The sequence below is a fragment of the Phyllobates terribilis genome, unplaced genomic scaffold (genome assembly GCF_046119375.1).
Source record: "Phyllobates terribilis strain yellow unplaced genomic scaffold, ASM4611937v1 Scaffold_1__5_contigs__length_1240528914, whole genome shotgun sequence".
NCBI classification, from domain to species: Eukaryota; Metazoa; Chordata; class Amphibia; order Anura; family Dendrobatidae; genus Phyllobates; species Phyllobates terribilis.
Window position 1 is genome coordinate 45,341,015 of NW_027362761.1, and position 71,500 is coordinate 45,412,514.

The 71,500-nt window shown below is 47.3% G+C and overlaps 1 protein-coding gene across 5 annotated transcripts; it reads right to left on the bottom strand.

The window, feature by feature from the left end:
- Positions 1 to 13,612: 13,612 nt before the first annotated feature.
- ARL9 (ARF like GTPase 9) lies at positions 13,613 to 57,524 on the bottom strand. 5 transcript variants are annotated; one of them, XM_073661276.1, is made up of 5 exons: positions 56,697 to 57,524; positions 56,189 to 56,321; positions 43,580 to 43,751; positions 41,736 to 41,911; positions 13,613 to 15,050 (listed from the first exon to the last, which is right to left on the bottom strand). In XM_073661276.1, the coding sequence occupies exons 1-5, from the start codon at positions 57,413 to 57,415 to the stop codon at positions 14,871 to 14,873; spliced, it is 1,380 nt and encodes a 459-aa protein (XP_073517377.1). In that variant the 5' UTR covers positions 57,416 to 57,524; the 3' UTR covers positions 13,613 to 14,870. The 5 variants fall into 5 exon arrangements, with proteins under 5 accessions (XP_073517377.1, XP_073517359.1, XP_073517368.1 ...); XM_073661258.1 differs by having other exon boundaries at positions 56,189 to 56,502; positions 56,596 to 57,524; XM_073661267.1 differs by having other exon boundaries at positions 56,189 to 56,447; positions 56,577 to 57,524.
- Between the last annotated feature and the right edge of the window lie 13,976 nt (positions 57,525 to 71,500).

The window sequence follows — 71,500 nt, forward strand, 5'->3', positions numbered from 1 at the left end:
TCAACCCCTCAAACCACAAGAATTCTGTTTGGTCCCCCTAAGGTATTAAGAAGTAGTTCAGGCACCAAGAATAATGAGCTTCACATGTGTGGATTAAAGATCTCTTTTGCCAGCCTTTTCTGACTATTTAAGACCCTCCCCAAACTTGTGAACAGCACTCAGACATGGTCAACATGGGAAAGACAAAGGAGCATTCCAAGGCCATCAGAGACAAGATCGTGGAGGGTCACAAGGCTGGCAAGGGGTACAAAACCCTTTCCAAGGAGTTGGGCCTACCTGTCTCCACTGTTGGGAGCATCATCCGTAAGTGGAAGGCTTATGGAACTACTGTTAGCCTTCCACGGCCTGGACAGCCTTTGAAAGTGTCCTCCCGTGCCGAGGCCAGGCTTGTCCGAAGAGTCAAGGCTAACCCAAGGACAACAAGGAAGGAGCTCCGGGAAGATCTCATGGCAGTGGGGACATTGGTTTCAGTCAATACCATAAGTAACGTACTCCACCGCAATGGTCTCCGTTCCAGACGAGCCTGTATGGTACCTTTACTTTCAAAGCGTCATGTCAAGGCTCGTCTACAGTTTGCTCATGATCACTTGGAGGACTCTGAGACAGACTGGTTCAAGGTTCTATGGTCTGATGAGACCAAGATCGAGATCTTTGGTGCCAACCACACACGTGACGTTTGGAGACTGGATGGCACTGCATACGACCCCAAGAATACCATCCCTACAGTCAAGCATGGTGGTGGCAGCATCATCCTGTGGGGCTGTTTCTCAGCCAAGGGGCCTGGCCATCTGGTCCGCATCCATGGGAAGATGGATAGCATGGCCTACCTGGAGATTTTGGCCAAGAACCTCCGCTTCTCCATCAAGGATCTTAAGATGGGTCGTAATTTCATCTTCCAACAAGACAACGACCCAAAGCACACAGCCCAGAAAACCAAGGCCTGGTTCAAGAGGGAAAAAGTCAAGGTGTTGGAGTGGCCTAGTCAGTCTCCTGACCTTAACCCAATTGAAAACTTGTGGAAGGAGCTCAAGAATAAAGTCCACATGAGACACCCAAAGAACCTAGATAACTTGGAGAAGATCTGCATGGAGGAGTGGGCCAAGATAACTCCACAGACCTGTGCCGGCCTGATCAGGTCTTATAAAAGACGATTATTAGCTGTAATTGCAAACAAGGGTTATTCCACAAAATATTAAACATAGGGGTTGTATAATAATTGACCCACACTTTTATGTTTAAAAATTAATAAAATTCAACTGAGCAACATAACTTTTTGGTTTGTAAGATTTATGCTTCTGTTCATAAAACCTACTCTCGTTTGCAGTTTGAAGGCTCTAACTTATTTGCATCTTATCAAACCAGCTAAATCTGCAGGGGGTTGAATACTACTTGTAGGCACTGTATATGTGATCCGTTTGACAGAGAAAACAGAGTTTTAAATACCTGTTCTGTAGGCAGGGCTGGCATCAGCACCCGGCGCACCTGGGCAAGTGCCGGGGCCCTGAGCAGGTGGGGGGGGCCCACTCGCCGTCGGGCACCCGTGAGCAGAGGAGAGCGGTGCCAGCGCCCGCTCCCCCCGCTTGCTCAGGGCACCGGCACCCAGCGCAATACTTACCTCTTCCCTTGCCTCCGCAGCAGGTCCTGTCCCTTCCACGGCTGCTGCAGTGTGACGCCCCAGGTCAGAGGGCGCGGTGACGTCTTTACACCGCGCTCTCTCCTGAGCTGTCACAAGCAGCACAGAGCGGTAAGACACCAGCGCGCGTGAGGAGTCCAGAGCAGCAGCAGCAGGTGAGAAGTGAGGTGAGTATTTTATTTTTTTTTATGGTATGGAGCCATGGGGCATTATATGATGGGGTGGGGTGAAGGGGTGTGACATCCTGCATGGGGCATTATAAGCGAGGGGGGGTGTGACATCCTGCACGGGGCATTATATGATGGGGTGGGGTGAGGGGGTGTGACATCCTGCATGGGGCATTATAAGCGAAGGGGGGTGACATCCTGCATGTGGCATTATAAGTGAGGGGGGGTGTCATCCTGCATTGGGCATTATAAGGGAGGGGGGGTGTGACATCCAGCATGGGGCATTATAAGGAAGGGGGGGTGACATCCTGCATGGGGCATTATAAGCGAGGGGGGGTGTGACATCCTGCATGGGGCATTATAAGGGGGCTGTGACATCCTGCATGGGGCATTATAAGGGAGGGGGGTGACATCCTGCATGGGGCATTATAAGGGAGGGGGGTGTGACATCTGCATGGGGCATTATAAGGGGGGGGTGACATCCTGCATGGGGCATTATAAGGGTGGGGGGTGTGACATCCTGCATGGGGCATTATAAGGGAGGGGGCGGTGTGTGACAACCTGCATGGGGCATTATAAGCAAGGGGGGGTGTGACATCCTGCATGGGGCATTATAAAGGAGGGGGTGTGTGACATCCTGCATGGGGCATTATAAGGGAGGGCGGTGACATCCTGCATGGGGCATTATAAGGGGGAGTGACATCCTGCATGGGGCATTATAAGGGTGGGGGGTGTGACATCCTGCATGGGGCATTATAAGGGAGGGGGCGGTGTGTGACATCCTGCATGGGGCATTATAAGCAAGGGGGGGTGTGACATCCTGCATGGGGCATTATAAGGGAGGGGGCGGTGTGTGACATCCTGCATGGGGCATTATAAGCAAGGGGGGGTGTGACATCCTGCATGGGGCATTATAAGGGAGGGGGTGTGTGACATCCTGCATGGGGCATTATAAGGGAGGGGGGGTGACATCCTGCATGGGGCATTATAAGGGAGGGGGGTGTGACATCCTGCATGGGGCATTATAAGGGGGGGTGACATCCTGCATGGGGCATTATAAGGGGGGGTGACATCCTGCATGGGGCATTATAAGCGAGGGGGGTTGACATCCTGCATCGGGCATTATAAGGGAGAGGGGTGTGACATCCTGCATGGGGCATTATAAGGGAAGGTGACATCCTACATGGGGCATTATAAGGGAGGGGGCATTATAAGGGAGGGGGTGTGTGACATCCTGCATGGGGCATTATAAGGGTGGTGACATCCTACATGGGGCATTATAAGGGGGGTGACATCCTACATGGGGCATTATATGGGGGGAACAGCCTGCATGGGGCATTATGTGGGGGGAACAGCCTGTGTGGGGCATTATGTGGGGGGAACAGCCTGCATGAGGCATTATGTGGGGGGGGAACAGTCTGCATGGAGCATTAAGTGGGGACACAGCCTGCATGGAGCATTATATGGGGGCCAGTATTCTGTATGGAGCGTTATATGGGGCCAGTATCCTGTATGGAGTGTTATATCGGGGCCAGTATCCTGTATGGAGCGTTATATGGGGGCCAGTATACTGTGTGGAGCGATTCGCCGGTTTCTGAGCTATTGTGGAATTTACAATAGATATCACTGATGTAATGTAAGAAGTGAAATCTTTGGCCTTGTAATATATATATATATATATTTCTTTGCAGTATCTGGGGCCCACTGAGACTCTTTTGCCCAGGGCCCACAAAAACCTGGAGCCGGCCCTGCCTGTAGGTACGGTAAGTAGTTTGAACAGCAAACTGGTGTGAATTGCTTCAATGATACACTAAAGGAAATTTTTAATTGAGGCCAGAAATGGCAGTATTTTCTGACAACATATATGTGATCCGTGTGACGGAGAAAAGAGAGTTTTAAATAGCTGGATTTCTAGCGCTCTAATATGGAAAGGACCTGGCTGTATTCTGCAGTGCCAACAAGCAAATGGCGCAGAAAAAATGGTGTTCTCAGGATTGCTTTTTAAGCAAATAATGAGGATTAAGATCCAAAGAAAAGTATTCCTGGCCCCTGAGACCTGGGCCTTTGTATAGAAATATCTAACAGCAGCAGAAGGCAGAATTGGAATGGAGCCTCTTGTGCTATATGCACTGCAGTCTGCTATATACACTGCCTGCCTATAAACCCTGCCTGCCTGATATCTCTGCAGATGGATTAGTCCTCAGAAGGACGGTTTATTAAGATGGATATGTGTAATGTATGGTTTTTCTCCCTACACTACCTAATACACGATCAAATCTCTCCCTGACACAGCAGCAGCTCTCCCTACACTTTCTGATCTGGAGTGACTGTGACGAGCATGGTGGCGCCAGGTCTGATACAGACCTGATGACGCTGTGCGGCCAGCCAATCACTGTAATGCCCACAACCAACATGGCATTACAGTGCATGGCAGGCAATCCCTGCATGTTCATTGGCTCTCTAAAGAGCCGGAAATACTCGGCGAGCGCCGAGCATCTCGAGCAGTGAGATGCTCAGGCAAACACCGAGCAGTAGCGAGCATGCTCGCTCATCACTACTGAACTGTCAATCTTCTGAAATGCACTGCCACTGGCTAAGCTGGAAGCCGAGAGGATGAGGAGTGGTGTGCTCCTGAAGATATACAGTTAGGTACAGAAATATTGGGACAGTGACACAAGTTTTGTCATTTTAGCCATTTACCAAAGCATATACAAAATACAGTAAAATGAACATGGGCTTAAAGTGCAGACTCTCACCTTTTATTTGAGGGTATTCACATCCTAATTGGAGTAAGGGTTTAGGAATTACAGCTCTTTAATATGTAGCAGCCTCTTTTTAAAGGGACGAAAAGTAAATGGGCAATTATATCAAAAGCGTTTTAATTGGCTACATGGGCTATTCTCTCATGAATCCATCATCAATTAAGCAGGTAAAAGGTCTGGAGTTGATTCCAAGTATGGCATTTTCATTTGGAAGCTGTGTCTGTGAACCCAAAACATGCAGTCAAAGCAGCTCTCAATGGAAGAGAAACTGACTGAATTAGGCTGAACAAAAATTAAGTTGCGAAAAAGAAGAAATAGATCAGAGAGATAGCAGAAATGTTAGGAGTGGTCAAAGCTACCGTTTGGTGTATTGTGCAAAAAATAGAGCACACTGGTGAACTTGGAAACTCAAAAAGGCCGGGACATCCACGGAAGACAACAGTGGTGGATGAGTGCAGATTCCTTTCCATGGTGAAGAAAAACTCCTTCACAACATCCACACAAGTGAAGAACCTTCTCCAGAAAGTAGGTGTTTCAGTATCTGCCATAAAGAGAAAACTTTATGAGAGCAAATACAGAGGGTTCACCAAAAGGTGAAAACCATTAATCAGCCTTAAAAATAGAAAGGCCAGATTAGACTTTGTCAAAAAAAAACATCTAAAGAAGCCAACCCCTTTCTGGAAAGCATTCTTTGGAAGATGAAACTAAGAACAACCTGTACAAGAATGACGGGAAGAAAAACAGGAGAAGGCGTGGAAGGGCTCATGATCCAAAGCACACCACATCCTCTGTAAAAACATGGTGAAGGCAGTGTGATGGCATGGGCATGCGTGTCTTCCAATGGCATTTATTTATGGCAAAGTTAATTTGGCCAATTACTTTTGAGCCCCTGAAATAAGGAGACTCTTTAGAAAAATGGTTGCAATTCCTAAACGTTTCACAGGATATTTTTGTTCAAAACCTTTAATTAAACGTGAAAATCTACACTTCAATTGTATCTCAGTTGTTTCATTCTAAAATCAAAAACCTCAGAGAACCTGACGCGTTTCTGGTGCATAAGAGCACCCATAGGATAGCAGAGATAAAGCATGAAATGCTGATATACAGGTGCATCTCACTAAATTAGAATATCATTAAAAAGTGAATTTATTTCAGTTCTTCAATATAAAAAGTGAAACTCATTATATAGAGTCATTACAAACAGAGTGATCTATTTCAAGTGTTTATTTCTGTTAATGTTGATGTCTATGGCTTACAGCCAATGAAAACACAAAAGTCATTATCTCAGTAAATTAAAATAATTAACAAAAAACACCTGCAAAGGCTTCCTGAGCATCTAAAAAGGTGCCTTATTGTTTCAGTAGGCTCCACAATCATGGGGAAGACTGCTGACTTGACAGATGTCCAGAAGGCAGTCATTGACACACTCCACAAGGTCCCAGAGTTCCAATTTTCATTTGGAAATCAAGGTCTCAGAGTCTGGAGGAAGAGTGGAGAGGCCACAATCCAAGCTGCTTGAGGTCTAGTGTGAAGTTTCCACAATCAGTGATGGTTTGGGGAGCCATGTCATTTGCTGATGTAGGTCCACAGTGTTTTATCAAGACGAAAGTCAGCACAGCCGTCTACCAGGAAATTTTAGAGCACTTCATGCTTCCCGCTGCCGACAACCTTTTTGGAGATGAAAATTTCATTCTTGAGCAGGACTTGTCACCTGTCCACACTGCCAAAAGTACCAATACCTGGTTTAAAAACAACAGTACCACTGTGCATGATTGGCCAGCAAACTTGTCTGACCTTAACCCCATAGAGAATCTATGGGGTATTGTCAAGAGGAAGATGAGAGACACCAGACCCAAAAATGCAGAAGAGCTGAAGGCTGCTATCAAAGCAACCTGGGCTTCCATAACAGCTCAGCAGTGCCACATACTGATCGCCTCCATGCCACGCCGCATTGATGCAGTAATTGATGCAAAAGGAGCCGCGACCAAGTATTGAGTGCACTTACTGAACATACATTTCAGTAGGCCAACATTTCGGATTTGAAAAACATTTTTCAAGCTGTGGTTATAAAGTATTCTAATTTACTGAGATAATGAGTTTTGTGTTTTCATTGGCTGTAAGCCATAATCATCAACAGTAACAGAAATAAACACTTGAAATAGATCACTCTGTTTGTAATAACTCTATATAATATATGAGTTTCACTTTTTGTATTGAAGAACTGAAATAAATTAACTTTTTGATGATATTCTAATTTAGTGAGATGCACCTGTATATATGGGAAAGTAATGTCAGTTAGCATGGGCAATTAATTAATTAATTAACCAGACCAAGGTCAACACATCAGGTGTATGCATATTAACGACATAACTGTAGTGAACCACATAGGTCAAAATAAATGAAACAATAAAATTACAGTTGTACAAATAACCAAAATGGCTGGAACACTAAACGGACTGGTCTATCTGGTGCTCTGCTTATATATTCATCTGTATGCTCTTATGACGGCTCACTGTGCCTTCACTGACCTGCCTCCTATTTTACCTAGCCCCGCACTACTAGATGCATTATGTAAAATAGGAGGCAGGTCAGTGAACGATCAGTGACCTGTCATAAGAGCATACAGATGAATATGTAAGCAGAGCACCAGATACAGCGCCCACCACAGGCCACCCCAAAGCACGAGCATATCATTATCTTCAAACTGAAAGTAAAGTTTACACAAGAACCACAGGACGGATTTCATCAACCAAGGTACAGAAGGGAAAAAAAGTATTTAGTCAGCCACCAATTGTGCAAGTTCTCCCACTTAAAAAGATGAGAGAGGCCTGTAATTGACAACATAGGTAGACATCAACTATGAGAGACAAAATGAGAAAACAAATCCTGAAAATCACATTGTCTGATTTGGAAAGATTTTTGTTTTTCAAATTTTGGTGGAAAATAAGTATTTGGTCAATTACAAAAGTTCATCTCAATACTTTGTTATATATCCTTTGTTGGCAATGACAGAGGTCAAACGTTTTCTGTAAGCCTTCACAAGGTTGGCACACACTGTTGCTGGTATGTTGGACCATTCCTCCATGCAGATCTCCCCTAGAGCAGTGATGTTTTGGGGCTGTCGTTGTGCAACACGGACTTTCAACTCCCTCCTAAGGTTTTCTATAGGGTTTAGATCTGGAGACTGGCTAGGCCACTCCAGGACCTTGAAATACTTCTTACGAAGCCACTCCTTTGTTGGCCTGGCGGTGTGCTTGGGATTATTGTCATGCTGAAAGACCCAGCCACATTTCATCTTCAATGCCCTTGCTGATGGAAGGAGGTTTGCACTTAAAATCTCACGATACATGGCCCCATTCATTCTTTCATGTACACGGATCAGTCGGCCTGGTCCCTTGGCAGAGAAACAGCCCCAAAGCATGATGTTGCCACCCCCATGCTTCACAGTATTCTTTCTCCACCAAACACGACGAGTTGTGTTCTACCAAACAGTTCTACTTTGGTTTCATCTGACCATATGACATTTTCCCAATACTCTTCTGGATCATCCAAATCCTCTCTAGCAAACTTCAGACGGGCCCGGACATGTAATGGCTTAAGCAGGTGGACACGTCTGGCACTGCAGGATCTGAGTCCCTGGCGGCGTAGTGTGTTACTGATTGTAGCCTGTGTAACGTTGGTCCCAGCTCTCTGCAGGTCATTTACTAGGTCCCCCGTGTGGTTCTGGGATTTTTGCTCACTGTTCTTGAGATCATTTTGACCCCACGGGGTGAGATCTTGTGTGGAGCCCCAGATCGAGAGAGATTATCAGTTGTCTTGTATGTCCTCCATTTTCTAATTATTGCTCCCACAGTTGATTTCTTCACACCAAGCTGCTTGCCTATTGCAGATTCCGTCTTCCCAGCCTGGTGCAGGGCTACAATTTTGTTTCTGGTGTCCTTCAACAGCTCTTTGGTCTTCACTATAGTGGAGTTTGGAGTGTGACTGAGGTTGCGGACAGGTGTCTTTTATACTGTTAAGTTCAAACAGGTGCCAGTACTACAGGTAATGAGTGGAGGACAGAGGAGCCTCTTAAAGAAGAAGTTACAGGTCTGTGAGAGCCAGACATCTTGCTTGTTTGTAATTGACCAAATACTTATTTTCCACCAAAATTTGAAAAAAATTTCTTTCCAAATCAGACAATGTGATTTTCAGGATTTGTTTTCTCATTTTGTCTCTCATAGTTGAGGTCTACCTATGATGTCAATTACAGGCCTCTGTCATCTTTTTAAGTGGGAGAGCTTGCACAATTAGTGGCTGACTAAATACTTTTTTTCCCACTGTATCATATTAAACAGTGTAATGTCGCCCACCTGACAGTGTATTTAGTTTACTGAGCACGTTCCTGCTGACAGGTGCGCTTTAAGGTTCCCCTTTTATATCAATTACAAAAAGATTTTTGGCTTTGTTTGGGCTTAATATTAATGGTCAGGTGTTATTGGGTCTAAATATCTGTATATAGTGCCTTATTTGTAACTACCTTACATAGTCTGTGTGTTCTCTTTTCTAATATTCAGGAATGTTTTTGACCCATTACATTATTATACCTGATCTCAACTTCTATTATATATCTTCTATATATGGCATTATTTTGCATGATAGATCCTTTTTCTCTTCAGGTACTTTGGGTATAATTATGTATTAGGCAGCTGACGGGTGTTAGGACTCGTACCCACTTGTGATTAAATCAGACAAATGCATTCTGATAGAAAAATCGGATTGCATTCGGTCCAATGTTAATCAGTGATTCTGTGCTCATATGCGTTATTTTTTTTTTTTTCAGCTACGATCGGAAGGAGATCGGACTGAAAAAAACCCCAGCATGCTGCGATTGACTGCAGAATTCTGATCGCAAGCACCCATATAAGACTATGGGTGCGTGTGAAATATCGCACTGCACTCTGATATCCGCCAAGTGCAATGTGATTCAAAGGAGGAGATGGAGAAATTAATTTCTCCATCTCCCCCGCAGCTGTGCAGGGATACTCTCATGCAAGAGGATCGGAGCACAGAGCACTGACATTCAGTTCACGCTCACAGCAGAGAAGGAGCCAAGTGTCATTAACATATTGCATCCGATGTTCTTGCATTGGATGGGATATGCTAGTGTGACTCCGGCCTTAGTTTTATTATAGATTTACCCTTTGTACATATATAAAGTGGTGTAAAAAAGTTTTTGTCCCCTTCCTGATTTCTTATTCTTTTGCATGTTTGTCACACTTGGTTTCAGATCACAAAAAAATGTAAATATTAGAGAATGATAACACAAGTAAGCTCAAAATGCAGTTTTTAAATGAAGGTCTTTTTTATTAAGGGAAAAAGAAATCCAAACCTACAGGGCCCTGTGTGAAAAAGTGATTGCCCCGTAAACCTAATAACTGGTTGGGTCACAACTGCAATCAAGTGTTTGCGATAACTGATAATGAGTCTTTAACAGCACTCTGGATGAATGTTGACCCACTCATCTTTGCAAATTTGTTTTAATTCAGCCATATTGGAGGGTTTCAGAGCATGAATTGCCTTTTTAAGGTCATGCCACAGCATCTTAATCAGATTTAGAAATGGCTTTATAACCTGTTCCAGACTGATTGAGATCTATCACTTTGTTTCTCACTTGTTCCTTAATTTCTTTGAATCGCAGCATGATGTCTAGCTTTTGAGGATCTTTTGGTCTACTTCACTTTGTCAGGCAGGTCCTATTTAAGTTAATTTTTGATTGAGAACAGGCGTGGCAGTAATCAGGCCTGTGTGTGGTTAGGTAAATTGAACTCAGCTTACCAAAGATGTGATAAACCACAGTTAAAATATAAATTAAGGGGGGGTGGGATCAATTTTTCACACAGGGCCCTGTAGGTCTGGATTTTCTTTTCCCTTAATAAAGACCTTCATTTAAAAACTGTATTTTGTGTTTTCTTGTATTATTTTAGTCTACTATTCAAATTTGTTTTTTGATCTGAAACATTTAAGTGTGACAAACATGCAAAAGAATAAGAAATGAGGAAGGGGGCAAACACTTTTCCACACCATTGTATATAGCTGATTGGCTTTTTAAAAGCTTTTAACCTGTGTGTCTAGTGTCATCTTATTTTGTAATTTGTAATAAAGATTTTTCATATGGTGATCCCTTAGCATTTGCATACTTCTTTCTCTGCTTTGTTTGTTACAGAAGTATGTGCTAGGCTGATCCCAACATTTTGGAGGTGCCCTCATACGCTTCTCTTAGCGTTTTGTTAGGGACTGATGCTGACTGTAAAACACAGCCAGTGTCTGCCAACCATGCTGCAGGCTCAGATCCTGAACTTTCATCAAAGAAGGGGACCTGAAATATTAGGTAATAGTACATCATATGTTGTGAAGGGGTTAAACAGCTATGCACATAAGCCCAATGTATATCTGATGGAAACATAAAACAATATATGATAATAGCCTTAGTGAGAGGTCACCATAAAAGAAAATGCACCACAACATAATTAATGCAGTAATAAATAATATATATACACAGGACTCTGCAACCTAGTAGAAAATATTTTTTTATTGAGCAGATAAGACAACAGGCTTATTAAAAAAGTGCATCTTTATTACTTTCAGTGCATTTATCTGTCTCTTTGGTGAGGTCATATTTTATATCTGACCCTGAGTTATAAATGAACAGTCTATATCCAAAATTCACAGTTCATTAGTAATGAACTGCTAAACTAGGTATATACCAGTTAATCCAAACATAGGTGGCTGGGCTGCTTTGGTCAAAATGGTATAGCTTCATACTACAGATCGTGCCACGATTCAATGCTCTGTGCGGCACTAGATCATGGTATTACATGAATCTAGGGAAGCGGTGCTCCGCAATATGGAGCACAGCCATAATACAGCCATGTGCAAAAGTCCTAACTATTGACATCACTCCCATATGTTAAAGGAAAGAAAAGCATGTCAATGCCAATGGCTTAATGATCAGCTTAATCTAAGATGTATGGTACGGATTTTGTGCCCTCTAATAGACTCTAGGCGCTATCATGTGATTTTCTATAAAAGAGAAATAAAATCATTTATCAGATTTTTTTAGGCTGCAGAAAGTATAGATTTATTTACTCCGCATCCCATGCCACCCTCACCGTTGAAATCTTACACTGTATGGTACATAGCAGTAGTTCATTGCTTAGCTTAGACTTCCCTATTAGAAATTCAACAATGGTAAAGTAAAATAATATGTGCAATAAATATATTATTTTTAGGATATTACTCCTTTGAACAATCAGGCTATTATTTGTGACATTAAAAACTCCTGTGACGTGTTTAAATATACAGAAAAGACCAGTGTACTAATCATTAACTACAGACTATTCATTCTCTGCAAACCAGTGACATCTATGAGAAATATTCCAGGAATAAGCTGTGATGTACTGGTTCCTATGGAGCACTTCTATAAATACTGTAATGTATACAAGGTCAATATAAACATACACCATCACCCACCCTTATTTTTAAAGGGAATTTGTCACCAGAAAATTACATTGCTTAAACTAGGATATTTGTTGTTGAATGTATTAAAAATGTTGCTCACTTGATTTTTCATATCATTATCTATATAAAAAAACAAAAACAAAAAGGGAACCTGTCAAGTTGTACATGCAGTGCGATTTATGAACAGCATGGTATAGAGGAGGAGAAACTGAGCAGGATGATATGTAGTAGATTTAAAAAGTCTACACACCCCTGTTAAAATGCCAGGTTTTCAAGTAAAAAAACAAACCAAGAAGAATCATTTGAGAACTTTTTCCCACCTTTAATGTTACCATAATCTATCCAATTCAATTAAGAAACAAAGTGAAATCACTTTGAAGGAGAAATAAAAATAAGAAAACTAAAATAATGTGGTTTCAAACACCTGTCTATAATTGGGGATGTGGTTGTGTTCAAAATTAGCCGATCACACTTAAACTCTGTGTGCTGCATAGGACAACAATTTCTCGTATTCTTCATGTCTGGCCTGTGGTGTAGGGTGCCAAGATGGAAACTTTACTTACAAAGTAAAACATCCAAGCAAGGCTAGGTTGGCCAAAACCTGACTCAAGTCTGCCAAAAGTATGTGGGAAAACGTGCTATGGTCTGATGAGACCAAAGTTGAACTTTTTGGCTATAACTCCAAAAGCTATGTTTGGCGCAAAATCAACACTGTGCATCACCAAAAGAACACCATACTTACAGTGAAGCATGGTGGAGGCAGCATAATACTTTGGGGCTGTTTTTCAATAAATGGAACTGGGATGTTAATCAAGGTGGAGGGAATTATGTGAAATTAATATTAAAGTTACAAAGATAAGTCACTTTGCAACAAAGCCTTCAGTACTCTGCTAAAAAAAAGTCTAGTCAGTCAGTCCTAGTGACTACCAGCTATCTCTACATACACAGCTCACTGGACTCATATGCATGCAAACATCAGGGATTTCAATGAATAAAATTCAAGGTTTACTGAAACTTTTCCCACAAAAATGTCTATCAGTCTGATCAGGTTCTCCTGCTCTATACCATCCTAACTTCAGATCTGATACCCTTTCAACATGATAGTTTCCCTTTATGAAATCTTGCAATTTTCATAATGCCCAAGTTAAACACTAGACTCAGACTTCCTGTTCTCTGCAGAAGTCTTTTTATCATTGTGATGACAAATAACACTGTGGCACACAGTTCAAATCATGCACAGAAAAGTCTTGTAAAAAGTCGTAGCCAGTTTCTTGCAACCTATATCCATGTGGCTTCTAAACTGAACAAGAAGTATTGCTCTAGTGGTAGCCTAAGTGCCCACGATGCAGAAATGCTTCGGATTTTTCTGGAGCGTTTCTGCATCTACCTGACAGAAAAAGGATTTTACATGCATATTTCCTGCCAGGGACAAGCGTAAGTGAAGCGTTTTGATCATGCGATTTCACATGCGGGTTGCTTGACAACTTGGTCACACTATATAAATCCATGCAACCGGTATGGATTTTATATAGTGTGACCAAGTTAGTTAAAAAAAAAAAAAAAAAAAAAAAAAAGAATAAAAATGGTAAAAAAATAATAAAAAAAACCAAAACATTATACTCACCTTCTGATGGCCCCGGTCTCCTTATCCGATGCGTCCGGTCTTCCCGGTGTCTCGCGGTTGTGTAAAAGGACCTGCCATCACATGACTAAATGAAGTCATGGCAGGTCCTTTTGACCATCGCGAGCTGCCGGGAAGCCAGAATGCACCATAGAGGAGACTGGGGGCCATCAGAAGGTAAGTATAATGTATATTTTTTATTTTAATACTTTTTTTTTTTTTTTTTTTTACAGGTACTATGATACCCGGGTCTGGAGGAGTCTCCTCTTCTCCAGACCCGGGTACCATCCGCACATTGAATCGCTTAATATCCGCATGTGCACATGTAGTGATGTGGATATTAAGCGATTCAATTCAAGTCAATGGCGGCGAAAACGCTGCGATTATGCAAAATAATTGGTAGTGCTGCGGATTTTTCCGCAATGATAATCCGCAGCGGAAATTGACGCAGCATGTGCACAGCACATGCAGATTATCATTGGGGAACATAGCAGGCCTTCTACCATGCGTTTTTTAAGCGTTTCTGCAGCGGAATTGCCGCTGCGGAAACTCTTAAAAAATGCATAGTGGGCACACAGCCTTAGGCTCAATCGTAAAAACTGCAAGAGATATATATATACATATACTTTTAACCATTTGGGTATTTTTCTTGTCTTTGGTTTCTCTTTGTCTAATGGCCTTGTGTGAACATGCATTTACATTTTGCATGCACATCAATTTATGTTCCAGTTCACACCTTCAGGTTTTTTCTTAAGAGATCTATATATATAGCGCCGCTCACAGGCAGTATCAGCAGGACAACGTAATTAGAAAGAGGGTTGTATTCATCATTAAAACACACTGGCATTTTTTTTTAAAGTACCGGACAACCCCTTTAAACACCTTGGGCATTGCCCTAATGGTGAGTCCAGCCTGACCAGAATTCAAAGCAGTGCTACTCTGTATTCTGGAAGATTGCTGGCAATAATAGATGCCAATTTCGATGTAATGTTTCATGTTTCCTCCAGCACTGGAGCAGGGATAATTCATATTTACAATATTGTTAGCAAAGATAGAATCCAATCAGGAGTCTCTTCAGTGAGAACCGCTGATGGTCAACTCTGCCAAAGGCTATTAAGCTTAAAAAGAAAAGGTACCCATACATGAATTCCCAAATTTACATTTGTAGATAGGACACATATATGATTTCAGCAATTTTCTAAAAGCAGTTGTGCAAGAAATTCCTTTGTGTCTTGAATCCCAGAAGAAACCTCAGAGCCATCATTTGCCACGTATGTTCCAATCAAGTATAGCTTTCGATCTTCACAGATCTCGGACAGTGCAAGGGCATCGTGAATCTCAGGGATATGGTGTGCATTCTGTAGGTCCTAAGAAAAAACAGGGATTTAAGAAGGTTCAATCTAGGAAAATGATGCAACATTCAAAAGTGGCTTGCATAAGAAAACCGAAAACAATGTTGGCATGTCATTTAGCCCCATATCTTTATATTTAGGACATTGAATCCATTTGAAGTAATGCGTCATGTTTCTAAAATAGTATTTTATGGTAGATGTGACTATAGCTGCTCCAACTTAGTTTTACACAGTATTATTTAAATAATAACGCAACTTTATTTTTGGTTCCAGGTTAGAAAAAGTTATTTCCTAATGGAGTATATCTCAGAAGTGTATAAAATGGCTATTACTGCCTGCCAATGTTGCTTTCTGCTTAGACAGTGATAATTCAAACCCTATTGATTTGTGAAAATGGGTAAATTTGCAGCTGTATAGACATGTCAAGTCAAAGAAAAAGCATAGCAATCAAAATCACGTATTTATGCTAAACATTTTTGTGATTTATTTTATATTACAATTTTCCATTGTACCTGTCAACACATGCACTGCCCTTAGTGTACTGTATACACAGCATTCACTGATGCAGAGATAGTAATAAAGCGCCTGTGCCCATATGGGGAGTCATACTCGGTCTTTATCTGCCTCTGCTCGTCTGCAAATGCACAGAAATTATGGCCCTGCACAGTGAAGGGCTTGCTCACTACCTGGACAACCCCTTTTTAAAGTAGTCCCTACTGTAAAATAAAAATAACAGATACCTCCCACATTAGCTTGGATCTCCCGGGCTCACATGACATTGTTATGCTATGTGAGCCCTGCAGCCAATCAGTGGCCACTATTGGGCTGACAAGCGGAAGAAGTTAGTGCACAGCAGGCCAATAACTGACGCTGATTGTTATGCCACATAAGTCATGCAGCCAATGTCAAGTGAGCCCTGGCATCGCTGGAAAGGAGAGTACCTGTTATTTAAATGAAATAGTCCCTTTTGAAACTTTAAAATAGAGATGTCCAGACAGTGGACAAACCTTTTAATATGCAGACCAGCCAATGATTGATACATGCAAGTGTTAAAAAAAAAAATGGATGTGTATTGTCATCATCATATCATATACAGTGCCTACAAGTAGTATTCAACCCCCTGCAGATTTAGCTGGTTTGATAAGATGCAAATAAGTTAGAGCCTTCAAACTGCAAACGAGAGTAGGTTTTATGAACAGAAGCATAAATCTTACAAACCAAAAAGTTATGTTGCTCAGTTGAATTTTATTAAATTTTAAACATAAAAGTGTGGGTCAATTATTATACAACCCCTATGTTTAATATTTTGTGGAATAACCCTTGTTTGCAATTACAGCTAATAATCGTCTTTTATAAGACCTGATCAGGCCGGCACAGGTCTGTGGAGTTATCTTGGCCCACTCCTCCATGCAGATCTTCTCCAAGTTATCTAGGTTCTTTGGGTGTCTCATGTGGACTTTATTCTTGAGCTCCTTCCACAAGTTTTCAATTGGGTTAAGGTCAGGAGACTGACTAGGCCACTCCAACACCTTGACTTTTTCCCTCTTGAACCAGGCCTTGGTTTTCTTGGCTGTGTGCTTTGGGTCGTTGTCTTGTTGGAAGATGAAATTACGATCCATCTTAAGATCCTTGATGGAGGAGCGGAGGTTCTTGGCCAAAATCTCCAGGTAGGCCGTGCTATCCATCTTCCCATGGATGCGGACCAGATGGCCAGGCCCCTTGGCAGAGAAACAGCCCCACAGCATGATGCTGCCACCACCATGCTTGACTGTAGGGATGGTATTCTTGGGGTCGTATGCAGTGCCATCCAGTCTCCAAACGTCACGTGTGTGGTTGGCACCAAAGATCTCGATCTTGGTCTCATCAGACCATAGAACCTTGAACCAGTCTGTCTCAGAGTCCTCCAAGTGATCATGAGCAAACTGTAGACGAGCCTTGACATGACGCTTTGAAAGTAAAGGTACCTTACGGGCTCGTCTGGAACGGAGACCATTGCGGTGGAGTACGTTACTTATGGTATTGACTGAAACCAAAGTCCCCACTGCCATGAGATCTTCCCGGAGCTCCTTCCTTGTTGTCCTTGGGTTAGCCTTGACTCTTCGGACAAGCCTGGCCTCGGCACGGGGGGACACTTTCAAAGGCTGTCCTGGCCGTGGAAGGCTAACAGTAGTTCCATAAGCCTTCCACTTACGGATGATGCTCCCAACAGTGGAGACAGGTAGGCCCAACTCCTTGGAAAGGGTTTTGTACCCCTTGCCAGCCTTGTGACCCTCCACGATCTTGTCTCTGATGGCCTTGGAATGCTCCTTTGTCTTTCCCATGTTGACCATGTCTGAGTGCTGTTCACAAGTTTGGGGAGGGTCTTAAATAGTCAGAAAAGGCTGGCAAAAGAGATCTTTAATCCACACATGTGAAGCTCATTATTCTTGGTGCCTGCACTACTTCTTAATACTTTAGGGGGACCAAACAGAATTCTTGTGGTTTGAGGGGTTGAATAATAAATGACACTCTGAATTAACTTTTTACGTTTAAAAAAATAAAAAAAATAAAAAAATAAAAATTTGCTGCAGTGCATTTCCCACCTCCAGGCTGATCTACAGTACAAATGTCACAATGCCAAGTTAATTCCACATGTGTCAACCAGCTAAATCTGCAGGGGGTTGAATACTACTTGTAGGCACTGTAAGTGACAATAAACTCACGCCCTCCTATAAGGTTACCAAGCTTAAGAGGTTAGCTAAATATTAAATATTAGCCGCCCTGTCTCTTAAATAAACATGCCGAACATACAGTGGCTTGCGAAAGTATTCACCCCCTTGGCTTTTTACCCATTTTTTGTTACATTACGACATGTGTTTACATATTTTTGTAATCCGATTTGTGTGTGATGTATCAGCACTAAATAATCTAATTTGGTGAAGTGAGAAAAATATCGGCATAAATTAAATTTATGGGATCAAGTAACTAAAAATTAACATGTGCATATGTATTCACCCCTTTTACTATGAAGCCCCTAAACATTTCTGATGCCAGCAATTCCCTTCATAAGTCACATGCTTAGTGAAAGGAAGTCCACCTGTATGCAATCTAAGTGTCACATGGTCTGTCAGTATATACACACCTTTTCTGAAAGGCCACAGAGGCTGCAACACCATTAAGCAAGAGGCACCACTAACCAAACATCCTGAAGACCAAGGAGATCTCCAAACAAGTCAGGGACAAAGTTGTTGAGAAGTACAAGTCAGGGTTGGGTTATAAAAAAAATATCCCAATCTCTGATGATCCCTCGGGAGATCCATCAAATCCATTATCATCAAATGGAATGAACATGTTAACACAATAAACCTGTCAAGAGAGGGTCACCCACCAAAACGCTCAGCCCAAGCAAGGAGGGTATTAATCAGAGAGGCAGCACAGAGACCAAAGGTAACCCTGAAGGAGCTGCAGAGTTTCCAAGCAGAGACTGGAGTATCTATCCATACGACCACAATAAGCCGTACACTCTGTAGAGGTGGCCTTTAAGAAAGAGTTAGCAGAAAAAAACCTTTACTTACACACGAAAAATGTAAGGCTCGTTTTGGAGTTTGCCAAAAGACATGTGGGAGACTCCCCATATGTACGGAGGAAGGTGCTGTGATCAGATGAGACCAAAATTGAACTGTTTGGTCACCAAGGTAAACGCTATGTCAAGCGCCAAACCAACACAGCTCATCACCTCAAGAACACCATCCCCACAATGAAACATGGTGGTGGCAGCATCGTTTTTCAGCAGCAGGGACAGGGAAAAGGGTTTGAGTCGAGGGGAAGATGGATGGTGCGAAATACATGGATTCCTATATATTCTTGAGCAAACCCTGTTTCGGTCAGTCAGTGATTTGAGACTGGGACAGAGGTTCACCTTCCAAGAAGACAATGACCCAAAGCATACTACTAAAGCAACACTCGAGTGGGTTAAGGGGAAAAGTGTAAATGTTTTGGAGTGGCCTAATCAAAGCTCAGACCTTAATCAAATTGAGAATCTTTGGTCAGATTTGAAGATTGCTGTTCACCAGAGGAAACCATCTAACTTGAAGGAGATGAAGCAGTTTTGCCTTGAGGAATGGGCAAAAATCCCAGTGGCAAGATGTGAAAAGCTCATAGAGACTTATCCAAAGCGACATGCAGCTGTAATTGCTGTAAAGGAGGCTCTAAAAAGCACTGACTTTAGGGGGGTGAATAATCATGCACACTGAAGTTTTCAGTTATTTTTTCTTATTTATTATTTGCTTCACAATAAAAAGAAAACCAAATGTTCACAGTTATAGGCATGTTCTTCATATGAACTAAAGCAAACCCTCAAAAAACAGTGAAATTCCAGGTTGTGAGGTAGCAAAACACAAAAAATGCCAAGCAGGTGAATACTTTCACAAGCCACTGTACAGTAAGTGTACAACCCATTCAGCATGAAACGTCCACTTTGCTCATTTTATCTAAATTTCCAATACTCAAATTAACCCTTAAAAGGGAAATGAAAAAGAAAGTGAAGAAAAATTAAGTTAGTATAGTTTTTAGTAATTTTAGCTCTGCATCTGGGCAGGATAAAAATGGGTTAATTTTAGGATAGAGGTACATTGTTGAATATTAAGCAGCCATAGACTAACATTGCTCATCTTGAGTCAGAACATTTAGGCTATGCACACACTGTGCGTTTTTGATGTGTTTTCTCCAGGCGGAAATGCCCCAAAAACGCTAGGTAATCCGTGTGCCAGCTAATGCAATGACAATCCTGAAGTGCTGTGCACATGATGAGAAATTTTCCTGACAGGATTGTCATTGGGTTTAAATCTGCAGCATGTCCATTCTTTGTGCATTTCTGCAGTATTTTTCACTTGAATTGAGTCAGTCAAATCCGCAACAAAAACGGAGGTATAAATACATTTGCGGATATGCTGTGGATATTTGCTGCGCATTTGACTGACTCAATTCAAAGGTAATGAGTCAAAAAAGCCGAAAAACAGCACAAAGAATGGTACCCGGGCCGGGGAACACTACTCCTCCCATCATCCGACGGCCGCTCCCGCTAATAACAGTGGGAGCAGGCGCGGCTGAGGGGAGAAGTAGTCTCCTCAGCTGACATCTGTGCGCTGTGTTAAAAAAAAAAAAAAAGTAAAAACCTATATTAAAATAAAAAACACCTTTCATTCTCACCTGTCCGCCATCCTCCCAATGTCCCCCGGTGACCCCATCACTCAGCAGCCGGCAATACACTGACGGGACAGCGGTCTCTCCCGGTAGTGTACATTGCTGCGCTGCTGCGACTGAGTTCACTTGAGTTCATCAGATGAAGATCAGCTGACGAGCTCCAGGACCTCATTTACGGCATCAGTGTTGCGTGGGAATTTTACCACACAACACTGATGCCATAAATAAGGTCACCGGGGCTTATCAACTGATCTTCAGCTGATGAACTCAGGTGAACTCAGCCCCAGCAGGACAGCAATGTACACTGACAGGAGTGATTCCACTCCTGTCAGTGTATAGTGCGGTCTTCTACGGCAGTCACATCAGTGATTGATGCGTCTGCTGTAGAAGTGACCTGGATCGCCGTGGGACACTGGGCTGGGATTACGTCATGACGGCGGACAGGTGAGGGATATGGTTGTTTTTTAATTTTTATTTTTTTTACAGGAGACGAGGGATTAGGGGATTGGGAGTTGGGTAAGTAGAACAGTGTTTTTTATTCTTAAATAAATGTATTAAAATCGTGTGTAATTTTATTTCGATAAAAGACTTTATTCTGGCCGTGTCTTAATTGAAAAAGCGTCAAAAACCTTACTACAGGGTTAGTAATGGGAGCGTCTTATAAATGCCCTCCATTACTGACCTAGGATACATGTCAGCCTCCAATAGAAGGCTGACATCATCCCCAACCTTATTATCCCACTTGCTACCGCTACACGGCATTAGGAAGAGCGGAGGCTAAGCGCCAGATTTGGCGCATTGTCACGGGTGTGTCGCCACGAAGATCGTCACGAGTACACAGCCTGACTTCTCGCAGCTGACTTGTTGGTGCTTTGTGTTTTTCGGCAGTGAGGGAGTTAATTCTCTCTCTCTCTGTGCTAGACGAGGTCCAGCCTCGCCCAGCTGCAATCAATACTTCTGTAGTGAGACTCCTTCAAATGCCTGCTGGGCTGTTTGGGAATTGTCGGTGAAAGCATTTCATTCAGACTTACAGAGCGGATCGTGGTGTTTGGAGTTTCTGAGATAAGTGTATTTGAAGTGTCTTTTCCCTTCCTCGCTTTATCATTTATCTCCTTTCCCGTTGGTGTTCCCTCTGTTGTAGTTGTGTAGTTGTTGTATGCAAGGTGGTTTTGGTTTTTCCCTTGTACTGTCTCGTTCGTCTAAGTACTGTGTGTGGGCATATTATTACTTGACCTCCCTCCGTCTTCGGGTAAAACGGTCATACTCGTTGTAGTGGACAGGTTCAGCAAGATGGCACATTTTATCGCTCTTCCGGCTCTCCCTAATGCTAAAACTCTTGCGCAGGTGTTCATTGGGGAGATTGTGAGGCTTCACGGGGTACCCTCCGAGGTGGTGTCTGATCGGGGGTCTCAGTTTGTGTCCAAGTTCTGGAAGGCGTTTTGTGCACGGAGGGGATGCATTTGTCATTCTCATCGGCTTTTCATCCTCAGACCAATGGTCAGACGGAACGTATGAACCAGAGCTTGGAGACATATCTCCGGTGTTTTGTGTCAGAGAACCAGGAGGACTGGGCTTCTTTCTTACCTCTGGCAGAGTTTGCTCTTAATAATAGGCGGAGCGAGTCCACTGGTAAGTCCCCGTTTTTTGGGGCATATGGTTTTCACCCCCAGTTTTGTACTTTCAGTAGGGGGGGCTCTTCGGGGGTTCCTGATGAGGAACGATTTTCCTCATCACTCGCTTCAGTATGGAGAGGGGTGCTGAAGAATCTGAATACTATGGGGAACCGATACAAACGTATGGCTGATAGGAGGAGAGTGTCTGGTCCGGACCTAAGTGTGAACGATCGGGTATGGTTGTCTACCAGGAATATTAAACTTAAGGTTCCCTCCTGGAAACTGGGTCCCAGGTTCATCGGGCCGTACAGAATCAGTTCTATTATTAATCCGGTGGCATTCCGTCTTGACCTCCCCCCTACGTTTAAAATTCACAACGTGTTCCACAGATCATTGCTTAAGAGGTATGTGGCGCCGGTGGTACCGTCACCTTTACCTCCCCCTCCAGTGGTGGTCAATGGTAACTTGGAGTTCCAGGTATCGAGGGTCATCGATTCACGCTTTAATCGCCGGTCCCTTCAGTACCTGGTTCATTGGAAAGGGTATGGTCCTGAGGAGAGGATGTGGGTTCCTGCGTCGGATATTAACGCAGACCGATTAGTTCGGGCCTTCCACACGACTCACCCGGATAAACCTGGCCCTGAGGGTCCGGAGGCCCCTCGTAGAAGGGGGGGTACTGTCACGGGTGTGTCGCCACGAAGATCGTCACGAGTACACAGCCTGACTTCTCGCAGCTGACTTGTTGGTGCTTTGTGTTTTTCGGCAGTGAGGGAGTTAATTCTCTCTCTCTCTGTGCTAGACGAGGTCCAGCCTCGCCCAGCTGCAATCAATACTTCTGTAGTGAGACTCCTTCAAATGCCTGCTGGGCTGTTTGGGAATTGTCGGTGAAAGCATTTCATTCAGACTTACAGAGCGGATCGTGGTGTTTGGAGTTTCTGAGATAAGTGTATTTGAAGTGTCTTTTCCCTTCCTCGCTTTATCATTTATCTCCTTTCCCGTTGGTGTTCCCTCTGTTGTAGTTGTGTAGTTGTTGTATGCAAGGTGGTTTTGGTTTTTCCCTTGTACTGTCTCGTTCGTCTAAGTACTGTGTGTGGGCATATTATTACTTGTCCCCTTTTGTTGTGATCGGGGTCCTTCTCAGGACTAGATTACTTAGGTGCAGGGATCCTCAGGAGGTAGGGGTTACGCTGGCGGCCTGGACCTCTGTACCTTTAACAGTACCTCCAGGTTGAGGGATTAGCCAGGGCCCCAGCTTAGGGTCAGCTTAGGCCCCCTACCTCCAGTATACAGAGACAGCGTGACACGCATCTTATGGATGCACCATTTCTGGGACTGCTGAGAGCTGATATTATTAGCCGTGGAGGGGGCTAGTATCCATTGCCCATTCCCTGGCTATTAATATCAGCGTGCAGCTGTCTGTTTAGACTTTTCTGGTTAGATTTTATAGGGGGACCTTACGTCAATTTTTCTCTGGGGTCCCCCCAGTAATCTAGCCAGTAAAGGCTAAGAAAACAGCTTTGGCCTGTTATTAATAGCCAGGGAACATTTTTGGCTAATAGCTCCTTCCCTGGCTACTAATATCAGCTCCCAGCGGTCGTCTTTCCCTCTACTGGTTATGAAAATGGGAAGCTGGGAATTTGGGAAGCGGCACAGGCTCAACCTGTCACGTTGGGCATCAGCTTCCTCCAGGATAAGTCTCTGAGCTGTTTTGAGACACCCTTTTCCAGGTTCTCCCCCTAGGTATTTTTGGCTATTTCTGACCTTGGCATACTATTTATTACACTGTGTTCCAAATTATTATGCAAATAATATTTTCTCAGATTTTCCCAAATTACCTATATGAATTGCAGTCATTGTAATTTTCCAGTCAAATAACTATTAAAGTACAATTGAAAGGTTTTTGTACAAACTGCCTATGATAACAGTATATTTTTAAAAAAATAAAAAACTCAAACTGCACTCAAAATGCATGTTCCAAATTATTATGCACAACAGAGTTATCAACCTTTTCATTTTAATAAAGAACAAAAAAATGGTCATTTTTGAAATTATAAGCATTAGCAGGTTATTACAAGCTGAAATCAAACAGTTTTCAACTCAAAACTTTATTCTAGGTGATGTTACATTTGCACATAGGACCGCTTGTTCGAAAGGAGCTTCTGAACTCTCTCGTCCATTGAATTTGTCAGGTTTTGGATGGTTTCTGCTTTAATTGTTTTGCATGAGGACAGAATACCCTCCCAGAGCTGTTGCTTAGATGTGAACTGCCTCCCGCCATCATAGACACTCCTTTTGATGATGCTCCAGAGGTTCTCAATGGGGTTGAGGTCAGGGGAGCATGGGTGCCACACCATAAGTTTGTCCCCTTTTATGCCCATAGCAGCTAGAGATGCAGATGTGTTATGTGCAGCATGAGATGGGGCATTATCATGCATGAAATGATCTCGATGGTCCAGATGGATGGAGTGGAGGATGGCTGGTTGATGGACACCCCATGCAAACACGGCTACGGCGCTAACAAGGAGGAGGTGGAGTAATGTTTTGGGCTGGAATCATGGGGAGAGAGATTGTCGGCCCTTTTAGGATCCCTGAAGGGGTAAAGATGAACTCCATAATGTATGTTGAGTTTCTCAAACAGCACTTCCTTCCATGGTTCAAGAAGAAGAACCGTGCATTCCGCAGCAAGATCATTTTCATGCATGATAATGCCCCGTCTCATGCTGCACATAACACATCTGCATCTCTGGCTGCTATGGGCATAAAAGGGGAAAAACTTATGGTGTGGCACCCTGACCTAAACCCCATTGAGAACCTCTGGAGCATCATCAAAAGGAGTGTCTATGATGGCGGGAGGCAGTTCACATCTAAGCAACAGCTCTGGGAGGGTATTCTGTCCTCATGCAAAACAATTGAAGCAGAAACTATCCAAAACTTGACAAATTCAATGGACGAGAGAGTTCAGAAACTGCTTTCGAACAAGCGGTCCTATGTGCAAATGTAACATCACCTAGAATAAAGTTTTGAGTTGAAAACTGTTTGATTTCAGTTTGTAATAACCTGCTAATGCTTATAATTTCAAAAATGTCAATTTTTTTTGTTCTTTATTAAAATTAAAAGGTTGAAAACTCTGCTGTGCATAATAATTTGGAACATGCATTTTGAGTGCAGTTTGAGTTTTTTATTTTTTTAAAAATATACTGTTATCATAGGCAGTTTGTACAAAAACCTTTCAATTGTACTCTAATAGTTATTTGACTGGAAAATTACAATGACTGCAATTCATATAGGTAATTTGGGAAAATCTGAGAAAATATTATTTGCATAATAATTTGGAAAACAGTGTATAGCCGCTTTACTTTTAGGTCATGAGGTTTTTAGTAGCCACCTATTAATCGTTGGGGTTTCCTTCTCTTGTGGCCATGTATTTATCCATTTAACCTTCCATTTCCAGAGGCTCCCTGGTTGGCTGGTGTCCTTGCTGCTATTTTGATTATTTACCCTCGTCCCCTTACACGTCTGTTATTTATGCTCTGTAATTTATTAATGAATTTATGTGATTAATAAAGTTATTAGATTGGATTTATAAACCATAAAAAAAATTCCGGTGCTTTTTTGAATCCATGACGCGGGAGCCCAAGCCATTTTTTTTTTCTTTTCATTTTAGGCTATGCGCCCACGATCCTGACGTAGCAGTGCTTTGGACGCAGCATATTTTTGATGCATCCAAAACGCTGCATTCTATTGAATGCAGGTAAATCCGCATGTGTTCACTGGACCATGCAGATTTACCGCATTCAATACATTCTAGTGGTCAAATATCTGTTGCGGAGCCTAGCGATTCTGCAAGAGAATTTGACATGCTGAGGTCCTGAAAGACGCGTCGCATTTCAGTTTCCGCATGTGATCCGCAGCCTCAGATGCACACATAGTGGACATGGAATTTCTAGAAATCCCATCCACTATGCTGTAACATCGGGACGCTGCGGGTTTGACGCTGCATAAACACGAAGCTTCAAACCTGAAGCGGCTCCTGATCGTGGGCACGTACCCAAACTCCCCCGCAGCATGTCAATTTCTGCCGATTTTGACCGATTGAAATGTCATTATATGTGGTGGATCCGCATGTATTGACAACAAAAGTGCGGCATTAGAACACAGCATTTTGGACACAGTGAAAATACGCTGCATTCAAAGAGCTGCTGGTTGCTGATCATGGGGACACAGAAGCTAACAAAACAGTTGTGAGCTGTTATTAATAGCCAGGGAACATTTTTGCTTAATGGCACCATCCTAGGCTAAAAATGGCAGCTCTCAGCTGCCCCTGAAATGACATGGATGGGAATGCTGATGAGATTGGGTTTATGGGATTAGCTGACACCTAGCCCTTTTGTTTAGTGATGACAAGGTGTCAATCAGACCCTTTCATTACTAAACCTAATTAAAGTAAAGAAAAGAGTTAAATAAACACACACACAGAGTAAAACACTTTATTTGAAATTCAACAGACACATTCTTTAATCATTTAAATTAATCAATATACTCACCCCAGGTCTGATGGTAATCCAAGGGTTAAAGCGATGTCCCACATTTCTCTTTTAAAATATCTCTACTTAGCTCCAAAAAGCATTAATTGATGTACAAAAATGCATCCAAAATCTCAGCAAAATGCACGTTTTTTCTGCAGTGTTTTTCTTGCCAAGATGCAGAAACCTTAAGGAATTTTCTGCAATCAAATCCTGAACGTGCGCACATAGCTTTACTCCTTTTTTCTCTCCCTTCATACATCTGTGCATGAGAGGGAAGCCCTGACTTCTCTCCCATCCTTGGGAGGAGATATGCAGTGACTAATATACACTCATCTTCGTAATCTAGTGCTTTTAGCTATTTAGCAAATGAGTCGTCAAGGGCTATGCGGGCATTGCAATGCCCACCTCTCAGTCTGTGACAACCCGTTACAGCCAATGTGGTATCAGGGGGTTCTTGGCTTGATTCCTGCTCAGTATTCAAGACAGCTCCCGAAGTTATATGGTTCCTGCACACTGGTAGGAAGGAGAGGATTACTATATGCAGGCAGTATGTTATAAGATTGTGGAGGTCAGGGATTTAGGAGGTGTAGGAAGGACATAGATATATAGAGGTAGTCGGGACATGTAGGGCCAGATTCATTATTGAATTTTTGCTTCTTTTCTTTGTCTAGGTTTTGATGTTTTAGCCCGTTTTTGATTTCACCAAATTGTTCATTTAATTTGTCTTTTTGGAAGTCTATTTTATATGTGTTTGGCTGTTATTTTTGTACGTTCATCATTGGGCAGTTATGGGGGCCCAGAAGTTTTTGGCCAATCCATTAATTACAACTTTTAAAAAGTCACCCAAGTTTTCTGCAAATGTGCTCCAGTCAGCGTTTTTGTGACATTTTATCAGAACATGCGACTTTTTGCAAAAAAAAACATGGCCTCGATTTATCAAGACAGGTGATTTTTTCAATGATCTTGATGAGGGGACGTGTTGGAGTCAAACGCTCCTGGTTCAGCATCTGACTCCAACAAGAGGCCTCTTAAAAAGAAAGGTGCCATTAAACAAAAACATTTTCAACAATTGAAAAAATGTAAAGTATTAATATTCTTATTTTTTTTTAATATTATCATTTGTTTTTAATGAACTAAAATCTGAAAAATAATTTAAATAGGTTTGATATTTTCCACTTTTAAACACTAGGGGAAGCAGCTGCTGAAATTTGCCAAGAAAACCTAGTACAACTAGCTCACATTACTACTGCAGTAAATGTGGGCTGGATCTGCACACGTGTGTGACATCACTCCTCTCCTCCACTTCTGGGTGTTTGCAAAAGGATAAGGGAGGATGAAGTTTAGGATCACAGTGCGGAGCCATTTTATTGGTGACTGCAAAGTGATACTGACAAGTAGACAGTGTTACTGAGGATGGCCGGCAGCGCTGATTCTGTTAGTTGGTGCTGCTCACTGTATTATAAGGTGGGGTTAGATATGCGGAGTGTATCACACACTGGGATTATTTGCAACACTAGATACACTACACATATCTAGATACAGGGCTCAGTGTAGTGTATCACACAATGGGATTAGATACCCTGATCTGGGGAGTATCATGCATGATGGGATTAGATACACCGGTCTGGGGAATACTGCACATGATGGGATTAGATACACCAGTATGGGGCAAAAATTCACTGCTTAAGAATTGCTTCTTTATGTCTCCAACATAGAAAATTATAATTATTCACAGACTTAACCAATTGGAGTAGAATTTAAAAATAACTTTTATTAAATATTATTAAAATTATTCAAAGCACTCACTATAATGTTAAAAATAAATGACTAAAGACCCTTGTATCACTGGACTAAAGTCACAATAGGGTGTTGCTATTGACACTCATATTACTACTAGCTATTGAACCCGTTCTACGCCCGGGTGGGGAGCATTTTCTTGGTACATGGTCTCCCATGCTGGTATGTGCTGCCCCCCTCCTGTCCCCACCATCCTATCCTGGTATGTATGGCACCCCTCATCCCAATCCCGGTCTGCATGGCACCCCTCATCCCCAATCCTGGTATGCATGGCACTCCTCATCCCCAATCCTGGTATGCATGGCACCCCTCATCCCCAATCCTGGTATGCATGGTATCCCTCATCCCTATCCTGGTATGTATGGTACCCTCATCCCTATTCTGGTATGCATGGTACCCCTCATCCCTATTCTAGTATGTATGGTACCCCTCATCCTGGTATGCATGGCACCCAATCCTTCATCCTGGTATGCATGGTACCCCGCATTCCTATCCTGGTATGCATGGTACTCCTCATCCTTATTTTGGTATGCATGGCACTCCTCATCCCTATCCTGGTACCCCTCATCCCCAGTCCTGGTATACATGGTACCCCTCATCCCTATCCTGGTATGTATGGTAACCCTCATCCCTATTCTAGTATGCATGGTACCCCTCATCCTGGAAGGCATGGCACCCAATCCCTCATCCTGGTATGCATGGTAGCCCGAATTCCTATCCTGGTATGAATGGTACCACGCATTCCTATCCTGGTATGCATGGTACCCCTCATCCCTATCCTGGTATGCATGGTACCCCATCCCTCATCCTGGTATGCATGGTACCCCGCATTCCTATCCTGGTATGAATGGTACCCCGCATTCCTATCCTGGTATGCATGGTACCCCTCATCCTTATTCTGGTATGCATGGCACTCCTCATCCCTATCCTGGTATGTATGGTACCCCTCATCCCTATTCTGGTACGCATGGTACCCCTCATCCCTATTCTGGTATGCATGGCACCCCTCACCCCCCAATCCTGGTATGCATGGTCCCTTTATCCCCCAATCCTGGTATGCATGGTCCCCTCACCCCCCAATCCTGGTATGTGTGGCCCCCTCACCCCCCAATCCTGGTATGCATGGTCCCCTCACCCCACAATCCTTGTATGTGTGGCCCCCTCATCCCTTTCACACTGTACACACATACAAAAAAATAAACAGTTATACTCACCTTTCTTCTCTATGCTCCACCGCTCTGTCCGGCACCATTTTGCTGAAGACACACTGCAAATGTGTCTTCAGTAAAATGGAGCTGGATAGCGCTATGCGCATGCGCCGATCCGATGCCTCAATCCTTCCCCCGGCCTCCGGCGAAGAGAGAGGCGCCGCGGCAACGCTCCTCCTGGTCAGGTAAGTATGTAAGTATGGCGCCGGAGATCGCGGTATGCGTTCAGTGTCTACGCATACCGCGATCTCCGGTGCCATACACTCCTCTTACCTGTAACGGCTCCAAACGTTCTTCTGTCTGGAGCCAGACTGCGCGTCGTGCATAAGCAGTCTATAAAGGCTTCAGACAGAGGTACGCTTAGCCGATTATATTATAGATAGATAATATTAGCACTCCAGAGTGTCTGGCATCCATTTTGGATCAAACCTCATTAAAGAGTCCACACTAATGTCACTCAAACTAGTAGTCTCAGATAGTATCGTTAGGCCTTTGGCAATGTGACTCTTTTACATTGGAAGCACTTAATCTTAGTATATGGTTTATACCACTCCAAATGATAACAGTTGGACCAGGAAAATACACACACATGCTTATACACATGTACACTCATACACACATGAAATACACACACTCTAGGGTGTGTGATGACAGGGAGAAACTGGAGCTCGCAACATAGCTGCGGGCTACAACAAAATGGCCGCAAACTCCTCCCACAGCTGTGATCTGGACAGACCAGGGGGTGTGCCCTGGTCACAGCGAAGGCAGTCTAAGTACATGAGATTCGGTTGGACGGCAGCCGCAGACTCCTATGCCCAGGGGCTGCCATATTTGAGGTGTGTAATTGTTGTTAAACACCAGCAAAAGAAAATGGCAGCCCCCAGTTGCTGAAGAAAATAATAATAAATAAAATACAATTAAAACAGTGAATTAAATTTTGTATTAAAAAATAAATGATTATATAATCAATAATTATTAATACAAAAATAAAAATCGTGGCACTTTCCCTTCCCTTGCACATCTGTCAAGTGTCGAGCGTTTTTGTCAACCTAACCACAAATTTTACTCCCATCTCTGACTGAAGTAAGATTTCTTCCGTACAAATAGATGAGCTGTGGCGTTACACTCTGCCCATTTTGGTGAAGCTGGGAGAAACTGATTTGAAAACGGCAAAAGTTGCAAAAGTTTTGTGCAACTCCAAGTTGAGCCACAATTTTGTGACTTTTCAAACCAATTTAAGCTTGAATTCTAGTGAAATTACACTGATGAATTGTGGTCCATGTGAGTTATTTTTTTTAGAATTTTACTTAACAAAAGCCCACAATTGATAATTTGGACCCATAGTCTTTAAAGCCTACAGGACTTCCAAATACATCTATTACTGTATGAAATCAGCTATACAGTGGCATGTAAAAGTTTGGGCACCCCTAGTCAAAATTACTGTTATTGTGAACAGTTAAGCAAGTTGAAGAAGATGAAATGATCTCTAAAAGGCCTAAAGTTAAAGATGACACATTTGCTTTGTATTTTAGGCAAAAAAAAAAAAAAAAAAAAATTATATTATATATATATATATATATATATATATATATATATATATATATATATATATATATATATATATATATATATATATATATACATACATACACACACCGCTCAAAAAAATAAAGGGAACACTCAAATAACACATCCTAGATCTGAATGAATGAAATATTCTCATTGAATACTTTGTTCTGTACAAAGTTGAATGTGCAGACAACAAAATCACACAAAAATAATTAATGTAAATCAAATTTATTAACCAATGGAGGCCTGGATTTGGAGTCACCCCCAAAATTAAAGTGGAAAAACACACTACACGCTGATCCAACTTTGATGTAATGTCCTTAAAACAAGTCAAAATGAGGCTCAGTATTGTGTGTGGCCTCCACGTGCCTGTATGACCTCCCTACAACGCCTGGGCATGCTCCTGATGAGGTTGCGGATGGTCTTCTGTGGGATCTCCTCCCAGACCTGGACTAAAGCATCCGCCAACTCCTGGACAGTCTGTGGTGCAACGTGATGTAGGTGGATGGAGCGAGACATGATGTCCCAGATGTGCTCAATCGGATTCAGGTCTGGGGAATGGGCGGGCCAGTCCATAGCTTCAATGCCTTCATCTTGCAGGAACTGCTGACACACTCCAGCCACATGAGGTCTGGCATTGTCCTGCATTAGGAGGAACCCAGGGCCAAACGCACCAGCATATGGTCTCACAAGGGGTCAGAGGATCTCATCTCGGTACCTAATGGCAGTCAGGCTACCTCTAGCGAGCACATGGAGGGCTGTGCGGCCCTCCAAAGAAATGCCACCCCACACCATTACTGACCCACTGCCAAACCGGTCATGCTGAAGGATGTTGCAGGCAGCAGATCGCTCTCCACGCCGTCTCCAGACTCTGTCACATGTGCTCAGTGTGAACCTGCTTTCATCTGTGAAGAGCACAGGGCGCCAGTGGCAACTTTGCCAATCCTGGTGTTCTGTGGCAAATGCTGCACGGTGTTGGGCTGTGAGCACAACTCCCATCTGTGCACGTTGGGCCCTCATACCACCCTCATGGAGTCGGTTTCTAACCGTTTGTGCCAGGGCTGTGGAGTTGGCGTCGTGGAGTTGGTATAAAATGGACCGACTCCGACTCCTAAAATATATAATAAATTGGGTGCAGTAGATCAATGCAGTTTGTGGGGAATATTTTTTCATAGGAATTTGGGAAAGTTATGAAATGTCCTATAAATGGCTGTTCTATTCCTGATCTAAGGCTACATTCACACACAGCGTTTTTGCTGCGTTTTTTTGAGGATACGTTTTTCAGCTGCAAAAGCAGATCAGCTTTTTAAAAAAAGCAACACCTGAAAGGTTTTTGAGCTCATAGATAATGTTTTCAATAGCAAAAGCAGATTAGAAAAACGCCAAACAAACTAACATGCTTATTCTTTGTGAGGATCCATTTTTGAGCCCAAAAACGGATCCTCACAAAACGATGTGTCTGAATGTCATATCTTGAAACCCACTGACTTTGCTGAGATGCCCAGAGACACGGCATTTTACTGCAAAAAACGGATCCGCAAAAACGCTGTGTGTGAATCATGGCCGTAGCCAGCGAGGGGCAGGGGGGGGGGCAGCTGCCCCCCTAGAAGCAGGGGCACGCACCTATCAAAACTCACGTGTATGCTGCAGTGCTCCCATCCTGCACTGGCTCCAGACTGCAGGGGGCAAACTCCCCTCCTCTGTCCTGTCTTCTGCCATCTTCACCAGAGAGGGGAAGGGGAGGGGTGCCTGTCCTGCACAGGATCCGATTCCTGGGCCCCAAGCTGGAGAAAGTGAAAGTACTACTGCTCATCTCTGTCACAGGAAGGTAACTAATGCTAATATTGTAGGTGATTACTATGTGCTCTCTGTACAATGTGTGTGAACTATATGTGCGATATGTGCAATGTACTATTCGCTGCCTGTAGCTGTCATCTGTCTATCACACTCTATCCCTCCCTCTATCTATCCCTCCAGCTATCCATCCATATGGCTATCTTTCCATATATTTATCCATCCATCCCTGTATCTATCTATCTATCCATTTATCCATATCTGTCTATCCATATCTTATCTGTACCAAAAAGAATGAAAGCCGGGTAGCACACAGACTAACACTCCTTTTTTTTAAGCACCAGTCAGGTACACCTCATAGCTGCCCAAAAGAACGCCCAGGACAGGCAATGCTCGTCTTCAGTAACACATCAACATCAATTGATAGTTGGAATAAATAGACTGCATTCACCACATCTTCTTAAGGTGCCGGCTTTATTTTCAAGTGTCGGGGTGTGCAGTATGAGGTTCTGCAGCAGCTGAGGTGTGCAGTATGAGGTTCTGCCCCCCCCCTAGTTTTGATCCTGGCTGCGCCCATGGTGTGAATGTAGCCTGAGGATCTAGGCTTTGTCTTAGCTGAGACAAGTCAGTGCTGCACTCCAGCACTAGTGAAGCTCCTCCTCTACAGACAAGGGTAAAAAGTAAACACTCAGAAAGAAGGAAGGCCTGCACTCATCTCAGAAGAATTGCTAGAGTGAACAGGATAACAAGATTAAGGTAATTACTTCTTAAAGCATATTTAAACTTTCAATAAACAAGTAATTGGATGACATGGAGCAGGCAAAGCGTTGCCGCAAGGAAAAAGATTTCACTCCGTCTCCTATAGCAAGCAGATTGACCATATTTCAGCAAAATGTTTCATTTGCTCTCAAAGAAATAGAAAAATTCAACCGTTCATCAAAACTGACTGTGCATGAGGAAATTCCTTTATACCCGGAAATTGTTAGAGACGTTGCCCATGTGGTTACGGCTTTGCCTCCAACCCAAGTTAGTGTAGAGAGGTTGTTCTCTAGTCTTAAAATTAATAGGTCAGATTTGAGGTCATCTATGAAGGAGGATCTGATGGAGGCAATTCTATTTCTTAGAATAAATTCATAGACTGCACAAATGTTATTTTGTATGTTTTTGTTGAAAACTGTTTTTTGCCACTTACATAGTTTATTACATAGTGTGTACATATTATATATATATATATATATATATATATATATATATATATATATATATATATATAAAATCAATATTACATCGTGTATTAAATATTTACAATTTATTACAGCTTGTGTTCTAAAGTTGTATTCCAATAAATATTATATTCTATCTAAATATCTTGATTATTGTATCATAAAAATGATTAAATGTCTGATGTTCACATTGTACTACAATCAATTTTTCACTTAAATATAAGCAATATATGTGGGAGTCGGAGTCGCGGAATCGGTGTAAGGGAAATTGAGGAGTTGGAGTCGCAGGTTTGGCTTACCGACTCCACAGTCCTGGTTTGTGCAGACACATGCACATTTGTAGCCTGTTGGAGGTCATTTTGCAGAGCTCTGGCAGTGCTCCTCCTGTTCCTCCTTGCACAAAGGCGGAGGTAGCGGTACTGCTGCTGGGTTGTTACCCTCCTACGGCCCCCTCCACTTCTCCTAGTGTACTGGCCTGTCTCCTGGTAGCGCCTCCAGCCTCTGGACACTACGCGGACAGGCACAGCAAACCTTCTTGCCACAACTCGCATTGATGTGCCATCCTGGAGGAGATCCCACAGGAGACCATCCGCAACCTCATCAGGAGCATGCCCAGGCGTTGTAGGGAGGTCATACAGGCACATGGAGGCCACACACAATACTCAGTCTCATTATGACTTGTTTTAAGGACATTACATCAAAGTTGGATCAGCCTGTAGTGTGTTTTTCCACTTTAATTTTGGGGGTGACTCCAAATCCAGGCCACCATTGGTTAATAAATTTGATTTCCATTGATGATTTTTGTGTGATTTTGTTGTCAGCACATTCAACTTTGTACAGAACAAAGTATTCAATGAGAATATTTCATTCATTCAGATCTAGGATGTGTTATTTGAGTGTTCCCTTTATTTTTTTGAGCAGTGTATATATATATATATATATATATATATATATATATATATATATATATATATATATATATATATATATATATATATATATATATATATATATACACACACACACACATATATACACAGTACAGACCAAAAGTTTGGACACGCCTTCTCATTTAAAGATTTTTCTGTATTTTCCTGACTATGAAAATTGTACATTCACACTGAAGGCATCAAAACTATGAATTAACACATGTGGAATTATATACTTAACAAAAAAGTGTGAAACAACTGAAAATATGTCTTATATTCTAGGTTCTTCAAAGTAGCCACCTTTTGCTTTGATGACTGCTTTGCACACTCTTGATGAGCTTCAAAAGGTAGTCACTGGAAATGGTCTTCCAACAATCTTGAAGGCGTTCCCAGAGATGCTTGGCACTTGTTGGCCCTTTTTCCTTCACTGCGGTCCAGTTCACCCCAAACCATCTTGATTGGGTTCAGGTCTGGTGGCTGTGGGGGCCAGGTCAGCGGGCGTAGCACCCCATCACTCTCCTTCTTGGTCAAATAGCCCTTACACAGCCTGCAGGTGTGTTAAAAAATAAATGATGGTCCAACTAAACGCAAACCGGATGGAATAGCATGCCGCTGCAAGATGCTGTGGTAGCCATGCTGGTTCAGTATGCCTTCAATTTTGAATAAATCCTCAACTGTGTCACCAACAAAGCACCCCCACACCATCACACCTCCTCCTCCATGCTTCACGATGGGAACCAGGCGTGTAGAGTCCATCCGTTCACCTTTTCTGCATCGCACAAAGACACAGTGGTTGGAACCAAAGATCTCAAATTTGGACTCATCAGACCAAAGCACAGATTTCCACTGGTCTAATGTCCATTCCTTGTGTTCTTTAGCCCAAGCAAGTCTCTTCTGCTTGTTGCCTGTCCTTAGCAGTGGTTTCCTAGCAGCTATTTTACCATGAAGGCCTGCTGCACAAAGTCTTCTCTTAACAGTTGTTGAAGAGATGTGTCTGCTGCTAGAACTCTGTGAGGCATTGACCTGGTCTCTAATCTGAGCTGCTGTTAACCTGCGATTTCTGAGGCTGATGACTCGGATAAACTTATCCTCAGAAGCAGAGGTGACTCTTGGTCTTCCTTTCCTGGGGCGGTCCTCATGTGAGCCAGTTTCTTTGTAGCGCTTGATGGTTTTTGGAACTGTACTTGGGGACACATTCAAAGTTTGCCCAATTTTTCGGACTGACTGACATTAATTTCTTAAAGTAATGATGGCCACTCGTTTTTCTTTACTTGGCTTCTTTTTTCTTGCCATAATACAAATTCTAACAGTCTATTCAGTAGGACTATCAGCTGTGTATCCAGCTGACTTCTGCACAACACAACTGATGGTCCCAACCCCATTTATAAAGCAAGAAATCCCACTTATTAAACCTGACAGGGCAAGACCTGTGAGGTGAAAACCATTTCTGGTGACTACCTCTGGAAGCTTATCAAGAGAATGCCAATAGTGTGCAAAGCAGTTATCAAAGCAAAAGGTGGCTACTTTGAATAACCTAGAAAATAAGACATATTTTCAGTTATTTCACACTTTATTGTTAAGTTTATAATTCCACATGTGTTAATTCATACTTTTGATGCCTTCAGTGTGAATGTACAATTTTCATAGTCATGAAAATACAGAAAAATCTTTAAATGAGAAGGTGTGTCCAAACTTTTGGTCTGTACTGTATATACAGTGCCTACAAGTAGTATTCAACCCCCTGCAGATTTAGCTGGTTTGATAAGATGCAAATAAGTTAGAGCCTTCAAACTGCAAACGAGAGTAGGTTTTATGAACAGAAGCATAAATCTTACAAACCAAAAAGTTATGTTGCTCAGTGGAATTTTATTAAATTTTAAACATAAAAGTGTGGGTCAATTATTATACAACCCCTATGTTTAATATTTTGTGGAATAACCCTTGTTTGCAATTACAGCTAATAATCGTCTTTTATAAGACCTGATCAGGCCGGCACAAGTCTGTGGAGTTATCTTGGCCCACTCCTCCATGCAGATCTTCTCCAAGTTATCTAGGTTCTTTGGGTGTCTCATGTGGACTTTATTCTTGAGCTCCTTCCACAAGTTTTCAATTGGGTTAAGGTCAGGAGACTGACTAGGCCACTCCAACACCTTGACTTTTTCCCTCTTGAACCAGGCCTTGATTTTCTTGGCTGTGTGCTTTGGGTCGTTGTCTTGTTGGAAGATGAAATTACGACCCATCTTAAGATCCTTGATGGAGGAGCGGAGGTTCTTGGCCAAAATCTCCAGGTAGGCCGTGCTATCCATCTTCCCATGGATGCGGACCAGATGGCCAGGCCCCTTGGCAGAGAAACAGCCCCACAGCATGATGCTGCCACCACCATGCTTGACTGTAGGGATGGTATTCTTGGGGTCGTATGCAGTGCCATCCAGTCTCCAAACGTCACGTCTGTGGTTGGCACCAAAGATCTCGATCTTGGTCTCATCAGACCATAGAACCTTGAACCAGTCTGTCTCAGAGTCCTCCAAGTGATCATGAGTAAACTGTAGACGAGCCTTGACATGACGCTTTGAAAGTAAAGGTACCTTACGGGCTCGTCTGGAACGGAGACCATTGCGGTGGAGTACGTTACTTATGGTATTGACTGAAACCAATGTCCCCACTGCCATGAGATCTTCCCGGAGCTCCTTCCTTGTTGTCCTTGGGTTAGCCTTGACTCTTCGGACAAGCCTGGCCTCGGCACGGGGGGACACTTTCAAAGGCTGTCCTGGCCGTGGAAGGCTAACAGTGGTTCCATAAGCCTTCCACTTACGGATGATGCTCCCAACAGTGGAGACAGGTAGGCCCAACTCCTTGGAAAGGGTTTTGTACCCCTTGCCAGCCTTGTGACCCTCCACGATCTTGTCTCTGATGGCCTTGGAATGCTCCTTTGTCTTTCCCATGTTGACCATGTCTGAGTGCTGTTCACAAGTTTGGGGAGGGTCTTAAATAGTCAGAAAAGGCTGGCAAAAGAGATCTTTAATCCACACATGTGAAGCTCATTATTCTTGGTGCCTGAACTACTTCTTAATACTTTAGGGGGACCAAACAGAATTCTTGTGGTTTGAGGGGTTGAATAATAAATGACACTCTGAATTAACTTTTAACGTTTTTAAAAAAAAAAAAAAAAATTTGCTGCAGTGCATTTCCCACTTCCAGGCTGATCTACAGTACAAATGTCACAATGCCAAGTTAATTCCGCATGTGTCAACCAGCTAAATCTGCAGGGGGTTGAATACTACTTGTAGGCACTGTATATATATACACAGTGGGTACGGAAAGTATTCAGACCCCTTTAAATTTTTCACTCTTTGTTTCATTGCAGCCATTTGGTAAATTCTAAAAAGTTTATTTATTTTTTTCATTAAAGTACACTCTGCACCCCATCTTGACTGAAAAAAACAGGAATGTAGAAATTTTTGCAAATTTATTAAAAAAGAAAAACTGAAATATCATATGGTCATAAGTATTCAGACCCTTTGCTCAGACACTCATATTTAAGTCACATGCTGCCCATTTCCTTGTAATCCTCCTTGAGATGGTTCTACTCCTTCATTGGAGTCCAGCTGTGTTTTATTAAACTGTTAGGGCTCGATTTGGAAAGGCACACACCTGTCTATATAAGACCTCACAGCTCACAGTGCATGTCAGACCAAATGAGAATCATGAGCTCAAAAGAACTGCCAAAGGAGCTCAGAGACAGAATTGTGGCAAGGCACAGATCTGGCCAAGGTTACAAAAGAATTTCTGAATTACTCAAGGTTCCTAAGAGCACAGTGGCCTCCATAATCCTTAACTGGAAGAAGTTTGGGACCACCAGAAGTCTTCCTAGACCTGGCCGTCCAGCGAAACTGAGCAATCGTGGGAGAAGAGCCTTGGTGAGAGGTAAAGATGAACCCCAAGATCACTGTGGCTAAGCTCCAGTCATGCAGTAGGGAGATGGGAGAAAGTTCCACAAAGTCAACAATCACTGCAGCCCTCCACCAGTCAGGCCTTTATGGCCTTTATGGCAGAGTGGCCTCTCCTCAGTGAAAGACATATGAAAGCCTGCATAGAGTTTGATCAAAAACACATGAAGGACTCCCAGACTATGAGAAATAAGAGTCTCTGGTCTGATGAGACGAAGATAGAACTTTTTGGTGATTATTCTAAGCGGTGTGTGTGGAGAAAACCAGGCACTGCTCATCACCTGCCCAATACAATTCCATCAGTGAAACATGTTGGTGGCAGCATCATGCTATGGGGTGTTTTTCAGCTGCAGGGACAGGACGACTGGTTGCAATTGAAGGAAACATGAATGCGGCCAAGTACAGAGATATCTTGGATGAAAACCTCTTCCAGAGTGCTCTGGACCTCAGACTTGGCCGAAGGTTCACCTTCCAACAAAACAATGACACTAAGCACACAGCTAAAATAACAAAGGAGTGGCTTCAGAACAACTTTGTGACCATTCTTGACTGGCCCAGCCAGAGCTCTGACCTAAACCCAATTGAGTATCTCTGGAGAGACCTGAAAATGGCTGTCCTCCAACGTTCACCATCCAACCTGATGGAACTGGAGAGGATCTGCAAGGCAGAATGGCAGAGGATCTCCAAATCCAGGTGTGAAAAACTTGTTTCATCATTCCCAAAAGACTCATGACTGTACTAGCTCAAAAGGCTGCTTCTACTCAATACTGAGCAAAGGGTCTGAATACTTATGACCATGTGATATTTCAGTTTTTCTTTTTTAATAAATTTGCAAAAATTTCTACAATTCTGTTTTTTTTTTCAGTCAAGATGGGGTGCAGAGTGTACTTTAATGAAAAAAAAATGAGCTTTTTAGAATTTACCAAATGGCTGCAATGAAACAAAGAGTGAAAAATTTAAAGGGGTCTGAATACTTTCCGTACCCACTGTATATATATTATATTATATATATATATATATATATATATATATATATATATATATATATATATATATTATATATACACACACACACAGTGTAATTTTTTTCAATTTAAAAATTACAAAAAGGAAAATGGGACAATGTGAAAGTTTGAAGTTTGAGCACCCTTGGAGATTTGTGTGCTCAGATAACTTTGACCAAGGTTTTAGACCTTAATTAGCCTCTTATAGTTATGGCTTGTTCACAATCATCATTACTGAAAGGCCAGTTTTATATAAACTCAGCCTCATCTAACCTGGTGCCAAAAAACTGCAGCCATGGGTTCTTCTAAGAAGCTGCCTAGCACTGTGAAAATGAAAATGGTGAACATCCACAAAGCAGGAGAAGGATATAAGAAGATAGCAAATCGTTTTCAAGTTGCCCTTTCCTCAGTTCAAAATGTAATTAAGAAATGGCAGTTAACAGAAACAGTGGAGGTCAAGATAAGGTCTGGAAGACCAAGCAAAATTTCGGTGAGCTGCTCGTAGGATTGCTAGAGGAGTAAATCAGAACCCCGGCTAGACTGCAAAAGACCTTCAAAAACATTTAGCACTCTGGAGTTGTGGTACATTGTTCTACTGTTCAGAGACACCTGCATAAATATGACCTTCATGAAAGTGTCATCAGAAGAAAACCTCTCCTGCGTCCTCACGATAAAATTCAGCATCATAAGTATGCAAAAGAACATCTAAATAAGCCTGATGCATTTTGGAAACAAGTCCTGTGGACCGATGACGTTAAAATAGAACTCTTTGGCTACAATGATCAAAGGTATGTGTGGAGAAAAAAAGGGCACAGAATTTCAGGAAAAGAACATCTCGCCAACCATTAAGCTTGGGGGTGGATCAATCAAGCTTTGGGGTTGTGTTGTAGCCATTGGCACGGTGGACATTTCACAGGTAGAGGGAAGAATGGATTCAATGAAATTTCAACAAATTCTTGAAGTTGAAAACAGGATGGCTTCTACAAATGGATAATGATCCTAAACACGTGTCAAAATCCACAACAGACTACCTCAAAAGGCGCAAGCTCAAGCCCTCACAGTCCCCTGATCTCAATATAATTGAAAATCTGTGGCTAGACCTCAAAATAGCAGTGGATCAAAGACAACCCAGAGATCTCACAGAACTGGAAGAATTTTCCAAGGAAAATGGATGAAAATCCCTCAAACAAGAATTAAAAGACTCTTGGCTGGCTACAAAAAGCGTTTGCAAGCTGTTATACTTTCAAAAGAGGGTGCTACTGGGTACTACCCATGCAGGGTGCTCAAACTTTTGCATCAGCCCATTTTCCTTTTTGTAATTTTTTAAAAAATGTAAAAGATGAATATATTTCCTAAAATACAAGGGAAATGTGTCATCTTTAACTTTAGGCCTTTTAGAGATCATTTAATCGTCAACTTGCTTAAATGTTCACAATAAAAGTCATTTTGACCAGGGGTGCCCAATCTTTTACATGCCACTGTAAGTCCTGAATAAATGGAGATCAGAAGAGAATCTTCAAGCGGTCTGCTCTCTTTGCACTAGTAAATGGAAACTTGTACCTTAATAAACCTTATCAGATGAATTTTACAACAATGAAGATAAAATATAGAGAAAGGGAGGAAAGGCGCAGATTACAGATACCTCCCTCTTGCACTTCTTATTCTCAGATAAAATCAAGCCTGCGGTTCAGTCCATGCTACTTTCAACAACATTTACAAATACTGGAATGGCGATACGTGATGTCTATGGACCCAATTTTTTTTACCACTATACGTTTCATTGTGCTGATTATGTTTTCACTTTATGTTCTCCATTCTATTATGTGGTTTCATGAAATGTTTAAAAATATATTAGTACATTTAACAGGACCTTTTCACATTGGTTCTATTAATAAATAGAAATCAATACCTGTTTATTAGCAAGTACTATCAGAGGAAGGACAGAGTCTTGCTGGATCAGCTGATGAAGATGACTTTTAGCAAGCTGAAGACGACCATGATCTGCAGAGTCCACCACAAAAATAACAGCAAATGCTCTAGAGAGATACATTTTCCAATAAGGACGAAGCTGCTCACTTCCTCCAACTGTGGGTCAAAACAACAATTTCTATTTAGCGAGGAGTGTCAATGCTAATGAAGACAGCATCCCAGAGAATCCCCTACAAGGACAGCCCGAATCTGCACTGTCCCTAACAGGAACCGACCAGACTGTGCAAATTCTGTGTCTGAGATATTAGAATGAGGCTATGTGCCCATGATGCAGAAATGCTCCGGATTTTTCCAGAGCGTTTCTGCATCTCCCTGGCAGAAAAAACGCATGCGGATTGTACATGCGGATTGTACATGCGGATTGTACATGCGGATTGTACATGTGTTTTTCCTACCAGGGACATGCGGATGTAAAGCGTTCTTCACATGCATTTCTGCATGCGGGCTGTCAAATGCTTTCCAAGCGATTTTAGCATCACTTTAAAAGTGCTTGACATCTTGGTCACACTATATAAATCCATGCAACCGGCTGCGGATTTTTCCGCAATGATAATCCGCAGAGGAAATTTTTTCAGCATGTGCACAGCAGGATTATCATTGGGGAACATGGCACATCTTCTACCAAGTGTTTTTTAAGCGTTTCTGCAGCAGAATTGGCGCTGCAGAAATGCTTAAAAAAAAGCATAGTGGGCACAGGGATTGAGTGTCACTGGTACAGGGGCAGTTTGTGAATAAGGAGGAAATGATGAAATAGATTAGTGCTAATTAAACACACCATTAGTGGGAAATAAACACACCAGCGTTCATCCATATACCAGATACACATGAGATAGCAGCCAAATGAACCTTCTTTTGAAAGCTACTTCTCCAGATTCCCCGATGGACATAAGTGTTCAGCCCAGTGAAGCGTTAATTTGTTTTCAATGGGGAGAGGAGAAAGGTGCTGAAAGACACTTCTGGCAGCAGATTCTCCCTTGACTATAAAAGGATGGGGTAGCTGAAATTCCACCTGTCCGATCCTTCTCAGATGATGTTGGGGGGAGAATCAGAAGGCCCCATATGCATCAAACGGTAAGTGGCTCAGCTGACTTTGATCTAATGAGTATGGGGGCTTTTAGTCTAATAATTTTCTAAAATAGAGATAGGAAGCGCTTCCTTTTCATTCTACATGGAAATTATGGGAAATATAGAATCGTTTTGTAGCAGATCTACAAAAGAGAAATACTGTCGTCATTATGAAAATGGGGATTGTCGGTGAATAGAGATAAAAGGAATCTGTCATCTGATTCATGCTGCCCAAACTGTCAGGTATATTATCTGCTGAAATGCCCTGTAAAGTATGGCTAGAAGATTTGGCTCGGGACTATAGGCACACTAGACTAGTCCGGCTCTGCCCCCAGCTGACTTTTCCCAGTACAGCTGCAGGTGATTGACAGGTTTCTCGCTATGGGAGATCACCTATAGAAGGGCTGGTCTCCGGTGGGATCTTTACAGTATATTTCATCTGAAACGCAGGAGTCTTTCAGAGAAAAATATATGTAGCTGTAATCGTGCACCCAGACTCTGATCATGCAGCCTGTGGCTTGGGTACAATGAATCAGGTGACTGGTTCTATTTAATCCTAAAACCTTCCCTGTTCCTATACCGTAGCCTGATTTGGCTAGGATATTTATATAGACGGCTAGGGCAGAAAATCCTTGTCCCTGCAGAAGGAAAGCCTGGCTTTGGCTCTGCTTACAGAACTAATTAAATCTTCAAACTTACTTTCCAAAAACTCCATTTTAGAATTGCCATTGCTGATGCACATTGCATTAACTCCTTCAGTAGGTGTTGTGATAACTTTTCCTTTATTGGCTGCAATGGAGTTCAAGATGCTTGTCTTCCCAGATCCATCCAGTCCGAGCACTAAAACCTGCCTGCAAGGGGCATGTTTTTCCTATTAAAGAAGCAAAAGTGTCAGCAAAGAGTTACCTCTTAGAAATGTGAGCACAGATTTAACCAAACATTGTCACTTATATTATATATTCTGTCTATAAGCACAATGCACTAATTTACTTTCAAAAGTAAACCCTCCCTTTTATGCAGAAAATGTCATATCCAGAAATATTGTAATAGAGTTAATTACCAGATTTTGTCTCCTTGCAGAAAAGTGAGGCGGAAATGCTGTCCAAACTATACAGGACTGCGCAAGATTTTCCATCTTTGAGTTTGGGGGAGAGCGGAGTCTGGCTAAAAGCCTACATTGCTGTATTTATTGCCCCATTTCATGTCGGTCATTAGAAAGGCCTGTATCAAATATGCCAAACTATTTTCCCATGCACAGATATCAGAAAATATTTCCAATAGTGAATACAGGAAAAATAAATCCCCGGAAGAATATAAAAATCCGTTCACTAAGGAGCATTTTTTCCTATTGTATCTTCATAATGTCTTCATAACAGGTAGAGGATTAGTTTGTATACTGTGACTTTTACATAACTGCACCATAAAAACTACCATGAAGATAAAGGGAAATACAAATCAGTTATGCCGCCATAAGCAGTGGAATCAATTCAATGTTAACCTTTTAGGGCTATAGGAGGAAATAGCATTGCCAGAAGTTTGTCAGTGGTCTACTCCATAAAGGGAGTCTAACCCAAGGTGTGCATACATACTGTAAGTACAAGAATGCAGTGGAGGAGCCCTCCATAATGTAAGGAGAACCATTAATACTAAGAAGCAAACCTTTACCCTTCTTCTCTCCATTCCTTCATGACCAAATGACTCGCTTTCGTCCTTAAAACAATGACAAGTGGGAACAAGAGGTAGGATGCAAATGTGGTGACAAGCTCAATTCGAGCTGCCATTAATAAGATTTGGCTAATGCAGTTAAATCTAATCCAGCTCTGACCTAAAAGCAAGCACACCTATACGTACCTTGATATATACTGGGCATCATGTTAGCAGAAGAAAAACAGACGGAAAAGCATGAATGGTGAAATTATTAATAAGAAAAGATTAGTGGGAGATGAAAAGATGGATAGAATAGATAGAAGGATGGATGTAGCCTTGGCTAAAGGTGTGCATGCATATGTGTACTGTTCTTCCCTCCTATGGAGAAATAAAACGAGGGAAACTAGATTCAATCCCAATCATCACTTCACTAATCTTATGAAGGGATCAAATTAAAGCAGATCGGTCACCAGATTTCACAATAGAAACTGCACACATTATTAAACAGATCTCTTAGACTTCATGAGGCTGGTGGACTTACTTTGAGAATTAATGTCAGAATGCCTGTATAATCCCTTATGAGAGTTTTTTCTCCAACTCTGCCCACCTAGCCTGATTGACAGCTCCTCAGTTTCCCTCCTGCTGCTGAATGCAAGCTGCAACTGTCAGTCAGGAGGGAGGAGACTGAAGACACTTGGACTCATGATCCATTTAGCTCTACAGCTGGACTAATAAAATTCCTTTTAAAGATGACATTTCATCATTTTTTTTTCATATTGAACTGGACACAGGATGTAATAGTGGCTGCAGAGCGGAATAAAACATTTGTTTTGTTAATTTTGGCTCTCTTGTGTGGATATTAGCAATCAAAGTATTTGGCCTCTAATGAGTTAACATCCACTTGGACTTAAGGAAAATGATCAGACAGTTTTCACTGGAGATGTGTACTTCTTCTCCCTGTATGATGCTGACCAATCATAAGCAGGCAGCAACATTAAAAAAAAAAGACAAACACGCCCCTACCAGCAGGTTTCTCAGTGAGCGAGATGTAAAGATACCAGTTTAACCTCCTGCATAACTCAGAGTAGGAAAGTGGAGGCAGCACAGCTGAGTTTAGCTGTGTTACATTACAAACCCTTCTATCAGCTCTACTCCTCTTACAGCACTGTCACCTCTGCAGTACAGCCTCTCCCCATACTATATGTCCAGAGATGTATCACTATCAAACTTATGCCTGTTGGATAGCAGTCTTGTATCAATCTCCGAAAGCCAAGGTCCTGATTAATGGTTTTGTGTCCTCATTGATTCCCTTTGGGAGAGGGACCAGATAGGGGTGCCCTCTGTACCCCCTTTTGTTTGCCATTGCAATGGAACCACCATCTGTCAGGATACGTCAGACTGCAAAGTATCACGGAATTAAAGTGGGCCCCGTTAGGATCGCTTGGTATTATGTGCGGATGATTTAATACTGTTTATGGCTAGTCCAAGAGTTACTCTGCCTTTGGTAATGGATCTGATTGATGAATTTGGCCGGCTCTCCGGCCTAAAAATAAACTGGCAGAAATCCATGGGATGGAAAGTAGGAGATGAATTCTGTATCCCGCTTTAAATATCTGCGTGTACATATAGCAATAAATCACACGCAACTTTGTGATTTAAATATATCCCCTCTTTTGTCATACATGTGGGAGAAAACTAGAATATGGGAAGCCCTCCCTCTAGGAGAATCAATGTCATTAAAATGATAGTCCTCCCTAAATTCCTATATGTTCTGGAAAATTCAAGCTTCATAGTCTCACAAACAGCCTTTCCATGATCAACTCCCATTTAGCATCCTTCATATGGGGCTCAAACCAATACAAACTGAAAGTGACCACTCTTCAGACACCCAGGGATGACGCAGGGGTGGCACTCCCTGACTTTTTCTTATACTACTTAGCTGGCCAACTTCACTTTCTACAACTCTGGATAGAAGATAATCATTTGCCTAATTATCAAGACCACCTTGCGCACTGAGTCTTCAGATTCTACGGGGGTCTTGGAGGCACCAGAGCAATACTCACGCTCCTTCTTGCCATTTCACAGATTTGTGAAAGCCACCAAACAGATTTTCCAATTCAAGGACACAGTAGCCGAGTCCCCCTTATGGAATAATAGTGCTCTTCTGGAATTGCTCCATTCCTACGATGCAGTTTTGGTCGAACTTAGGGGTCAAGACACTGGCACAGGTATATATCCAGGGTGTTCTTGTTTCCTTTGATCAATGTCAACAACTCTATCAAGTCCCCAGACACACTTTCTTTAAGTATCTGCAACTAAGACATGCCCTAAATATCCAGTTCCCAGACATTGGAAATTCTCTTATATCCTCATAACCCCTGAGATCGAGATTCTAAGGTGCAAGGGACCCAAGGGGTTGATCTCCTTTTTATACACCCAGTTACTAAGCAGGAGATGCTGCTCATCACCCTTGTTGGTTGAGGCCAAATTAAGAACAGTAATACCCTCCTTTTCAGAGGAGGATTGGAGAGGCCTTGATCTCCCCATAATATGTTTCACCGTCAATTAATAACAAGCTGGTAAAAATATATACAGTATAAAGTCCATCAATGCTACCTGACACCTAGCAGGTTATATAAAATGAGTAGATCTACCACTGCAGATTGCCATAGGTTTGGGGAATGGACAGCAGATTTTATACACCTGATGTGGTATTGTCCCCCTATTGCAGACTTTTGGAAGAAGGTTGTAGCGTCGGCGTCCCTGCCTCCTGCTAGGCAGAGACGCCGTTCCTCTCACCTACCTGCTCCTTCCTCGGCGTCCTCTTCCCGCGCTGCTGGCAGCGCTCGCCGCTTCCCGGGCACTGTGCTTAGGGCGCGCGCGCGCTCCCTCTCTCTTAAAGGGGCCGCGCGCGCCGTCCTAAGGAGTCCCCAGCCAATTGCCGGTGGAGCTCCCATATATAAGGCACTTCCTCCAAAATGGAGGTGCCCGAGCAAAGTTGTTGCAAAGCCTTTCACCTCTGCTTCAGCCCTCAGGTCCCGTTGCCAGTCTGCTTTTCAGCGCTGTCTACCTGCTTGCATTCCTGCGGTCCGCCAGTCTGTCTACCTGCATCCGCCAGTCTGTCTATGGACCAGTCCGCCTGCTGATCAGGAAGCTCCTGCCTGATATCACCTGCCAGCCAGCCGAGAGACTCTTACCCGCTCACCTGGGAGCGCTCTCCTGCTACCTGCCAGCTAGCCTACCGGGAGGCTCTGCCATCACTTGCCGTGACCACCTGCCAGCCAGCCGAGAGACTCTTACCCGCTCACCTGGGAGAGCTCACCTGCTACCTGCCAGCTAGCCTACCTGGAGGCTCTGCCGTTACCTGCCGTGACCACCTGCCAGCCAGCCGAGAGACTCTTACCCGCTCACCTGGGAGCGCTCACCTGCTACACGCCTGCTAGCCTACCTGGAGGCTCTGCCGTCACTTGCCGTGACCACCTGCCTGTCAAGAGACTCTTACCCTGCTGTCACTTGCCGTGTCCACCTGCCTGTCAAGAGACTGTTCCTGTTACTTGCCGTGACCTCCTGCCCTTCTTCCCAGAGACTGTTCCTGTCACTTGCCGTGACTACCTGCCCGCCTTCCCTGGGAGCCACCCGCTTCCTTACAAGGACTGCCCCTTTGTATAGTAGCTCAGAGGTTCCACCTCCCAGACCCGCTACAGTTTGCTCGGGCCATGGAACCCGGTGGCACCCAAGCTCCCTCGCTCTCGGACCTATGTCATGAACTTTCCCGTCAGAGGTCCCAACAGGACTCCATCTTGGGCCACCTGCGTAGTGTTCACTCCCGCCTGGACACACTGCCTCGTTGGGAGCTGCTTCCACTCGCACAACTACTACCCCGGCAGCGCCGCTGCCCATCAATACCACGGCATCCCTTCCCAGTCCCTGTCTTTCCGCCCCGCCTCGTTTTAGTGGAGATCCCGGTCAGGCACGGGGCTTCATTAACCAGTGCACCCTGCACTTCGAATTTTTGGCACACCAGTTTTCCACCGACCGAGCCAAAGTGGCCTTCATAATGTCCCATCTCACTGGGGAGGCGCTGGCTTGGCTAAATCCTCTATGGGAGAGAGGAGACCCCCTGGTGTCCGACCTGCCAGCCTTTCTCTCGGCCTTCCGGAAAGTCTTCGACGAACCAGGACGAAAGACCTCATCCGCCTCATCTCTGCTGTGCCTCAGTCAAGGGAGTCTCACCGTGGGCCAATATGCCATACGGTTCCGTACCCTTGCTTCTGAGCTTGCCTGGGATAACGACGCCCTGGTGTCCGTCTTCTGGGAAGGTCTATCCGGCCGGATTAAAGATGAACTTGCCGGTTGGGACATTCCTACCACTCTCGATGATTTAATAACACTTGCCACCCGGATTGACATCCGGTTCCAGGAGCGTACCAAAGAGGTCACCCGTGAGAGGAGGTTTCCTCGCCTTGCTCCTACCTTCCAGAATCCCGTCACTTCCTCTGTTACTCCCCAGGCGCACTCACCCGAGTCTATGCAGGTCGACCAGACCAAGATGGTCAAAACCCGTCAAGAGTCACGCCGTGCCGAGGGGAGCTGTTTCTACTGTGGCAATAAGGAGCACCGGATCCGTCCCTGCCCGGAGAGGTCGGGAAACGCCTGTGTCTAGGATCGCTCAGAGAGGTCGTCCTAGACAAGAATAAACCCTCTCCATCTCTGATGCTGTCGGTCTCTATCATCTGTGGGGAGAACCGTTACTTTGAACTAGCTCAACTTGATTCTGGAGCTGCCGGAAATCTTATTTATCAGTCCCTGGTAGAGAAATACCGCATTCCCACCAAACCTCTGGCCGAACCCTTATCTGTCGCCTCCGTGGACGGGGGTCTCTTACCGCATCCCATACAACTTATCACCGAACCCATAACTCTGCAGGTGGGAATGCTGCACTCTGAGAGCATCTTCTTTCATGTTCTACCTGGTCTCTCTCATGCCCTTTTGCTTGGCCTACCTTGGCTCCAGAGACATGCACCCGTGCTTGACTGGCAGACCGGAGAAGTCCTTCGCTGGGGACAGGACTGCCATAAGACTTGTTTAGTTCCCGTTTGTCCTGCCCGTCCTTCTCCTCCCCCCGCCAATCTACCCAGCCTGCCGGTACCCTATTGGTCTTATGCTGATGTCTTTAATAAAAAGGAAGCAGAGACATTACCTCCTCATAGACCATACGATTGCCCTATCGACTTGGTACCTGGCGCTACTCCGCCCCGAGGGCGTATCTACCCTTTGTCCGCTGCTGAGACCCGGTCCATGTCTGAATAAATCGAGGAGAACCTGGCCCGGGGATTTATCCGGAAATCTACCTCCCCGGCGGGAGAAGGCTTCTTCTTCGTTAAAAAGAAGGACGGCACACTCTGTCCCTGCATAGACTATAGAGGCCTTAACCAGATCACGGTGAAGAATAAATACCCCCTTCCGCTCATTCCTGAATTATTTGACCGTCTGAGGGGTGCCAGAATCTTCACCAAGCTGGATCTCCATGGGGCCTATAACCTGGTTCGTATCTGTCAGGGGGATGAATGGAAGACGGCATTCAACACCCGGGACGGCCACTATGAATACCTCGTAATGCCCTTCGGTCTCTGTAATGCTCCCGCCGTCTTTCAAGAGTTGGTCAATGACATCTTCCGTGACCTGCTCTACTCCTGCGTGGTGGTATACCTGGACGACATCTTGGTCTTCTCTCCGGATCTCCCCACACACCGGAGGGACGTTCGTCAGGTCCTGCTCAGGCTCAGGCAAAACCACCTCTACGCTAAATTTGAGAAGTGCCTCTTTGAGCAGACCTCGCTTCCATTTCTGGGCTACATTATCTCTCAGACCGGTCTACGAATGGATCCTGAGAAACTTTCTGCCATCCAGAAGTGGCCCCGACCGGAGGGGTTGAAGGCTATCCAGCGGTTCCTGGGCTTCGCCAACTACTACCGCCTCTTCATTCCGCACTTCTCTTCCCGGACTGCCCCTATCTCTGCGCTCACCCGTAAGGGCGCTAATCCCAAAGAATGGCCGCCCGAGGCAGAGGAGGCCTTCCTGTCTTTGAAACAAGCTTTCTCCTCCGCTCCTGTGCTGCACCGTCCGGACAGCAACAAACAATTCTTCTTAGAAGTAGACGCCTCCTCCTCCGGAGCCGGAGCGGTGCTCACCCAAAAGGCGTCATCCGGAAGACTGGTAACCTGCGGCTTCTTCTCCAAACTCTTCTCCTCATCTGAGCGCAATTATTCTATAGGAGACCGAGAATTGTTAGCCATTAAGTTGGCACTGGAGGAGTGGTGTTACCTGCTCGAGGGGGCTCTGCACCCGGTAATAATCTACACGGATCACAAAAACTTGGCTTATCTCCAGAGTGCCCAAAGACTTAACCCGCGCCAAGCCCGGTGGTCCTTGTTCTTCGCCCGCTTTGATTTCATTCTTCATTTTCGCCCGGCAGACAAAAATATCAAAGCTGATGCCTTGTCCCGATCCTTTTTGTTCTCCGATCTAGAGGAGGAGCCTAAGCACATCATCGACCCCGCCAAGGTAATGCTGGTGGCTCCCGTGGATCTAAATCGTCTTCCACCCGGTAAGACGTTCGTAACAGTACCTGATCGTGAGAAAGTCCTACATTGGGGACATTCGTCTAAGCTAGCTGGCCATGCTGGCCAGAAAAAGACCCTCCTGCTTATTACCCGGCATTACTGGTGGCCTACCCTGCACAAGGACATAATAGACTTTGTCTCAGCCTGTGCGTCCTGCGCCCGCAACAAGGTTCCTAGACATCTGCCAGCCGGCCGCTTTCTGCCTCTTCCCATACCTGCTGCCCCGTGGCAGCATATAGCCATGGACTTTATAACGGATCTCCCTGTCTCTACTGGTTGTACGGTCATTTGGGTGGTCGCTGACCGCTTCTCTAAGATGGCTCACTTCATTCCACTGCCGGGCCTTCCGTCTGCATCTGAATTGGCTAAAGACTTTATCCATCATATTTTCCGTCTTCATGGTCTCCCTCTCCACATCGTATCCGACCGAGGAGTTCAGTTCACCTCTCGCTTCTGGAGAGCCATGTGTAAACTGCTGGGGGTCACCTTGGACTTCTCCTCTGCTTATCACCCACAGTCCAATGGTCAAGTAGAGCGGATCAACCAAATTTTAACCAGTTACCTCCGGCACTTTGTTAATGCCCACCATTCCGACTGGGTGGATCTTTTACCGTGGGACGAATTTTCCTATAATAATCACGAGAGCGAGACTTCCTCCAATTCCCCGTTTTTTATTGTCTACGGTCAGCATCCTCGGATCCCGTTTCCGCCTCGGTGGATAATCTGGCCGGGGAATCTCTTGTTAGCGAATTCTCCTCCATTTGGGAGAGTACCAGATCCGCACTTCTTCAGTCCTGCGAGCGGATGAAGAAACAGGCTGACAAAAGACGTCTGGATCCGCCCCAATTCCGTCCTGGAGATAAAGTTTGGCTCTCGTCCAAGTATGTCCGGCTCAAGATTCCTTCCTACAAGTTAGGGCCTCGGTTCATCGGCCCACTGGAAGTTATCAAACAAATCAACCCGGTGGCCTATAAATTGAAACTCCCGGCCAACTTGCGGATCCCTAACTCCTTCCATGTATCTCTCCTCAAACCTGTGGTACTTAACTATTTTTCCAAGTCTACAGGTAAGCCTCCTGCTTCGGTTTCCGCTGAAGACGAGTTTGAGGTAGAGAGCATTCTGGCCACCAAAAGGGTAAGAGGAAAGACCTTTTTTCTAGTGGATTGGAAGGGGTTTGGTCCTGAGGAGAGAACGTGGGAGCCCCGGGAGAACATCCATGCCCCGCTCATCCTTGATAAATTTCTCTCCAGCCTAAAAAAGGGGGGGCCTAAAGGGGGGGGTACTGTAGCGTCGGCGTCCCTGCCTCCTGCTAGGCAGAGACGCCGTTCCTCTCACCTCCCTGCTCCTTCCTCGGCGTCCTCTTCCAGCGCTGCTGGCAGCGCTCGCCGCTTCCCGGGCACTGTGCTTAGGGCGCGCGCTCCCTCTCTCTTAAAGGGGCCGCGCGCGCCGTCCTAAGGAGTCCCCGGCCAATTGCCGGTGGAGCTCCCATATATAAGGCACCTCCTCCAAAATGGAGGTGCCCGAGCAAAGTTGTTGCAAAGCCTTTCACCTCTGCTTCAGCCCTCAGGTCCCGTTGCCAGTCTGCTTTTCAGCGCTGTCTACCTGCTTGCATTCCTGCGGTCCGACAGTCTGTCTACCTGCATCCGCCAGTCTGTCTATGGACCAGTCCGCCTGCTGATCAGGAAGCTCCTGCCTGATATCACCTGCCAGCCAGCCGAGAGACTGTTACCCGCTCACCTGGGAGCGCTCTCCTGCTACCTGCCAGCTAGTCTATCTGGAGGCTCTGCGATCACTTGCCGTGACCACCTGCCAGCCAGCCGAGAGACTCTTACCCGCTCACCTGGGAGCGCTCACCTGCTACCTGCCAGCTAGCCTACCTGGAGGCTCTGCCGTTACCTGCCGTGACCACCTGCCAGCCAGCCGAGAGACTCTTACCCGCTCACCTGGGAGTGCTCACCTGCTACACGCCAGCTAGCCTACCTGGAGGCTCTGCCGTCACCTGCCATGACCACCGGCAAGCCAGCCGGGAGACTCTTACCCGCTCACCTGCTACACGCCTGCTAGCCTACCTGGAGGCTCTGCCGTCACTTGCCGTGACCACCTGCCTGTCTAGAGACTCTTACCCTGCTGTCACTTGCCGTGACCACCCGCCTGTCAAGAGACTGTTCCCGTTACTTGCCGTGACCTCCTGCCCTTCTTCCCAGAGACTGTTCCTGTCACTTGCCGTGACTACCTGCCCGCCTTCCCTGGGAGCCACCCGCTTCCTTACAAGGACTGCCCCTTTGTATAGTAGCTCAGAGGTTCCACCTCCCAGACCCGTTACAAAGGTCATCGCTATCCTCATCAAGATCCTACAATCCCTTGTACCACTAAACCTAAGGAGTGTTTATTAGGGATCCTTGAGGAGGAGACCTGGCCTCACTACCCTCGGACTCTTCTCAAGGAAACACTGTTTTTGTCTCGCAAGGCTATCGCCATGAGATGGATAGGAGACCCCCACGAATTTCACACTGGGTCAATATTGTAAATACTGCAGCTGCCTATCAGAGGGTGGTATATACTGTAGAACTAGACAATGTCCTGAAAAAATTGATAAGGTATGGAAGCCTTGGTTTGATTCCCCTTTGACGTACATTAGTCCCCAGGCGATGAGGAGTATTCCCTCATGATAAAGTATGTGATATTTGGTGCCTGACATGGGTGTCTTATGGTTTTGGTTAATATATTAGACCCATGGTATGTTAAAGGGGTTGTCTGGTCCAAATCGATAGGTCTGCTGTCACTCTGTGTGAATGCAGACTTCTGAATCCCCCAAGGGCAGGCACTGTGCGCTATGGCGAATCGCTGGTTTCTGACCTGGGCCTGAAGGGTATGTATGCGTTATACATACCCCCGGCCAGAGCTCGTCCCCGTAGCGCACAGTGCATGTGCTCGGGGGATTAATAAGTCTGCAGACACAAAGCGTGACACCAGACTTATCGATTTAGACCGGACAACCCCTTTAAGCAGGGCTGTGGAGTCGATAAGAGAAACCTCGCACTCTGACTCCTCAATTTCCCTGACTCTGACTCCACAGCCCTGCCTCACTACTGAGCGTGTACATAAAGTGCAGCACAGATTCATCTCAACTAAAAGCCTAAGGCCACAGCCCCACTATTAGTATTCTTTCTCAGAAGTAGGAGCCAAAACCAGGTGAGGAACAATCAGAGAACAAGTGCACCAATTCTGCATTTATCACCCACTCCTGGTTTGGGCTCCCAGTACTGAGAAAAAATACTGACCAAATACTGATAGTGGGGCCGTGGCCTAAATTCTTACATCAGGAACAGAACAGATATTTATAGGACATTTCACAACTTTCCCAAATTCTTATGAAAACATTTACAGCACATCCTGCATGGTACTAATGTATTATATATTTTAGGAGTCGGTCCATTTTCTACCGACTTTGACTCCACAGCCCTGCCTTTAAGGGAAAAGTTAACTTTGCCGGACAGCATTTATGAGCAATGAGAAATACAGTTTGCTCTTTTGTTCTAAGATGTAACCTTTTTATGTTGTATAACTTTAAATAAAACGAGTTTAAAAAAACAAAATTATGTCTGTTGTGCTGAACTTGTAATCGTTCTGCGATGAGAGCGGTCATTATGTCTCACACGAGTAGCTGAGAACAGGCAGATTACTCCTATGTGAGATATGATGACAGCCATGATCTGAATGCAGAGTGACCACAAGTTGTCTCAGCACAGCAGACAAAGTGTGACTACTGACACTCTGTAATCAGGAGAGCTGATAGAAGGGTTTGTTGTGTGACACAGCTGAACTCAGCTGCACCGTCCGTCCCCCACACTGACCTACGCAGAAGGTTAGAGCAGGAGATCGGGGCCATCTGTGATTGCAAGTCTTGCACATGAAGAAAAACCTATGGTAGGGGCGTGTTCTTCTTTCCTATGAGTGCTGTCGTCTGCTTATGATTGGTCAGCATCTTACAGGGAGAAGAAGTACACGCCCCCAGAGAAACCTGTCTGGTAACACCCAATTGGACCTAACAAAAATTAACTCATTACAGGCTAAACACTGATTACTAATATCTCCGCCTCAGAGAGGTGAAATTAAAAAAAGAAGACACACGCTTTATTCTGTCCTGCAGCCACTTTTACATTGTGTGTCCAGTTCAACATGAAAAATTTGGTGAAAGGTCTTCTAAAGAGACAATCTCACATGGATTTTCACAGTACATACACCAGCCAGATCAGGTCCAAGATCTATTAAAGGGACGTTGTCAGCAGAGAATGACTATTTAAACCAAGTACAGGCGCTCGGTGCACCATGAGGGGGGGGGGGGGGTCATTTATATACACCTTCCCACCTGCTTGGTTTCCCTCTATCTCTGACCTTTTCCAGCTCTATGAAGCCAGAGCTGTCAATCAAAGAAGATGGGGGGTGGAGACTGAGGAAAAACAAGCAGATGGGAAGGTGTGTATAAATGTTTGGTCCCGCCTTAGTGCACTGAGTGGCGGGACTTAGTTTGAACAGTCATTCTGTGCTGACATAGTCCTTTTAAGGAAGATTTGTCACTACAAAAACGCTATCTACCTGCAGATAAGAATGGTAATCTGAAGGCAAATAGCATTTTAATCCTGTCTGGCAGTGTAACCAGAACAGCGGCTACAGGCAGAGAGTGAAGTTTAATTCTCCCTGCAGCTGCTCAATTCCAATAGGGGCAGGATAAGGAGCAGTAATAGTCCCCGCTCACTATATAGTGTGATGTAATCACTCCCCCTGCACCTTAACTGACAGCCTTCTCTGCACACACATGCTTCAGGGCAGGGTGTCAATCAAAGCCCTTCCCGTAAATGGTGGGGGTCCCAATGGTGGAAACGCCAGCGATCAAGCATTCAGCACTTTCCCAGTGGATAGGTGATAGATGATGTTTATGGGCCAACCCCTTTAAAAATATTCATCTTACATTAGCTTCAAGATCCAGTTAGACTTAGACCATGTTCATACCTAATCTTGGCTCCCATAGGCTTCTCACCTTATGCTTAATTTCAGAAGATGACACACTGCCGGTGAACCCCTTTTCCACAGGTGATTTGAGTGACTTTGGTGCCTCCTCTTTGGTCTGTACTGGAGCTGCTGCACTCTTCTTTTCATCTTGCATTACAGATGTGACTGGAGCTGCTACACTCTTCTCCGGTATTACAGAGGTGACTGGAGCTGATGCGATCTTCTTTTCATCTTGCATTACAGAGGTGACTGGAGCTGCTGCACTCCTCTCCTCCGGTATTACAGAGGTGACTGGAGCTGCTGCACTCTTCTCCTCCGGTATTACAGATGTGACTGCAGCTGCTACACTCTTCTCCTCCGGTATTACAGAGGTGACTGGAGCTGATGCGATCTTCTTTTCATCTTGCATTACAGAGGTGACTGGAGCTGCTGCACTCTTCTCCTCCGGTATTACAGATGTGACTGCAGCACTCTTCTCCTCCGGTATTACAGATGTGACTGCAGCTGCTGCACTCTTCTCCTCCGGTATTACAGAGGTGACTGCAGCTGCTGCACTCTTCTTTTCATCTTGCATTACAGATGTGACTGCAGCTGCTGCAATCTTCTTTTCATCTTGCATTACAGATGTGACTGGAGCTATTGCACTTTTCTCCTCCGGTATTACAGATGTGACTGGAGCTGCTGGGATCTTCTTCTCCTCCGGTATCACAGATGTGACTGCAGCTGCTGCAATCTTCTTTTCCTCTGGTATCACAGAGGTGACTGGAGCTGCTGCGCTCTTCTCCTCCTCCGGTATCACAGAGGTGACTGCAGCTGCTGCAATCTTCTTTTCCTTCTGTATCACAGAGGTGACTGCAGCTACTTCAATCTTCTTTTCCTTCTGTACCACAGAGGTGACTGCAGCTGCTGCGCTCTTCTTCCCCGCGCTTTCCTCCTCACATACAGGTGTGGTGCCGGGGGGAACATTCTTGTCACACCCTTGTGAGCCTGTTCTGTCCTCTACTTTCTGTACTGTGGCTTCACCTGCTCTGAGCACTTGCTCTGCTCCCTCAGGCTGGTCACCTGTTCTGGAGGTGTCTGGGATTTCTCCCTTCTGAGATGATACAACCTCCACACTTTCTTCCCCCTCCTGTACCTCCCCCTTCTCTGCACTCTTATGCCCCCTCGCAGACAGGTACCTCCAGGTCACCAGGGCCACCCCTCCAGTAGCAGCCAGCAGAGCTGCAGGCAGGCCCATGCTCCTGAACACCGACATCTTCCAGAATACAAAGGGTTACATTCCAGAGACGACTGAGGCGGGACACAATGCACTCTCCAAATCATGGGTTGGTAAAAGGACCTTTAATGATGTCATGACCATGTGACGAGTCACGTGATGGGGAGTTCCCATGTGTCTGGTCTGTGTTCTGTGACGTCACATCCGCGCATGTGAAGTGTACGGCGTCATTCTGAGTCAGGTGCATGGATCTCACCGAAATGCAGGCAGCAAATCTACGTGTGCAGCAGAGCTGTGTGTGTGAGATAGCAGCTGCAGAGCCCTCTCCTGTGCCGGCATGTAGCAGAGCTGTGTGTGTGTCAGATAGCAGCTGCAGAGCCCTCTCCTGTGCCGGCATGTAGCGGAGCTGTGTGTGTGTGTGAGATAGCAGCTGCAGAGCCCTCTCCTGTGCCACCATGTAGCGGAGCTGTGTGTGTGTCAGACAGCAGCTGCAGAGCCCTCTCCTGTGCCGGCATGTAGCGGAGCTGTGTGTGTGTCAGATAGCAGCTGCAGAGCCCTCTCCTGTGCCGGCATGTAGCGGAGCTGTGTGTGTGTCAGATAGCAGCTGCAGAGCCCTCTCCTGTGCCGGCATGTAGCGGAGCTGTGTGTGTGTGAGATAGCAGCTGCAGAGCCCTCTCCTGTGCCGGCATGTAGCGGAGCTGTGTGTGTGTCAGATAGCAGCTGCAGAGCCCTCTCCTGTGCCGGCATGTAGCGGAGCTGTGTGTGTGTCAGATAGCAGCTGCAGAGCCCTCTCCTGTGCCGGCATGTAGCGGAGCTGTGTGTGTGTCAGATAGCAGCTGCAGAGCCCTCTCCTGTGCCGGCATGTAGCGGAGCTGTGTGTGTCAGATAGCAGCTGCAGAGCCCTCTCCTGTGCCGGCATGTAGCGGAGCTGTGTGTGTGTCAGACAGCAGCTGCAGAGCCCTCTCCTGTGCCACCATGTAGCGGAGCTGTGTGTGTGTCAGACAGCAGCTGCAAAGCCCTCTCCTGTGCCGGCATGTAGCAGAGCTGTGTGTGTGTGTCAGATAGCAGCTGCAGAGCCCTCTCCTGTGCCGGCATGTAGCGGAGCTGTGTGTGTGTGTGTCAGAGAGCAGCTGCAGAGCCCTCTCCTGTGCCGGCATGTAGCGGAGCTGTGTGTGTGAGATAGCAGCTGCAGAGCCCTCTCCTGTGCCGGCATGTAGCGGAGCTGTGTGTGTGTCAGATAGCAGCTGCAGAGCCCTCTCCTGTGCCGGCATGTAGCGGAGCTGTGTGTGTGTCAGATAGCAGCTGCAGAGCCCTCTCCTGTGCCGGCATGTAGCGGAGCTGTGTGTGTGTCAGATAGCAGCTGCAGAGCCCTCTCCTGTGCCGGCATGTAGCGGAGCTGTGTGTGTGTCAGATAGCAGCTGCAGAGCCCTCTCCTGTGCCGGCATGTAGCGGAGCTGTGTGTGTGTGTCAGATAGCAGCTGCAGAGCCCTCTCCTGTGCCGGCATGTAGCGGAGCTGTGTGTGTGTCAGATAGCAGCTGCAGAGCCCTCTCCTGTGCCGGCATGTAGCGGAGCTGTGTGTGTGTGTCAGATAGCAGCTGCAGAGCCCTCTCCTGTGCCGGCATGTAGCGGAGCTGTGTGTGTGTGTCAGATAGCAGCTGCAGAGCCCTCTCCTGTGCCGGCATGTAGCAGAGCTGTGTGTGTGTCAGATAGCAGCTGCAGAGCCCTCTCCTGTGCCGGCATGTAGCGGAGCTGTGTGTGTGTCAGATAGCAGCTGCAGAGCCCTCTCCTGTGCCGGCATGTAGCGGAGCTGTGTGTGTGTGTCAGATAGCAGCTGCAGAGCCCTCTCCTGTGCCGGCATGTAGCGGAGCTGTGTGTGTGTGTCAGATAGCAGCTGCAGAGCCCTCTCCTGTGCCGGCATGTAGCGGAGCTGTGTGTGTGTGTCAGATAGCAGCTGCAGAGCCCTCTCCTGTGCCGGCATGTAGCGGAGCTGTGTGTCAGATAGCAGCTGCAGAGCCCTCTCCTGTGCCGGCATGTAGCGGAGCTGTGTGTGTGTGTGAGATAGCAGCTGCAGAGCCCTCTCCTGTGCCGGCATGTAGCGGAGCTGTGTGTGTGTGTGTCAGAGAGCAGCTGCAGAGCCCTCTCCTGTGCCGGCATGTAGCAGAGCTGTGTGTCAGATAGCAGCTGCAGAGCCCTCTCCTGTGCCGGCATGTAGCGGAGCTGTGTGTGTGTGTGTCAGAGAGCAGCTGCAGAGCCCTCTCCTGTGCCGGCATGTAGCAGAGCTGTGTGTCAGATAGCAGCTGCAAAGCCCTCTCCTGTGCCGGCATGTAGCAGAGCTGTGTGTGTGTGTCAGATAGCAGCTGCAGAGCCCTCTCCTGTGCCGGCATGTAGCGGAGCTGTGTGTGTGTGTGTCAGAGAGCAGCTGCAGAGCCCTCTCCTGTGCCGGCATGTAGCAGAGCTGTGTGTCAGATAGCAGCTGCAGAGCCCTCTCCTGTGCTGGCATGTAGCAGAGCTGTGTGTGTGAGATAGCAGCTGCAGAGCCCTCCTGTGCCGGCATGTAGCGGAGCTGTGTGTGTGTCAGATAGCAGCTGCAGAGCCCTCTCCTGTGCCGGCATGTAGCGGAGCTGTGTGTGTGTCAGATAGCAGCTGCAGAGCCCTCTCCTGTGCCGGCATGTAGCGGAGCTGTGTGTGTGTCAGATAGCAGCTGCAGAGCCCTCTCCTGTGCCGGCATGTAGCGGAGCTGTGTGTGTGTCAGATAGCAGCTGCAGAGCCCTCTCCTGTGCCGGCATGTAGCGGAGCTGTGTGTGTGTCAGATAACAGCTGCAGAGCCCTCTCCTGTGCCGGCATGTAGCGGAGCTGTGTGTGTGAGATAGCAGCTGCAGAGCCCTCTCCTGTGCCGGCATGTAGCGGAGCTGTGTGTGTGTGTCAGATAGCAGCTGCAGAGCCCTCTCCTGTGCCGGCATGTAGCGGAGCTGTGTGTGTGTGTCAGATAGCAGCTGCAGAGCCCTCTCCTGTGCCGGCATGTAGCGGAGCTGTGTGTGTGTGTCAGATAGCAGCTGCAGAGCCCTCTCCTGTGCCGGCATGTAGCGGAGCTGTGTGTGTGTGTCAGATAGCAGCTGCAGAGCCCTCTCCTGTGCCGGCATGTAGCGGAGCTGTGTGTGTGAGATAGCAGCTGCAGAGCCCTCTCCTGTGCCGGCATGTAGCGGAGCTGTGTGTGTGTGTCAGATAGCAGCTGCAGAGCCCTCTCCTGTGCCGGCATGTAGCGGAGCTGTGTGTGTGTGTCAGATAGCAGCTGCAGAGCCCTCTCCTGTGCCGGCATGTAGCGGAGCTGTGTGTGTCAGATAGCAGCTGCAGAGCCCTCTCCTGTGCCGGCATGTAGCGGAGCTGTGTGTGTGTGTCAGATAGCAGCTGCAGAGCCCTCTCCTGTGCCGGCATGTAGCGGAGCTGTGTGTGTGTGTGTCAGAGAGCAGCTGCAGAGCCCTCTCCTGTGTCGGCATGTAGCAGAGCTGTGTGTCAGATAGCAGCTGCAAAGCCCTCTCCTGTGCCGGCATGTAGCAGAGCTGTGTGTGTGTGTCAGATAGCAGCTGCAAAGCCCTCTCCTGTGCCGGCATGTAGCAGAGCTGTGTGTGTGTGTCAGATAGCAGCTGCAGAGCCCTCTCCTGTGCCGGCATGTAGCGGAGCTGTGTGTGTGTGTGTCAGAGAGCAGCTGCAGAGCCCTCTCCTGTGCCGGCATGTAGCAGAGCTGTGTGTCAGATAGCAGCTGCAGAGCCCTCTCCTGTGCCGGCATGTAGCGGAGCTGTGTGTGTGAGATAGCAGCTGCAGAGCCCTCTCCTGTGCCGGCATGTAGCGGAGCTGTGTGTGTGTCAGATAGCAGCTGCAGAGCCCTCTCCTGTGCCGGCATGTAGCGGAGCTGTGTGTGTGTCAGATAGCAGCTGCAGAGCCCTCTCCTGTGCCGGCATGTAGCGGAGCTGTGTGTGTGTCAGATAGCAGCTGCAGAGCCCTCTCCTGTGCCGGCATGTAGCGGAGCTGTGTGTGTGAGATAGCAGCTGCAGAGCCCTCTCCTGTGCCGGCATGTAGCGGAGCTGTGTGTGTGTGTGTCAGATAGCAGCTGCAGAGCCCTCTCCTGTGCCGGCATGTAGCGGAGCTGTGTGTGTGTCAGATAGCAGCTGCAGAGCCCTCTCCTGTGCCGGCATGTAGCAGAGCTGTGTGTGTGTCAGATAGCAGCTGCAGAGCCCTCTCCTGTGCCGGCATGTAGCGGAGCTGTGTGTGTGTCAGATAGCAGCTGCAGAGCCCTCTCCTGTGCCGGCATGTAGCGGAGCTGTGTGTGTGTCAGATAGCAGCTGCAGAGCCCTCTCCTGTGCCGGCATGTAGCGGAGCTGTGTGTGTGTCAGATAGCAGCTGCAGAGCCCTCTCCTGTGCCGGCATGTAGCAGAGCTGTGTGTGTGTCAGATAGCAGCTGCAGAGCCCTCTCCTGTGCCGGCATGTAGCAGAGCTGTGTGTGTGTGTGAGATAGCAGCTGCAGAGCCCTCTCCTGTGGCGATGTAGCACCCCGAGGACTCGGCTGCTACAGGGGTATTGCACCTCGGATCAGAGGTGTGGTATTCCACTCCCGGGTAAGGATGGAGTGTGGAACTGGGCTCAGATAGCTGCATGCACCACACTCACCCCATTTCCGGGGGACAGATCAACGGTACTCCCACCAGATAGATGTGCAGGTACGACAGCTTCTGTCCCTGGCTGGAGTGGGGAGGGGGGAGGAACATCCTAGTGGTGTAGGAGCAGATAGGGGAGGGACTCTGGGCATAGGTAGGAGCCCATTGGGTGCTTGTCACCTGGGCTCGGGTGTCAGAGGGAGTATATAAGGTGGGCCCCATCTTAGGACAAGGTTTTCTTTTGGGTCTGCTCTGTGCAGAGAGGAGCTCAGCCAGAGAGGGCTGACAGGGAGCTGTGGCTCCATCTGGGCCCAGCTCCAGAGCCAGGCCTGAAGAAGAGAGAGAGAAGGAAAAAGGAGGAAGAAGAGAGACGCAAGGAAAGGCCCAGAGACGAAAGCATAGAGGGAACCCTGAGATCCCACGAGAGAACGGAAACAGGTGAAGGGTTGGCAGAGCAGGGTACCGGATCCCAAACTGGTGGAGGCCAATTATCCTTAGCCAGGAACCGGAGGTCGTGGACAAGTTTTGGCGCGACCCCTCGCCATATCCACCAGGAAGGCATACCACGTATAGGGTCAGGGAAGCCGGGAAAGGTTTCACCACCAGAAGGCCCGAGGGAGCTGGACAAAGGTGGATCCCTGGTGGGGACGGCCAGTAGGAAGGAAGAGAGGGGAGCTCAGGACCACGCTCTGGAACTGCCTGGGAGTTGGCCGAGTCCCTGACCTGGTGGACGCAGCACGGCTCGGGTGGTCCAACTGTGCACAAGGGACCTGATAAAGAACTGTGAGTAAAGCTATTGAAACTGCACTTCAAGCCTCCGTGTTTCGTCTTCGCACCTGCACCATCAGTACTGGGACACCCGCACCATCACTCCCATTGTCATCTCTAACATAGCTGCCCTGAGGCCATACCCCTCCCGTTGGGGGTTATACCATCCACGCTGCACATCCGAACCACCGGCCTCAGCGGACTGCCCTGCAGCGGCGGCTTCATAGCCGCATTCAATGGGTGGCGTAGTCGGACACTAATACCATCATATCAATAACGCCACTTAGTTTGACACCCTGGGCACGGACCGGGTCACCGCCACGAGGACTACTACCCCTATCTGATCCGGCTCCGGGTATTCCCCGCGTGCGCAACGCTACACAAACATGGCCCAGGGGGCGCGTCAGCGACATGTAGCGGAGCTGTGTGTGTGTGTCAGATAGCTGCTGCAGAGCCCTCTCCTGTGCCGGCATGTAGCGGAGCTGTGTGTGTGTGTCAGATAGCTGCTGCAGAGCCCTCTCCTGTGCCGGCATGTAGCGGAGCTGTGTGTGTGTGTCAGATAGCTGCTGCAGAGCCCTCTCCTGTGCCGGCATGTAGCGGAGCTGTGTGTGTGTGTCAGATAGCTGCTGCAGAGCCCTCTCCTGTGCCAGCATGTAGCGGAGCTGTGTGTGTGTGTCAGATAGCTGCTGCAGAGCCCTCTCCTGTGCCGGCATGTAGCGGAGCTGTGTGTGTGTGTCAGATAGCTGCTGCAGAGCCCTCTCCTGTGCCGGCATGTAGCGGAGCTGTGTGTGTGTGTCAGATAGCTGCTGCAGAGCCCTCTCCTGTGCCGGCATGTAGCGGAGCTGTGTGTGTGTGTCAGATAGCTGCTGCAGAGCCCTCTCCTGTGCCGGCATGTAGCGGAGCTGTGTGTGTGTGTCAGATAGCTGCTGCAGAGCCCTCTCCTGTGCCGGCATGTAGCGGAGCTGTGTGTGTGTGTCAGATAGCTGCTGCAGAGCCCTCTCCTGTGCCGGCATGTAGCGGAGCTGTGTGTGTGTGTCAGATAGCTGCTGCAGAGCCCTCTCCTGTGCCGGCATGTAGCGGAGCTGTGTGTTGTGTCAGATAGCTGCTGCAGAGCCCTCTCCTGTGCCGGCATGTAGCGGAGCTGTGTGTGTGTGTCAGATAGCTGCTGCAGAGCCCTCTCCTGTGCCGGCATGTAGCGGAGCTGTGTGTGTGTCAGATAGCAGCTGCAGAGCCCTCTCCTGTGCCGGCATGTAGCGGAGCTGTGTGTGTGTGTCAGATAGCAGCTGCAGAGCCCTCTCCTGTGCCGGCATGTAGCGGAGCTGTGTGTGTGTCAGATAGCAGCTGCAGAGCCCTCTCCTGTGCCGGCATGTAGCGGAGCTGTGTGTGTGTCAGATAGCAGCTGCAGAGCCCTCTCCTGTGCCGGCATGTAGCGGAGCTGTGTGTGTGTCAGATAGCAGCTGCAGAGCCCTCTCCTGTGCCGGCATGTAGCGGAGCTGTGTGTGTGTCAGATAGCAGCTGCAGAGCCCTCTCCTGTGCCGGCATGTAGCGGAGCTGTGTGTGTGTCAGATAGCAGCTGCAGAGCCCTCTCCTGTGCCGGCATGTAGCGGAGCTGTGTGTGTGTCAGATAGCAGCTGCAGAGCCCTCTCCTGTGCCGGCATGTAGCGGAGCTGTGTGTGTGTCAGATAGCAGCTGCAGAGCCCTCTCCTGTGGCGGCATGTAGCGGAGCTGTGTGTGTGTCAGATAGCAGCTGCAGAGCCCTCTCCTGTGCCGGCATGTAGCGGAGCTGTGTGTGTGTCAGATAGCAGCTGCAGAGCCCTCTCCTGTGCCGGCATGTAGCGGAGCTGTGTGTGTGTCAGATGCAGCTGCAGAGCCCTCTCCTGTGCCGGCATGTAGCGGAGCTGTGTGTGTGTCAGATGGCAGCTGCAGAGCCTCTCCTGTGCCGGCATGTAGCGGAGCTGTGTGTGTGTCAGATGGCAGCTGCAGAGCCCTCTCCTGTGCCGGCATGTAGCGGAGCTGTGTGTGTGTCAGATGGCAGCTGCAGAGCCCTCTCCTGTGCCGGCATGTAGCGGAGCTGTGTGTGTGTCAGATGGCAGCTGCAGAGCCCTCTCCTGTGCCGGCATGTAGCGGAGCTGTGTGTGTGTCAGATGGCAGCTGCAGAGCCCTCTCCTGTGCCGGCATGTAGCGGAGCTGTGTGTGTGTCAGATGGCAGCTGCAGAGCCCTCTCCTGTGCCGGCATGTAGCGGAGCTGTGTGTGTGTCAGATGGCAGCTGCAGAGCCCTCTCCTGTGCCGGCATGTAGCGGAGCTGTGTGTGTGTCAGATGGCAGCTGCAGAGCCCTCTCCTGTGCCGGCATGTAGCGGAGCTGTGTGTGTGTCAGATGGCAGCTGCAGAGCCCTCTCCTGTGCCGGCATGTAGCGGAGCTGTGTGTGTGTCAGATGGCAGCTGCAGAGCCCTCTCCTGTGCCGGCATGTAGCGGAGCTGTGTGTGTGTCAGATGGCAGCTGCAGAGCCCTCTCCTGTGCCGGCATGTAGCGGAGCTGTGTGTGTGTCAGATGGCAGCTGCAGAGCCCTCTCCTGTGCCGGCATGTAGCGGAGCTGTGTGTGTGTCAGATGGCAGCTGCAGAGCCCTCTCCTGTGCCGGCATGTAGCGGAGCTGTGTGTGTGTCAGATGGCAGCTGCAGAGCCCTCTCCTGTGCCGGCATGTAGCGGAGCTGTGTGTGTGTCAGATGGCAGCTGCAGAGCCCTCTCCTGTGCCGGCATGTAGCGGAGCTGTGTGTGTGTCAGATGGCAGCTGCAGAGCCCTCTCCTGTGCCGGCATGTAGCGGAGCTGTGTGTGTGTCAGATGGCAGCTGCAGAGCCCTCTCCTGTGCCGGCATGTAGCGGAGCTGTGTGTGTGTCAGATGGCAGCTGCAGAGCCCTCTCCTGTGCCGGCATGTAGCGGAGCTGTGTGTGTGTCAGATGGCAGCTGCAGAGCCCTCTCCTGTGCCGGCATGTAGCGGAGCTGTGTGTGTGTCAGATGGCAGCTGCAGAGCCCTCTCCTGTGCCGGCATGTAGCGGAGCTGTGTGTGTGTCAGATGGCAGCTGCAGAGCCCTCTCCTGTGCCGGCATGTAGCGGAGCTGTGTGTGTGTCAGATGGCAGCTGCAGAGCCCTCTCCTGTGCCGGCATGTAGCGGAGCTGTGTGTGTGTCAGATGGCAGCTGCAGAGCCCTCTCCTGTGCCGGCATGTAGCGGAGCTGTGTGTGTGTCAGATGGCAGCTGCAGAGCCTCTCCTGTGCCGGCATGTAGCGGAGCTGTGTGTGTGTCAGATGGCAGCTGCAGAGCCCTCTCCTGTGCCGGCATGTAGCGGAGCTGTGTGTGTGTGTGTCAGATGGCAGCTGCAGAGCCCTCTCCTGTGCCGGCATGTAGCGGAGCTTGTGTGTGTGTCAGATGGCAGCTGCAGAGCCCTCTCCTGTGCCGGCATGTAGCGGAGCTTGTGTGTGTGTCAGATGGCAGCTGCAGAGCCCTCTCCTGTGCCGGCATGTAGCGGAGCTGGTGTGTGTGTCAGATGGCTGCTGCAGAGCCCTCTCCTGTGCCGGCATGTAGCGGAGCTGTGTGTGTGTGTCAGATAGCTGCTGCAGAGCCCTCTCCTGTGCCGGCATGTAGCGGAGCTGTGTGTGTGTGTCAGATAGCAGCTGCAGAGCCCTCTCCTGTGCCGGCATGTAGCGGAGCTGTGTGTGTGTGTCAGATAGCTGCTGCAGAGCCCTCTCCTGTGCCGGCATGTAGCGGAGCTGTGTGTGTGTGTCAGATAGCTGCTGCAGAGCCCTCTCCTGTGCCGGCATGTAGCGGAGCTGTGTGTGTGTCAGATAGCTGCTGCAGAGCCCTCTCCTGTGCCGGCATGTAGCGGAGCTGTGTGTGTGTGTCAGATAGCTGCTGCAGAGCCCTCTCCTGTGCCGGCATGTAGCGGAGCTGTGTGTGTGTGTCAGATAGCTGCTGCAGAGCCCTCTCCTGTGCCGGCATGTAGCGGAGCTGTGGTGTGTGTCAGATAGCTGCTGCAGAGCCCTCTCCTGTGCCGGCATGTAGCGGAGCTGTGTGTGTGTGTCAGATAGCTGCTGCAGAGCCCTCTCCTGTGCCGGCATGTAGCGGAGCTGTGTGTGTGTGTCAGATAGCTGCTGCAGAGCCCTCTCCTGTGCCGGCATGTAGCGGAGCTGTGTGTGTGTGTCAGATAGCTGCTGCAGAGCCCTCTCCTGTGCCGGCATGTAGCGGAGCTGTGTGTGTGTGTCAGATAGCTGCTGCAGAGCCCTCTCCTGTGCCGGCATGTAGCGGAGCTGTGTGTGTGTGTCAGATAGCTGCTGCAGAGCCCTCTCCTGTGCCGGCATGTAGCGGAGCTGTGTGTGTGTGTCAGATAGCTGCTGCAGAGCCCTCTCCTGTGCCGGCATGTAGCGGAGCTGTGTGTGTGTGTCAGATAGCTGCTGCAGAGCCCTCTCCTGTGCCGGCATGTAGCGGAGCTGTGTGTGTGTGTCAGATAGCTGCTGCAGAGCCCTCTCCTGTGCCGGCATGTAGCGGAGCTGTGTGTGTGTGTCAGATAGCTGCTGCAGAGCCTCTCCTGTGCCGGCATGTAGCGGAGCTGTGTGTGTGTGTCAGATAGCTGCTGCAGAGCCCTCTCCTGTGCCGGCATGTAGCGGAGCTGTGTGTGTGTGTCAGATAGCTGCTGCAGAGCCCTCTCCTGTGCCGGCATGTAGCGGAGCTGTGTGTGTGTGTCAGATAGCTGCTGCAGAGCCCTCTCCTGTGCCGGCATGTAGCGGAGCTGTGTGTGTGTGTCAGATAGCTGCTGCAGAGCCCTCTCCTGTGCCGGCATGTAGCGGAGCTGTGTGTGTGTGTCAGATAGCTGCTGCAGAGCCCTCTCCTGTGCCGGCATGTAGCGGAGCTGTGTGTGTGTGTCAGGTAGCTGCTGCAGAGCCCTCTCCTGTGCCGGCATGTAGCGGAGCTGTGTGTGTGTGTCAGGTAGCTGCTGCAGAGCCCTCTCCTGTGCCGGCATGTAGCGGAGCTGTGTGTGTGTGTCAGGTAGCTGCTGCAGAGCCCTCTCCTGTGCCGGCATGTAGCGGAGCTGTGTGTGTGTGTCAGGTAGCTGCTGCAGAGCCCTCTCCTGTGCCGGCATGTAGCGGAGCTGTGTGTGTGTGTCAGGTAGCTGCTGCAGAGCCCTCTCCTGTGCCGGCATGTAGCGGAGCTGTGTGTGTGTGTCAGGTAGCTGCTGCAGAGCCCTCTCCTGTGCCGGCATGTAGCGGAGCTGTGTGTGTGTGTCAGATAGCTGCTGCAGAGCCCTCTCCTGTGCCGCATGTAGCGGAGCTGTGTGTGTGTGTCAGGTAGCTGCTGCAGAGCCCTCTCCTGTGCCGGCATGTAGCGGAGCTGTGTGTGTGTGTCAGGTAGCTGCTGCAGAGCCCTCTCCTGTGCCGGCATGTAGCGGAGCTGTGTGTGTGTGTCAGGTAGCTGCTGCAGAGCCCTCTCCTGTGCCGGCATGTAGCGGAGCTGTGTGTGTGTGTCAGGTAGCTGCTGCAGAGCCCTCTCCTGTGCCGGCATGTAGCGGAGCTGTGTGTGTGTGTCAGGTAGCTGCTGCAGAGCCCTCTCCTGTGCCGGCATGTAGCGGAGCTGTGTGTGTGTGTCAGGTAGCTGCTGCAGAGCCCTCTCCTGTGCCGGCATGTAGCGGAGCTGTGTGTGTGTGTCAGGTAGCTGCTGCAGAGCCCTCTCCTGTGCCGGCATGTAGCGGAGCTGTGTGTGTGTGTCAGGTAGCTGCTGCAGAGCCCTCTCCTGTGCCGGCATGTAGCGGAGCTGTGTGTGTGTGTCAGGTAGCTGCTGCAGAGCCCTCTCCTGTGCCGGCATGTAGCGGAGCTGTGTGTGTGTGTCAGGTAGCTGCTGCAGAGCCCTCTCCTGTGCCGGCATGTAGCGGAGCTGTGTGTGTGTGTCAGGTAGCTGCTGCAGAGCCCTCTCCTGTGCCGGCATGTAGCGGAGCTGTGTGTGTGTGTCAGGTAGCTGCTGCAGAGCCCTCTCCTGTGCCGGCATGTAGCGGAGCTGTGTGTGTGTGTCAGGTAGCTGCTGCAGAGCCCTCTCCTGTGCCGGCATGTAGCGGAGCTGTGTGTGTGTGTCAGGTAGCTGCTGCAGAGCCCTCTCCTGTGCCGGCATGTAGCGGAGCTGTGTGTGTGTGTCAGGTAGCTGCTGCAGAGCCCTCTCCTGTGCCGGCATGTAGCGGAGCTGTGTGTGTGTGTGTCAGGTAGCTGCTGCAGAGCCCTCTCCTGTGCCGGCATGTAGCGGAGCTGTGTGTGTGTGTCAGGTAGCTGCTGCAGAGCCCTCTCCTGTGCCGGCATGTAGCGGAGCTGTGTGTGTGTGTGTCAGGTAGCTGCTGCAGAGCCCTCTCCTGTGCCGGCATGTAGCGGAGCTGTGTGTGTGTGTGTCAGGTAGCTGCTGCAGAGCCCTCTCCTGTGCCGGCATGTAGCGGAGCTGTGTGTGTGTGTGTCAGGTAGCTGCTGCAGAGCCCTCTCCTGTGCCGGCATGTAGCGGAGCTGTGTGTGTGTGTCAGGTAGCTGCTGCAGAGCCCTCTCCTGTGCCGGCATGTAGCGGAGCTGTGTGTGTGTGTGTCAGGTAGCTGCTGCAGAGCCCTCTCCTGTGCCGGCATGTAGCGGAGCTGTGTGTGTGTGTGTCAGGTAGCTGCTGCAGAGCCCTCTCCTGTGCCGGCATGTAGCGGAGCTGTGTGTGTGTGTGTCAGGTAGCTGCTGCAGAGCCCTCTCCTGTGCCGGCATGTAGCGGAGCTGTGTGTGTGTGTGTCAGGTAGCTGCTGCAGAGCCCTCTCCTGTGCCGGCATGTAGCGGAGCTGTGTGTGTGTGTGTCAGGTAGCTGCTGCAGAGCCCTCTCCTGTGCCGGCATGTAGCGGAGCTGTGTGTGTGTGTGTCAGGTAGCTGCTGCAGAGCCCTCTCCTGTGCCGGCATGTAGCGGAGCTGTGTGTGTGTGTGTCAGGTAGCTGCTGCAGAGCCCTCTCCTGTGCCGGCATGTAGCGGAGCTGTGTGTGTGTGTGTGTCAGGTAGCTGCTGCAGAGCCCTCTCCTGTGCCGGCATGTAGCGGAGCTGTGTGTGTGTGTGTCAGGTAGCTGCTGCAGAGCCCTCTCCTGTGCCGGCATGTAGCGGAGCTGTTGTGTGTGTGTCAGGTAGCTGCTGCAGAGCCCTCTCCTGTGCCGGCATGTAGCGGAGCTGTGTGTGTGTGTGTCAGGTAGCTGCTGCAGAGCCCTCTCCTGTGCCGGCATGTAGCGGAGCTGTGTGTGTGTGTCAGGTAGCTGCTGCAGAGCCCTCTCCTGTGCCGGCATGTAGCGGAGCTGTGTGTGTGTGTCAGGTAGCTGCTGCAGAGCCTCTCCTGTGCCGGCATGTAGCGGAGCTGTGTGTGTGTGTCAGGTAGCTGCTGCAGAGCCCTCTCCTGTGCCGGCATGTAGCGGAGCTGTGTGTGTGTGTCAGGTAGCTGCTGCAGAGCCCTCTCCTGTGCCGGCATGTAGCGGAGCTGTGTGTGTGTGTCAGGTAGCTGCTGCAGAGCCCTCTCCTGTGCCGGCATGTAGCGGAGCTGTGTGTGTGTGTCAGGTAGCTGCTGCAGAGCCCTCTCCTGTGCCGGCATGTAGCGGAGCTTGTGTGTGTGTGTCAGGTAGCTGCTGCAGAGCCCTCTCCTGTGCCGGCATGTAGCGGAGCTGTGTGTGTGTGTCAGGTAGCTGCTGCAGAGCCCTCTCCTGTGCCGGCATGTAGCGGAGCTGTGTGTGTGTGTCAGGTAGCTGCTGCAGAGCCCTCTCCTGTGCCGGCATGTAGCGGAGCTGTGTGTGTGTGTCAGGTAGCTGCTGCAGAGCCCTCTCCTGTGCCGGCATGTAGCGGAGCTGTGTGTGTGTGTGTCAGGTAGCTGCTGCAGAGCCCTCTCCTGTGCCGGCATGTAGCGGAGCTGTGTGTGTGTGTCAGGTAGCTGCTGCAGAGCCCCTCTCCTGTGCCGGCATGTAGCGGAGCTGTGTGTGTGTGTCAGGTAGCTGCTGCAGAGCCCTCTCCTGTGCCGGCATGTAGCGGAGCTGTGTGTGTGTGTCAGGTAGCTGCTGCAGAGCCCTCTCCTGTGCCGGCATGTAGCGGAGCTGTGTGTGTGTGTCAGGTAGCTGCTGCAGAGCCCTCTCCTGTGCCGGCATGTAGCGGAGCTGTGTGTGTGTGTCAGGTAGCTGCTGCAGAGCCCTCTCCTGTGCCGGCATGTAGCGGAGCTGTGTGTGTGTGTCAGGTAGCTGCTGCAGAGCCCTCTCCTGTGCCGGCATGTAGCGGAGCTGTGTGTGTGTGTCAGGTAGCTGCTGCAGAGCCCTCTCCTGTGCCGGCATGTAGCGGAGCTGTGTGTGTGTGTCAGGTAGCTGCTGCAGAGCCCTCTCCTGTGCCGGCATGTAGCGGAGCTGTGTGTGTGTGTCAGGTAGCTGCTGCAGAGCCCTCTCCTGTGCCGGCATGTAGCGGAGCTGTGTGTGTGTGTCAGGTAGCTGCTGCAGAGCCCTCTCCTGTGCCGGCATGTAGCGGAGCTGTGTGTGTGTGTCAGGTAGCTGCTGCAGAGCCCTCTCCTGTGCCGGCATGTAGCGGAGCTGTGTGTGTGTGTCAGGTAGCTGCTGCAGAGCCCTCTCCTGTGCCGGCATGTAGCGGAGCTGTGTGTGTGTGTCAGATAGCTGCTGCAGAGCCCTCTCCTGTGCCGGCATG

Bases quoted from the DNA above. Each gene is read 5' to 3' on its own strand.
- ARL9 (XM_073661239.1), bottom strand. From the start codon at position 57,415: ATGTCGGTGTTCAGGAGCATGGGCCTGCCTGCAGCTCTGCTGGCTGCT. The intron at 43,752-56,188 runs GTGAGAAGCCTA...CTTCTTTAATAG, and splicing joins CTTCTGAAATTAAGCATAAG to GAAAAACATGCCCCTTGCAG. The intron at 15,051-41,735 runs GTATTGATTTCT...GTTTTTTCTTAG, and splicing joins TAGTACTTGCTAATAAACAG to GACCTACAGAATGCACACCA.